The sequence below is a fragment of the Ricinus communis genome, chromosome 5, assembly GCF_019578655.1.
Source record: "Ricinus communis isolate WT05 ecotype wild-type chromosome 5, ASM1957865v1, whole genome shotgun sequence".
Taxonomy (NCBI): domain Eukaryota; kingdom Viridiplantae; phylum Streptophyta; class Magnoliopsida; order Malpighiales; family Euphorbiaceae; genus Ricinus; species Ricinus communis.
The window spans coordinates 27,924,639-27,982,303 of record NC_063260.1 but is presented as its reverse complement, the minus strand read 5'-3'; the positions used below and the strand labels follow the sequence as shown (position 1 = coordinate 27,982,303).

General features: G+C 33.9%; 9 protein-coding genes and 1 pseudogene across 17 annotated transcripts; 2 read left to right on the top strand and 8 right to left on the bottom strand.

Annotated features, from left to right (window-relative positions):
* Positions 1–236: 236 nt before the first annotated feature.
* LOC8280115 (pectin acetylesterase 7) lies at positions 237–3,353 on the bottom strand. The gene is made up of 13 exons (XM_015719588.3): positions 3,158–3,353; positions 2,948–3,079; positions 2,747–2,829; positions 2,514–2,643; positions 2,307–2,386; positions 2,096–2,182; positions 1,879–2,003; positions 1,723–1,783; positions 1,570–1,623; positions 1,404–1,481; positions 988–1,093; positions 687–835; positions 237–609 (listed from the first exon to the last, which is right to left on the bottom strand). Exons 2-13 carry the CDS (start codon positions 3,069–3,071, stop codon positions 499–501), a joined length of 1,188 nt encoding a protein of 395 aa, XP_015575074.1. The 5' UTR covers positions 3,072–3,079; positions 3,158–3,353; the 3' UTR covers positions 237–498.
* A 2,778-nt stretch (positions 3,354–6,131) lies between these two features.
* On the bottom strand, positions 6,132–8,182 carry LOC8280117 (annotated as a pseudogene).
* A 32-nt stretch (positions 8,183–8,214) lies between these two features.
* On the bottom strand, positions 8,215–9,711 carry LOC125368590 (serine--tRNA ligase, cytoplasmic-like). The gene is made up of 3 exons (XM_048374972.1): positions 8,725–9,711; positions 8,555–8,625; positions 8,215–8,467 (listed from the first exon to the last, which is right to left on the bottom strand). The coding sequence occupies exons 1-3, from the start codon at positions 8,849–8,851 to the stop codon at positions 8,240–8,242; spliced, it is 426 nt and encodes a 141-aa protein (XP_048230929.1). The 5' UTR covers positions 8,852–9,711; the 3' UTR covers positions 8,215–8,239.
* An 861-nt stretch (positions 9,712–10,572) lies between these two features.
* LOC8280119 (serine--tRNA ligase) lies at positions 10,573–14,433 on the bottom strand. Of its 2 annotated transcripts, XM_002519870.4 has the most exons (10): positions 14,303–14,433; positions 13,227–13,434; positions 13,065–13,135; positions 12,820–12,981; positions 12,620–12,725; positions 12,080–12,273; positions 11,850–11,953; positions 11,582–11,765; positions 11,135–11,314; positions 10,573–11,034 (listed from the first exon to the last, which is right to left on the bottom strand). In XM_002519870.4, exons 2-10 carry the CDS (start codon positions 13,357–13,359, stop codon positions 10,825–10,827), a joined length of 1,344 nt encoding a protein of 447 aa, XP_002519916.1. In that variant the 5' UTR covers positions 13,360–13,434; positions 14,303–14,433; the 3' UTR covers positions 10,573–10,824. The 2 variants fall into 2 exon arrangements, with proteins under 2 accessions (XP_002519916.1, XP_048230928.1); XM_048374971.1 differs by lacking the exon at positions 14,303–14,433 and having other exon boundaries at positions 12,820–12,977; positions 13,227–13,292.
* Positions 14,434–14,968: 535 nt separating this feature from the next.
* Positions 14,969–20,816, top strand: LOC8280121. Of its 3 annotated transcripts, none has more exons than XM_048374096.1 (6): positions 14,969–15,342; positions 15,842–16,888; positions 17,227–17,421; positions 17,541–17,674; positions 18,313–18,423; positions 20,313–20,816. In XM_048374096.1, exons 1-6 carry the CDS (start codon positions 15,205–15,207, stop codon positions 20,371–20,373), a joined length of 1,686 nt encoding a protein of 561 aa, XP_048230053.1. In that variant the 5' UTR covers positions 14,969–15,204; the 3' UTR covers positions 20,374–20,816. The 3 variants fall into 3 exon arrangements, with proteins under 3 accessions (XP_048230053.1, XP_048230054.1, XP_015575120.2); XM_048374097.1 differs by having other exon boundaries at positions 17,520–17,674; positions 18,287–18,423; XM_015719634.3 differs by having other exon boundaries at positions 14,971–15,342; positions 17,520–17,674.
* Positions 20,817–21,598: 782 nt separating this feature from the next.
* LOC8280122 (beta-amylase 8) lies at positions 21,599–30,045 on the bottom strand. Its single transcript, XM_002519873.4, has 10 exons — positions 29,527–30,045; positions 28,896–29,108; positions 27,674–27,754; positions 27,239–27,442; positions 25,983–26,177; positions 25,138–25,302; positions 23,723–23,983; positions 23,083–23,295; positions 22,676–22,895; positions 21,599–21,955 (listed from the first exon to the last, which is right to left on the bottom strand). Exons 1-10 carry the CDS (start codon positions 29,962–29,964, stop codon positions 21,927–21,929), a joined length of 2,019 nt encoding a protein of 672 aa, XP_002519919.3. The 5' UTR covers positions 29,965–30,045; the 3' UTR covers positions 21,599–21,926.
* A 1,257-nt stretch (positions 30,046–31,302) lies between these two features.
* On the top strand, positions 31,303–34,321 carry LOC8280123 (ubiquitin-fold modifier 1). Of its 2 annotated transcripts, none has more exons than XM_015719628.3 (5): positions 31,303–31,458; positions 32,162–32,267; positions 32,360–32,457; positions 33,196–33,228; positions 34,036–34,321. In XM_015719628.3, the coding sequence occupies exons 2-5, from the start codon at positions 32,191–32,193 to the stop codon at positions 34,104–34,106; spliced, it is 279 nt and encodes a 92-aa protein (XP_015575114.1). In that variant the 5' UTR covers positions 31,303–31,458; positions 32,162–32,190; the 3' UTR covers positions 34,107–34,321. The 2 variants fall into 2 exon arrangements, with proteins under 2 accessions (XP_015575114.1, XP_002519920.1); XM_002519874.4 differs by having other exon boundaries at positions 31,307–31,458; positions 32,169–32,267.
* Positions 34,322–34,935: 614 nt separating this feature from the next.
* On the bottom strand, positions 34,936–39,073 carry LOC8280124 (alkylated DNA repair protein ALKBH8 homolog). The gene is made up of 8 exons (XM_015719627.3): positions 38,817–39,073; positions 38,318–38,643; positions 38,044–38,145; positions 37,873–37,959; positions 36,818–36,943; positions 36,358–36,648; positions 35,913–35,978; positions 34,936–35,691 (listed from the first exon to the last, which is right to left on the bottom strand). Exons 1-8 carry the CDS (start codon positions 38,941–38,943, stop codon positions 35,635–35,637), a joined length of 1,182 nt encoding a protein of 393 aa, XP_015575113.1. The 5' UTR covers positions 38,944–39,073; the 3' UTR covers positions 34,936–35,634.
* Positions 39,074–40,701: 1,628 nt separating this feature from the next.
* Positions 40,702–46,889, bottom strand: LOC8280125 (rop guanine nucleotide exchange factor 14). Of its 2 annotated transcripts, XM_015719632.2 has the most exons (8): positions 46,708–46,889; positions 45,724–45,932; positions 42,760–43,155; positions 42,449–42,603; positions 42,280–42,354; positions 41,921–42,190; positions 41,427–41,774; positions 40,702–41,127 (listed from the first exon to the last, which is right to left on the bottom strand). In XM_015719632.2, exons 2-8 carry the CDS (start codon positions 45,800–45,802, stop codon positions 40,786–40,788), a joined length of 1,665 nt encoding a protein of 554 aa, XP_015575118.1. In that variant the 5' UTR covers positions 45,803–45,932; positions 46,708–46,889; the 3' UTR covers positions 40,702–40,785. The 2 variants fall into 2 exon arrangements, with proteins under 2 accessions (XP_015575118.1, XP_002519922.1); XM_002519876.4 differs by lacking the exons at positions 45,724–45,932; positions 46,708–46,889 and adding an exon at positions 43,818–44,506.
* A 4,322-nt stretch (positions 46,890–51,211) lies between these two features.
* LOC8280126 lies at positions 51,212–57,005 on the bottom strand. 4 transcript variants are annotated; one of them, XM_015719620.3, is made up of 4 exons: positions 56,848–57,005; positions 56,057–56,357; positions 54,672–54,851; positions 51,212–52,165 (listed from the first exon to the last, which is right to left on the bottom strand). In XM_015719620.3, the coding sequence occupies exons 2-4, from the start codon at positions 56,276–56,278 to the stop codon at positions 51,530–51,532; spliced, it is 1,038 nt and encodes a 345-aa protein (XP_015575106.1). In that variant the 5' UTR covers positions 56,279–56,357; positions 56,848–57,005; the 3' UTR covers positions 51,212–51,529. The 4 variants fall into 4 exon arrangements, with proteins under 4 accessions (XP_015575106.1, XP_015575105.1, XP_015575107.1 ...); XM_015719619.3 differs by having other exon boundaries at positions 51,212–52,171; positions 56,848–57,004; XM_015719621.3 differs by lacking the exon at positions 54,672–54,851 and having other exon boundaries at positions 51,212–52,171.
* Positions 57,006–57,665: the final 660 nt, after the last annotated feature.

The window sequence follows — 57,665 nt, the reverse complement described above, 5'->3', positions numbered from 1 at the left end:
GCCAAGGCAAAGATATTAAATTGAAATTTGTTTCTATGTTGTCAGTTGTCACATTTGTGATTTGTCTAAAATTCACTCATTTGTTGAATTTGTATCTCTAAGCAATCAAAAAATGGGAACTAACAAATTAAAGCTTAACCAACTTGAGATACTATGATCCAATAGGTATTCATGGCTGAAATGCTGCTGAGACTTTCTCAATTAAAATATTCTTAGAAGCTGATAGAAACTCAAAATTCTCACCAGCAAAGAAAGATATATATAAATCTTTATTAAAATTAGATTCCAATTTAATCAGAGAGTAAGAAGTGATTACATAAATAATGATACAGACACCCAACAGTACAATTTAATTCCTGCTTTCACTTTTATTTTTTACTTTGAAAACTAAGATAATCATAAGCAGCCTCTTACGCAAAGCTCATTCTGACTATAATGGTGATCAGCTTATGCAGCAGTAACATTTTGGTGCAGTAAATTTACATCTGCTGGCTGCTCTTATGAATCAGAATCAATTTTAACGCAGGTGGGGTTGCAAGGATAAGGACAATCGATCTTTTGGAATGTAGCTCGGTCGTAAAACCAATCTCCAACCGCCTTTCCAATTTTCTGCAAAATATAGAAATCATTCAGCATGTATCAATTAACTAAAAGGATGACTTGAAAATGAAGAGTTGTGGTTATACCGTATTGCTCACAACTGGAGACTTATCAGCCAACCATGTAGCCAATGATCCAGACTGGCAGTGTGCATAGCAAGAATTTATGAAATACCCATTTGCTGGTTTGTTGGTAACCCCACCACTCAAGGCACCGATGAATTGTGTCCTGAAATCTGCGGATAACCAACCAGAAAGGGTCAAGATTAAAGTGATAAACGGAGATGCTTTTTTAATAGTTTGGTTTGACCAAAAACTGATAATGTCTTAAAGTAGATCAACGGGTTATTGCTCGAGGCGAGTATAACAGGCTTTGACAGTCAATCACCTTGCACAGTCTGAAGTTGAGCAGCTGAGCACTTCTTTAAGTCGAGTTTGCAGCTCTTCCAGCTTCCCTTTTTATCAACAGCGCTGGGTGCCAAAACATTCTTAATCTGAACAGAGGTGATGAATTGAATGATTAAACAAGAAAACAGAGGCATGTACCCAAAAGCACATTGAAACATTTTTTAAGAACGTAGCAAGCAAACATAACACACCCAGCTGTAATATTCTTATCATTAGTAGAATGATTTTATATCTGGAATTTAAGAATGCAACTAGCTATATCGAATTAAGATAATACTGTAATATATTCCTTTCGTTATTCAAGTCCAATGAGAAAGGCAGAATTGTGCAATAAGCAAGTATTATCAAGAAATTGGTGCTTTTTATTTATTTATGAGAAGCTGTAAATTTGCGAACCTGCCAGGAATCATAGGCTGAATTGATGAGAAAAAGCGGTGTTCGCATAGTCTGAGCTACGTATTGTGGGAAGAAACACTGCAACATTACAAAGAATTATTAGTGAGAACGAAACACAATCAATCGAGAGTTCTATAATATCACTAACAAAAGGGACAAAACTTACCAACTCAGGTCTCATTTTTGCGGTGCATGATGCAGGTAAGCTCTTTGCCGATCCCTGTAAAAGAAATTGATGTCGGAATTAGAAGTTCCAATTGAAATCAAATGAAACCTTCTTTCTAATAATGTTCTGATGGAGGGAGCGAGAAGGAGGTACGTGTAATCTAACTACGCTTCCGAAGAAGTTCTCAATGTGACGCCCTCCAGCGACATCCTTCCTGAGAAACAACATTAAGAGTGTTAAAATTGTGAGGAACATATGTGATCATACGAGATATCACTTTTAACACAGATCTAAAAAATAAGGCCTTACCCATGAATGAAGAAACCAGCATCAGACACACATTTAACTCTAGCACTTGCAGGCAGGAGAGACCGGAATTTGTCGCAATGCAAAATAGCAGCCAATCCACCAGCAGAACAACCGGAAAGAATGGCCTGTCAATGAAATTTCCAAACAAGTTCTTTAAAAAGAAAAAAGAAAAATAAAGGAGGAAAAGAAGAAGAAACTTTCATTGAAGGAGAGTTACATTTTGAGCATTTCTCATCCCTTTTGCCAATAGATCATCAATAACAGCTTGCCAAATCCTTTCTCCTCTGAAGTGAAGGTTAGTTTTCTGACCCAGAAAAAATTAATTAACACACGTAAGTATACAAATACATCTTTCAGATCTACAAAGTGAAAAAAGAAAAAGGGACTCTGAAATATTCAATGAAATCGATATATTTCAGTTATCTTACAGCATCAACTACTTCAACATCGCCAGTAAAGGATGATCCATCACAGTACTTGATCTTAATTCTATTCCAGTTGTAGAAATCTACATATTCAAACAAAGGAAAAAAAAAACAACCGATCAATATACTACTTTAAAAATCAAATGAAGCAATATACACATGTAGATCTAAACCAACAATCCAATAAAAGGAAAAAGAAAAGGGTTGTACCGGGATTAGCTGATTGCTTGCCCCCTAGTATGCCAGAGAAACCCATGGTCTTCTCCATTTTTAGTGATGAACCTTTGTATGTGTCCTTTCTTTGAGAACAGCTCTCAAGATCATCACACCATCCTCCTCCCTGTATGTGTACGTCACCATTAAAGTTCACCCATAAAAAATAATACCACTGCAAACATCATTATGAAATAACGAACTGCAAGTAACTTAGATTTATTATCTACCTCCATGTGAACAATCCAGTTGTTGGCACCAGTACCATATCCCTTATCATAGTGATAAGCTGGTGGACTTCCATCCAAACAAACTATATAAACAGAAACACAAGAGAAATTTCATTTCATTTCCTGACAGAAAGAAACTTTTTTGGAAAAAAGAAAAGATCTTGCAAGAGAACAAAAAAAAAAAAAAAAAAGAAATCTCACCAGCTCCTCTAGCTTTAGCAGTCTCAACAATAGTAATAGGAATGCTAGCTCCTTCTATTTTGAGCAGTAAAAGCATATAAACTAAAAAATAACACCATTGTCCAAATCTTGATAAATCACCCATATCTGTGCCTGCGACAGAAATGTATATTTTTCTAGATTAAGAACAAGAAAATTAACGAAAAGAGCAAAAATATACAAAAGATTTACCTTGTGAATGAATGACCAGTGTCAATTTGCTAGTGAGAAAGAGGTTTCAGGACAGCCACTGAACTTGTAAACTTTTGATGTTTTGAGACAAAAAGAGATCGTAGTAAAGAGTGCCACCTGGTGTGGGATAGCGTGTGCTGATGCTTTGCTTTCTGTGGTATTGGCATACTTATATATGTGGTTGGAGGAAGAAAGGTACATGTAACATGGGCATGCTCTCATCGGCATAGCCCATGTTCTATGACTTTCCTCCGCATAAAGTCAAATACAAACATGAGTTCCTTTTTATTTATTATTATTATTACCTTACTGTGTGTATTTATTAGGGTGGGGAATCTAGTAATTCTAGTACATGGTTTTTTTATTTTTTATTTTTATGGTAATATTAATTAAATAAAAACTAATTTGATAAACACAAAGTGCGCATGCATAGATTATGCTAACAATTTTCTTTTATTCTACTACCTAAATAATTTGTGCAAATTACATGATGTGTTGGATGCAGTCTGTTTTCTTTTTTCTTTTTCATCCTTTAAACTAACATTTATGCTCAAAATTAAAAAATAAAATAATTAACTAAACTAAATACTATATAGTTTATTAAAATTACGTAATTGTATATTTATTTTATTAGTTAAATTTATTTTTTTATAAATATTATATTTTTTTAAAATATGGATTTAAAAGATATAGAATTTACTATTCTGATACCTAATCTATATAATTCTTTTATATATGTATTTATGACATGAAATCCGAGGGTATATATTAGTTAAAGCTATCCTGTCATGCAATATAATTTAATTTCAAATTTAATAAATGAAAAAGACTTTGATGTAATGTATTCTTTTTATATAATTGAATTTGTTTCGATGGGTGCATGCAGCCAATGAAAGAGTGATGTGGCTTCCAAATGGGACTGAAAATTACATATGAAGGTGACTTTTAATGAATGGCACCGTTTACTGTCGCCGGTGATAATAATAATTGAAAGCAAAAGTGGTGTATTTTGATTTTTTTGAAGGTTGCATCCACCAAATTGCTGTCATCCAATTATGAGATAACCTTATCCTCATTACTTATCCATTATTGGTGTCGGTCACCTGCTTCTCTTTCCCTCTTCTTCTTCTTCTTCTTTTTTGACCCTTGTACGTATGTTAGAATTAGAAGGTTTCAAGATCTGTGGATTGCTAAATTCTATCATCTTCCTTTCTTTCTTTTTTTCATGATTATTGAGTTTTGCTTACGTTTGAATGGAGATTTTGAATTCTATTGAAATCAAATTAAATTTAAATTATTGACTGTTTAACCTTTTTTATTTACATATAATTACTGATAAATTAGTAGTATATTTTGATGACATTTCAATTGTACAATAAGAAAATAAGATATGTTTACTTCATAATTGAATCCAATAAATTAGATTAAAAAAGTATACTTTGATCACAAGAAATTGTCAGTGATCCCACTACACTAAGAGATTCTAACAAATTTTTAAAAGTAAAAATCTAATTAATCAAATCATCCGTTCTAGTCATTTTAGTATTCGTTGAATCTAAATTCAAATATGTTAATTGAATTTATAATTTTTTCATTCATTTAATTTATATTTAATCAAATTAATTTAAATTATAATAAAAAAGTTTAAATATATTATTACACATACTTTTTATTATTTATCCTTATTTCTTACATTTATAAAAAAATGCATTCGTGCTATATTATTATAGCTATTTTTTAATAAATTAACTTAAATCAAATTTTAAAGGTTTGAAGTGTAAGAATTAATCCAATCTCATACATTTAAAATTAACATGTTAGATTTGAAAGAATTTTACAGTGAATAGTTTGTAAAAAGTTCTTTAATCTACTGAAAGAATAAAATTATGAGAATTATAAGAATCAAAGCTGGCAATTCTTCATATAGTCTGAATTGTCATTAGCTATGATTAGATTTTAAAAAATTATAATTGAATTATATAAAGAGTTGTTTATAATCAAATGAGTTGGAGAGAACTTTAAAATTAAATGAGCTAATTTTTATAAATTTTAAAAATTCGATAAAATCTTAAAAATCTCTTAATCCAAGTTATGTGATTCAGAATAAATCATTATGAATTAGATTAGATTGAAACACAGGAAAATGTGACTAGACTTTATAAATAAACAGTTCGAAACAATAACTAAGGTTTTAAGTTAGAAAAACTCCAAAAAGTGAACTTCTCCGGTGTGGAGAAATTTTAAAATGATAATGACAGTATGAAAATTAAAGCATTACTAATTATTTTATAGTGTACGCAAATTGTATTTTCTTTTTTTATTAATTACGAAAGGAATCAGTTCTTTTGTTCAGAAAATAAAATAAAAGTTGAATAAAGAGAAGAGGAAGATATGTCTCCCAATTGTGGGTTTGGAATTGGAATAGTATATAATATTTAAGGAATCGATGCCGTGTAAATATCTATAAGCGTGTTAAGGTGGAGTTTTAATAATATTGCATGAAACTTTGTGAAGAATCTTATTGGCTATTATGATGTTCGGTTGTTGAAACCCAAGACCAGACCTTCGAGGTTGTTTCGTTTCACTTATTATCAAGTCCTAATGAATAAGTTACAATAAATAAAAGGGAAAACATGATAAAGCATTTTGTTTTTTGGGTTCAGGTTCATGTTTTTAGTTCAAATCTACAACCTAAAAGTTTGACGATTTTTGGCCGCCCTGCAGGTGGGGTGCCGTTTTGAGAGACAAATGGGTGCTGGAAAAGTGGTTTTGTGCTCAGCATTGGCAACTGTAATGCTGCCATGGGCTTGCTTTCGCAGACTAGGTTTCGTCAAGTCATTCTAGAAGTCGACTCTATGCTAGTGTTTAAATGGTTCTTAGAAAGTTGCGTCCTGTTGGTGAGAGTCTAAGTTGGTCTGTTTGGATTTTCTGCAAGCATTATGACCAAACTTTTTAAAAGGAAAAAGGAAGGGAATTGAAAAGAATCTGCACCTAGAGAGTGCTTTTACATCTGTGTGCATAGCATTAGTATGACAAAATTACTGGAAAACATCCTCTTCAAGGTTCATTTTGATTATGTATATGTAGTCAGAAAAATGAGATAACAGTTACCAATTTGAATCTTGACCAAACTCTTGGCTATATGCATACTATGACGAGCTCACTTAGTCTTCAATTTCTGCATAAGTTTTAGGCCTTAGATTTCTTCCCCCTGCCTTTTGTAGATGGGTTCTTATGGAAAGGGAGAGAAGATTGTCCACCCATATATACTCTCAGAGGTTCTGGGATCTCCACACCATTTTCCGTCTGGTAGTTCTCAAGGACGCAGCAAAGGGTCCTCTCAGTTGCTGTGAGGGGAGAGTTCAGCAAGTGAACATATTGCTTTGCCTGCTCATTGCTCTGGAACCGAGCACAAAACAGCCAACAGAATATGACAGATTTAACAAATGTATGATTATTGACGAAACCACGAGGGAAAAAAGAAAAAAAAAAGAAGAAAAAGAATAGGCAAAGTTCCTATTCGGATGAGCAAAAGAAGTGGGCAAGACCTACCTTTTTCTGCCCATATCGTATTTCTAACTTTCTCGATTGGTAGTCTGTGCAATTCGAACAGGAGACCAACTCTCTGTGTTTTTTCCTGAAGCAGGTTACCAGGCTTCCAAATCATACTTCGTTGCAGCTGCATCATTCAAAGCACCAGAAACAATAGCCACAACTCGATAGGGAGTTTTCAGCTGTTTGAGGAGAAAACCGTCAGAAAACTTCATATTTTAATGTCATTGGAATCAGAATATTAGCACGTCAACAATGAGTCCTTTGCCTTGCGTACAGGATCCAGTATTGTTTTTCAGGAACTACTAGTTGGGTGAGACTGTAGGTTAATTCTTAATCTTGTAGCAGTTGCCAGGTAAAGAGCCAGCCATGTTAAACTGGAAACGCATTAGAAAACAATAAGACATGATGAAACGTCCTAGTTTTACCATACCTCCTTGTAGAATTCCTCAGAGTTGATGATCATTTCCTCCAGCATTTTCCAAGAGTCATTGCCATCTGGGCTGGTAATGCAGAATTGCTCCACTTATTCAAACTGATGAACTTGGAAAATTCCCAGTGTGTCGTGACCATGAGCACCAGCTTCTTTACGGAAACAAGACGAGTATCCAGCATATCTGGCAAAAGAATGAAATAAATGAGACCGACGGAATCAATCATAATTTTCTGCCACTTAGACCAACAATCACTAAAAAAAAAATCATAACCTGATTGGTATCATCTAAATGATAAGCACAGAGCGGTTGTTCAGCTGTAGCAATTAGATATTTGTCGTCTCCTTCACCAGTCACATATTCAATACTAAGTCACTGAACTTCATATCTAGGGGTAATCGAAGTACACCCAACAAAATAAAGAAAAACAGAAATACAGAATGAGGTTGTTTCAAGAACATAAACTATCACAAGGAAAAGCTTTAACAACCTTATTAAGTTCTTCATGAATTGTGCTAACTGAGCACATTTTGCCATAATGTCTTTTATCATGAAAAAGGAAGTCTGCAAGGTTGTGAAACCCTTCTTCTCCAAGAAATCTAGCGCAAAATTAATCAATGCTTGATTAAGTCGCACACCAGCACCTTTCAAATAGAAGCCTCTACCTCCAGCTGCATTAGCACCTAAACATTTCAAGCACATCAGCATTAGAATTACCGTATTACATACCCAACAAACTACCAAGAAAAACTCCAATAATACAAGGCACACATATTAATAGAAAAAAATTAACTGAGATGGTTTTTTCATCATGGCTATGGCTAAAAATAAAAGCATCTACAATCTACAAACAGATGATAGAAAAAGAGAACTTCCCTGATAATGGCTCTAAAAGAAAAAAAGATATTGCAAAGCCATGATCCTGTCAGTGCATAAAAATACCTTTTACAGTATCTGCAATTCGTAGAAGCTGAACAAGTTCCGCATGGTTTTTTAATTCGAATTCAGGCTCGAACCGTTTCGCATCCCAATCACTGAATTACTGCATTATTAGCCTGCTAACAACAATGATAATAATAATAAAAGAGGAATCGTTTCAGTAAAACGACAAAGGAAACGACGAATGAAACTTAAGCAGAGACCTGAGCTCATCATGACTAACGGGGACAGAATCGTGCACAAGGTTCCCAACTTGTTCCAGTTTCTGATTCAGACCTAATGCAGCATCCTGCACTTGTGCTTCATTTTCGCCAATTGATCGCTTGATCTGATTTCCATTGTTTATCATTTCAGTTGCATCCTCAAGCGCCTTCTTTTTTTTTTTCTGAAAAAAATATCAAATGAAGTCAAAATCAGAAACAGATAATTTATTCAATTTAATCAAACTATATTAAACAGCAGAGATGCTTACAGTTTTGAGTTCAACAACTTGTTTGTTTATCTTATTAAAATCCCTGCGGAGGTTATCAAGCTCATATTGTCCTAAAATCCCGCCCAAAAAAAAAAAAAAAAACTTAAATTAGGCAAAACAAGAACGATAGCAGCATTAAGAATAAGAGAATAATTGATATGATATATTACGCTGCCTCCACTCCTTGTCCAGGAGAATGTCGACCATATCGACATTGGCAAAACGGCGACGCTGAGATTCACGGATGAACTCAGGATTGTGCCCCTTTTCTTCTCTGAATAAATTCATGTCCAACATATTTCTATTCTTCTTCTACGCTTCTAAGAATGCCTGTTGTTAGATAATAGATTCATACAGGTCAATTTCAAATTTCTAAATATGGTTAGATGGGCAACACTGTGAATGGTCAACTTGAAACTTGCTCACCAGTTAAAAACCCTAAAAGGAAGTAAAAAATAAACAGGATTTCCGGTCCATTTAATTAGGGATGAATCCTATTCTGATTAGGAATCAATGCTAGGTAAGTTTCTTTAGCGATAAGTCAGGTGTACTTAGTTATTGCTCGAACCTTTGTGAATAATTTTCATGTCTATTTGTACAGGTCTCTCTACTCCTCCTCCTTTCCAATTAAGGGAAACCCTAAAGAATACGTCAATCTCCATATTCTCCACTGTTTTTGTTTTACCTATTCTTTCTTTTGTTTAGATATTTTGATTTTTCCTTTTCCTTCTCCTTTTCTACTCCATTCGTTTTGAAGACTGCACGATCAGAAAAGACTGTCCTGATATATATGACAGATTTCCTTGGTGAGTCGGACTTGGCTTTTGCAAGATGAAACCATGTAACTCAAGGACAGGTATGGAATCTTTTGCTATAGTAACGCCTACATCAAAAGCTCAGCTATGCAACTTGCAAGCCGGTCTGGACTAACAGGTCCAGGGAAGTGTTTCCGAATAAACATAGTGAGCTCACCAAAGTCGGTAGAAGAATGGCGGAGTTCCCACTCGATCCCATGTTTAAAGCAAAACTAAAGTGATTGTTGCTTCTGACGAGTATAAATGTCTAGATGCGATCATTTCTATTGCTGCTATGCTTTCTATTTGGAAATTCAATATTCTATCGTCCAAAGGATAAATAACTTGGTGCAGATCTCTTCTCAAGATCTGTAATTCTTGGAAGGAATCTAACCACTCAACGCAATGATATAATGAAAAAATTATATTCAGGTATAATACGAGATCAATTGGAGGCCTTCTGGAAAGGGTTGAAATTGGGGTGATATCCAATCCCAATGATTTAGATGCCATAAAGAAGTTCATAAAGTCTGGCTTTTTCCTCAAGCTGCAAGGCTACCAACAATGGGTCTTACAGAACAGGGAAACATCCTGAGACAGACCCCAGCTCAGGGTCGTCTCAGGTGTTCCCAAGTTGGGTTATATACCATGAGTTGGTTCTTACTACCAAGGAGTACAGGAGGCAGGTAATTGAGCTGAAAATACTGTGCCCCTCACTATTACCAGCTGAAGGATGTTGAAGATCCAGGGTCCAAGAAATTGCGTCGACCGGGATAATGAGATTCTTTGGCCGCGTATGAGAAGGATTGTAAGATGAGTATTCTATTCACAAGCAGAGATGGAACTTCTATGTTTGATCAGTCTTCTACCATTTTCAGATAAATTTTGCATGAACCCGATGATTGATGTATTATCCTGTCATTTTATTCCTGTAAACATTCTTTATGATTACATGGCAATCTTCAACTAGTGTTTTCAGCCCCAAAATAAAATAAAAAATAAAAGAAGAATCTTACTGTCTACTATGATGTTCGGCTGTTCAAATCTACGACTAGACCTACCTTAGAGCTCGTTTCTTTTTACTCACTATTAAATCCTGACAAAGCAAAACTAAATAAATAAAGCCAAAACGGACAAAAAGATAAAAAGGATTAGTTAAATAAATAAATAAAGAAAGAAAATCGCACAAGAAGACGTCAAAGCATTTTGATTCACGACCATGTCTAAAGAAAATAAAATATACTTTTTTTCTATAAGCTTAAACACAATTCTGCAAGCATTTGACAAGATTTTAAAGGAAAAAGAAAAAGAAGTAAAAATAACCTGCAGTTACAAGAGGCTTCTATATCTGTGTCAAAGAAATAGTATGAGAAATGACTGAAAAAAGTTCCCTTCAAAATTCAGTTTTCTTAAGCTGAATCTTGACCAAATGGCACCCATACTAGAATTCTGTTTTTAGGTTTTACAAGGACGTGGTTAGGCCTTAAATTTCTTCCCCTTGCCTTCTGTAGATGCGTTGTTCTGGAAAGGGAGAAAAGATACTCCGCCCATGTACACTCTCAAAGGTTCTGGGATCTCTATGCCATTTTCCTTCTGGTAATTCTCAAGGATGCAGCAAAGGGTCCTCTCAGTTGCAGTGAGGGTAGAGTTCAACAAGTGAACATATTGCTTTGCCTGCTCATTGCTCTGCAACCAAGCACAAAACAGCCAACAGAATATGAGAAACTTAACAATTGTTTGATTATTAATGAGACCATGGGGGAGAAAAGAAGTGTGCAAGACCTACCTTTTTCTGCCCATATCGTATTTCTAACTTTCTTGATTGGTAGTCTGTGCAATTTGAACAGGAGACCAACTCTCTGCATGTTTCTGAGGCAGGAAACCACGCTTCCAAATCATACTTCTTTGCAGCTGCATCATTTAAAGCACCAGAAACAATAGCCACAACTTGGTATGGGATGTTCAGCTGTTTGAGGAGAAAACTGTCAGAACACTCATATAATTTGTCATTGAAATGAGATTATTAGCATACCAACAATGAGGCATTGCCTTGTATACAAAACCCAGAATTGTTTTCAGAAGCTACTGTTCATGTTCCTAATCTTATGGCAGGTGCCAGGTAAAGAGCCAGCCATGTTCAATTGGAATCTGTTATGCTTTTTCCGAAACCAAGAATCAAGAAAACAATAAGACATGAAGACATTCTTTAATTTTCCAAGAAAAGGATGCTTACCATCTTGTAGAAATCCTCAGAGTTCTTGATCATTTCCTCATGCATGGCCCAAGAATCGTTGCCATTTGGGCTGGTATTGCAGAATTGCTCCACTTTTTCAAACTGATGAACTCGAAAAATTCCCAAAGTATCACGACCATGCGAACCAGCTTCTTTACAGAAACAAGATGAGTATCCAGCATATCTGGCAAAAAGAAAATGAAATTAATGAGGCTGATGAATCAATGACAGTATTCTCCCACAGACCAACAATTGTTACAAGTATAACCTGATTGGTAGCTGTGAGGGATGGATCCAATCATCTAAATGATAAGCACAGAGTGGCTGTTCAGCTGTACCAATTAGATATTTGTCGTCTCCTTCACCAGTCACCTATCAAATACCAAGTTACTGAACTTCACATCTAGGAGTAACTGAAGTACCAAAAAAAAAAAAAAATACACATACATGTGAAGGTTGTTTCAAGGATATAAAATATCATAAGCTAAAGCTTTTCACCTTGTAAAGTTCTTCATCGAATTGTGCTAACTGAGCACATTTTGCCATAACGTCTTTTCTCATGAAAAAGGGAGTCTGCAAGGCTGTGTAACCCCTTTTCTCCAAAAAATCTAGCCCAAAATTGATCAATGCTTGATTAAGTCGTACACCAGCCCCTTTCAAATAGTAGCCTCTACCTCCAGCTACATTGGCACCTAATCATTTCAAGCATATCAGCATTCGAAAAAGTTTTACATAGCCAACAAACTACCAAGAAAAATTCCAATAATAAGAGCAACAGATATTAATAGAAGAAATTCAATCACGATAGTTTTTCCATCATGGCTATGGCTACGAAAAACATCAGCATAAGTTAAAGAACAGAGCCAATACAAAAATGGATGACAGAAAACTTCCATGTGATACTTGAGTCATCATAATCCAACAAACAATAATAGCAGAAAACATAATCCTATTGGTCATTACAAATGAAGCATGCAGTAGAAATATGGTATACAATAAATTAATAGATCTAACATCAATTAAAAACTATCAGTATACCCTTCTTAGTATCTGCAATTCCTAGAAACTCAACAAGCTCGACATGGTTTTTTAATTTAGGCTCCCAGCGTTTCTCACCCCAAACACGAATCACAAAATTATTAGCCTGGAGATTTATAATAGACAAATGTAATTGCAACAATTTCAGGATTGGAGTAAACATGAAAAAAAAAATGAAACCAAAAATAATAAGCAGAGACCTCATCGTTACTAATGGGCACAGAATCGTGCACAAGGTTCCCAACTTGTTCCAATTTCTTGTTCAAAGCTAAGGCAGCCTCCTGCACTTGTGCTTCTTTCTCAGCACTCAATCGCTTGTTCTCATTAGTATTGTTTATCATTTCAGTTGCATCCTCACCTGCCTTTTTTTATTAAATAAATCAAAATCAGAAAAAGAAAGCAGTAAACAACAATTAAAATTGTATTATATTAAACAAATGCTTACAATTTTGAGTTTAGCAACTTGTTTGTTTATCTTATTAAAATCCTTGCGGAGGTTATCGAGCTCAAATTGACCTAAAACCAGAAAAATAAATCAAATTAATAAAGTTGGAGGAGGACTAATAATAACAATAATAGAAACAACAAGACTAATTAATATTATTACGCTGCCTCCACTCCTTGTCAAGGAGAATGATCTCATCAACTATATTAACATTGGCAAAACGGCGACGTTGAGATTCCCAGATGAGTTCAGAGTTGTGGCCCTTGTCTTCTCTGAATAGATTGATGTCCAACATATTTCTACCTTTCTTCTACTTCTAACAAACTCTGATCCTCTACGGCAAGCTCTATGCTATCTCTTATCTTAAAGCCTGTTAGATACAGGTCAAATGGTTAGGATAACACTGTGAATGTACTCGACCGCTATGAAGGACTTTTCTAATATCATGATGCTCATAGATGGATACTCAAATACTATTTTAAGTTCAATGGCATTTGAAGTGTGGACCAGACCCTATCCTATGTCCACTAATTTAGATGTACAAAACTATGACAGGGTAAAATTCTTGCAAGTCATAATGACCAAATGAATCTCACTAGATAACCTGAATGTTAAAATGCTATTCAACATGATCCAGTTAAGTTGCCATTTTCACTGCATTGGGTGATGGTGGTGAAAACTAGCGAAGTGTTGCACTAGTACAATCATGAAATTGACAAGTTGATAACTTAAGAACCTGTTGTGTGTCTAGATCTAGAATAGCTTAAGAATCAGACCTAAAGCTATATCGTGCATCTCATTTGACTGCATGATGAAAAAAATAATTCTCATTATATCTTGCATTCTACATGATAATTAGCATTTTGCCCAAACTGTATCATTTATCTTATCCAAGAAGCATCAGCAGTGAGAACGCAAATGTGAATGCATCACAAATTCACAATCAGCATGTCCTTGCAAGCCTACAAGTAGTTGTGAATTGTGAATATTAGCATTCTGTTAGCTAATATTCTCAAAAAGGAGAAAGTATTTTTTATCTGAAAAGCTCATTTTTTACTTTTTCCATTAATTTTGTCCCATTCAATTATCCTCCTCCTTGTAAAGCAACCATGCCCCCTTCTTAGGGCTTCATCGAATTCTCACTTTTTTTTCTACAAGCATTCTGTTATTCTAGGCTTGCAACGATAACAAAATTATGAATTTGTCTTCAATCCATTCAAAGTAGAAAACAAAATTACCTTGCCACTAAGCCCACCGGAGACTTCCCCTACGCTCTCGCGTGTCCGCCATTCAAATCACAAAAGCAAGAAGCAAAAGAAGTGAGAGTTAAGGGTTTTGTTGAAACGACGACGAATTAAGCTTCTTAAAAAAGAATAACACAAATACGTTTATTATCAAATTGTTTAAAAAAATAACTATAAAAGTATTATAAAATTCATTTTAATAATTTACTTTGTTTTCTATAAAATTAAAATTATATATCAATATTATTAACCATGAGTTTGACTATAACTCATTGTATCATAAGCTATTTAATTAAGAATTTGATATAAAAATTAGATGTTATATAATAATATATGATCATAAATTTTTAGTATATTAACTAACAGGAAATTAAAATGAAAAGAAATTACCAATTGTAAAATAATAAAATAAATTGTTAAATAGAAAATGAGTATTCCTAAAGAATTCTTTTGTAGTTTATCAAAATTTACAAAATGTCTAAAAAAGAATATTCGGTTCTTCTTTTAAAAACAATTCAAAACAATATTTATTCTGGAAAAAGAAAAAGAAAAAGAAATTTATATATAACCAAAATAATTTGGTGGACAGCAGTGCAGAAAATATGTTTTGTAGCAGTGACGTGGCACCTGTTCATTAAGACACTAATAAATTTTCTCTGCACACAAAGTGAGAAGCAACAAAACGTTGCTTTCCTTCTATTTGAAATCACACTCCTCTTTCTTACAATAATAACATATCCCTCCCCATTAAATCCAATGTAATGAATCCATTATTCAAAAACATTATGGTATCAATAATGTGTAACAGATCCGGAGATAATTATTGGATAATGGGTGTCATTGTGGGTGCGGTAATAGTGTAACAAGAGTGTCATTTTTGAGAGCAAAATCAAAACATGGGATCAAGTGGAAGCAAAGTCTCATCATCAAGCGGAAAAGGGAAAGGGTGTAGTGTTAAGCTTTTCCATTCATGTTATTGTCTTGGGTTGCCTTCTGAGTGTCGAGACAGAAGAAACAATGGTGACAATGACCAAGTAAGTCCTTCTTCTTTTCCTCTTAGATTTTCAATCTTTATTATCCTAAGATTCATGTATATGAACTCTCTGTTCTTGCATTTGGGTTATTTTTCACCTTTTAGAGTTTCCCAAAAGAATGTTTACTCCTTCGTAATTATTATTGTTTCTTATTGTTTCTTCTTATTGAATTTTATGCGATTATAATAAGCATAATTGCATTAAATATGTGCTCCAATCTCCCGGTCAACTGGATTGTGTATTGAACAATGGAAGCACATATGCTTGTAGATTAATAAATAACTAATTTAGAGGAAACTGATAAAGAGGAAGAACGCATTGATGTCTTAACTCTACTGAAAGGGAAAAAGAAAAGAGAATTGGGGAGCTTTTTACTTAATGACTATCAGATATTTCTATTTTTTGTGTTTATTGCATCTAATTATTTGTATGCAATCAGTAAGATGTTTGATTAGCTAGAAATTCCTCAAGCACTAAGATTGTAGTACTCATGCCTCAGGTTTGTGATCACATGAGCAAAGAAAATGAAGGCAATGCTTCATCTACTGGCCAGACTAAAAGAGAATTAGAACAGGCCAAAATTGAGTCTTACAGAAAGGTTAAAGGTGAACAATCTGATGAAACTTGTGTATCTTCTAATGTTGACTTGGATGAATGGCGTCAAGCTAGTATCACAAATGCTGCTTCCAGGGTGGGTAGCAGCTCCACTCGAGATGCTTCTGGTCCAGCTTTGACCTCTCAAAGTAGCTTTCTTTCTCGATTTAGCTTTGTTCCTGGTAATGTGAGCTTTAGACTTAGCAGAGCCACTAGTTTAGGTTCATCTAGAGGTTATTGCAACTCTTCTACAAATCTCCAAATGCTAAATGAAAAAAAGGGTATATGTCTTCATCCAAGATCTGGCAATGGTGTCATTGATGGAAACGGAGCTCAACAAAGTAGTGATTTGCTGCCTGCATCCCTGATCAACAGAACCCACAGAGTGTACCATGAAGACACTGATCCCAGTTTGCAGCCTAACAATGGGGCATCTGATTCCTTGGACAACAATCGAGGTAATCAGACAATTTCTTCTAGTCATGATGCACGGAGAGAAGGAGGTAGCACCAGAGTGTGGATCGATGGAACCTCACATTCTCCGAGAATTTTTAGTGATTCAGATAGTTTTGAGACTAGAATGTCTGATAGGCGAACTGGAGCACAAGAACCTGCTGATAGTAATGTTCGTTTTAGCAGAACCCTTAGTGTGGGAAGACTTCGTGATAGAGTTCTTCGTCGATCATCACTATCTGATGTCACATCTTGTCCTTTGCAACAAGAGAGACAATTGAGAGACGTCTTTCAGGTTATTGGGAGACAAGCCTTGGGTGGTGAAACAAGGGTATCAGAATCTGAAGGCGATGGTCTAAACTCACCAACCACATATCCTCCTTCTAGCAGCACTCATGATCATGAGCTGGAAACTACACGATCAAGAGCGTCCAGGTATCATGACTTATTGGAACATAGGTCAAACTTTCTTGAACGGAGGAGAAGAATACGATCTCAGGTTTGTACATCCCTGCACTAAGTAATTACTCAAGTTTTTGTAACACATATTTTCATGACACAAACACAGCATCTTTGGCTTGGATCATTCTACATTAGTGCCTGTACATGTAGTGTTCGGCTTGCCAACCATTTGGCATTATTTGGGACATAACTTGGACCAAAATCTTTTCCATTGGGTTATCTAGATTTAATATGTTCTGCGTTCTGCTTACCTGATGTCTGAAACTTCTTTTAGCTGTAAGGATATAAAAGTGACCCATTACTTGGACTCCATACTATCCCTTTGCCATCTGCTTTGCCTCTGTTACCTGTTTTAATGGCTATTGAATACTGTAGGTCGGTGCTCTTCAGCGACTAGGAAGCCGTTTTGAGAACCTGTCCGGACATGAGAGATCTTGTATATTATCTGGTCATTATAGAACAGGTCGTTGTACATGTCATGCGACTAACCAAGATGCCAATTTAAATGATGACACAAGTGCTAGAGCTAGCATATCAAGAATTGTCATCCTAGCTGAAGCTCTGTTTGAGGTAATACACTATAAATATCACTGACAGCCATCTTCCAGTATTTGATTAATTCCATTACCACCTCTATAAGTTGAATCTTTTATATATATTTTAATTAGGTTCTGGATGAAATTCACCAGCAATCTGCGGTGCTGTCCTCTCAGCCTTCAATATCTTCTCTTGGATCTATACCTGCACCTAAGGAAGTGGTGGATCGATTGACTGTCAAATTATATACTAAGTCACAGAAACATCAGAATGAGGACACAGCTCAGTAAGTGTTTAATTATGAGAGCTACTCACATTTTAGTTGGCTGGTTAATAAGACTGTACTGTGGACTTAAAGCTTGTTCAGGGTAGCCAGACACCTATTGTTTGATATATCAGCCTTTAGCCATCCATGACTGCTGTAGGGACGTATCTGTTTTCTGACTGATCTATAAACTTATAGTCTTTTTCTTCTTTCATTACTTGTGGACTGATGATTAAAAGAGCTTTTTTAAAGTATGTTTTGCCTTATGAAATTAGAAACTAGAATATGTATTTGCCTGTGTGATAAAATAGTTATGCGACAACATGCAGTAAGAGTGATCTTGCCTCATGTTAATCACTATGTATGACAGTCTGGTATGAAATATTTAACATGTAGATGGATAGAATATATCAATATCTTTACGAGTACTACAAATAACCTCATTTTCAGTTGTGGTCTTTATCTTGTTTCCAATTTTGTGCATGAAAATAGTGTTTGATGAGGTTGTCAGTGAAAGCATGTCTCTTCCTTCTGCATACTTTGTGCATAATCTGGTCCAGTTACTTTGTGTATCACTCTTAGTCAAATGTAAGTACTTATTGCTGGTCATGTCCCAATACTTTTTCTTTTTAATATCTTTTCCTCTCTTCTAAACACAGATGTTATATCTGCCTTGTGGAGTATGAGGAAGGGGACAGCATGCGGATTCTGCCTTGCCATCATGAATTTCATAGAACATGTATAGACAAGTGGCTCAAGGAGATTCACAGGTATGATGCAGGATTTGTCTATTGCATCATTCTCATTTTCATTTAAATTCTATACTTGTAACTAACAATAAAATTCTCACCCCCTCAATAACCAGACGCACTACATATAATATTTACACATCCATGCATGCATCCTCATTAATAGGTAGCCGTTAAAAATTCCTTGATCCTGTGGTTTTTTCTCAACAACTTCTTTTTCCTCCGGTTGCAGTTGAAACACATTTTTGCTCAATTGAAACCCTCATGTATCTTTATGTTCAATTCAAGTTACCTATTAGCTACTGGCGAACTTATCAAACATCACACACATGGAAACTGTTGTTTTGTTTGAAAAACAGAAAGAATAAATGGTATTACAAGTAAAAGGTTAAGAAGAATATCTAGATTATTTCTAGAGAACGTATTAAAACTTACTTTTTCCACTCCCACATCATTCATTTGTTACTCCTTCCAAATCCAAATCATTATGCCAGCGAAGATAGAAAGTGCCCACATTGCTTTGAAGTTGAAGTAGTCCTATTATTGAAAAGTAGATCTGTCAGTTAAAATTTGATTTAGTTGTTGATGTAAGAGGGTCTACAATGTGGTGTGCAAGTGATTTCTCATCATGCACCTCTTATTGCAATTTCATTGAGAACCTATTGACACCACTGTTGTTAGAAATGTCATTTGTATTTTTTGCTTGAGGATGAACTTGGTAAGTCGGGCCAAGATATTAAGGTGGTAACTCTACAAAATGCCATGATTTCTGGTTGTGGTGTTTAGAATGGTGTGACCCATCATTTTGATGGGTCGACCGCTTGGATGGTACAATTTGATATGCCAACCATTTGGTTTCAGACACTACTCTAGTTTTCATGGTAACTGCACACTCTAAACTAGGGGTTAAGAGTCCAAACATCTTTCTGTTTTTGTTGTTTCTTTTTTTTTTCTTTTTGGGTGGAAACTGTAAATTATTGGAGCCTACAAAGTGAAACATCCCCCAAAATTCTACAATGACAAAACCAGAGAGAAATTCTTAAGAGACTTCATCCCTACAGTAGAGATGTAGCTTTCTTGTTATATAACTGATTTTACGAAGCTATACTGTTGTGATGCAAGATTTTAGCATTCCTGAATTTTGATGTGGAAAGAGGAAGAGAGAGATGGCAGGCAGAAAAATCATTTCAAGTTTTGTTTTTTTTTCCTTAAATAAGTTTTGAGCGACTCATTTCTTAATTCTTAACTACGTCTGTAATGTTTCGTGAGACTAATTGCAGAGAATGCATAAATTTAGTTGGACAGGTCTTTGAAATAGAGACAAAAGAGTTTGCAAATCCTTGGATATTTGATAATACCAGTCTTGTATTTAGTGATAATTGCTGAAACATTTTGATAAAACTATTTGAAAGTTGAACAAAGAGAAAGCCGAGCAAAGTGTCTAGTATCAGAAAAGAACTTCTGTTGGCTGGATGAGACTGCTTAAAAAAATCATATTGTGTGGAATGTAAATCATTAGATGGAATGAACCTTAGGTTATGCATTTCATTTCTGCATTATGCTATGCTTCTTTCAAATTTGTCCCAGAACTTTTGAGCATTGTTTAACAAATAAACTTTTTACATTGATACACTGCTCGATTCATTTCTACATTCATTATACTGCACATAAAATTAAATGGCTTGCACAAGTTTCCATCACAAATTATAAAAAAAAAAAAAAAAAAGCTCTGATTCCATTGGATTATGATTTTGTTATCTGGCTACTTCTCGTTATGTCATCATGTTCATACCTTGCACAATAGCTTCTGGTATGATATTCCTCCTGTCAGATGATCGACTTCAGTTGTATTAATCTAGTTTAAGCGTCCCTGATACAGAAGTATTTTGTTAACTTTGTTATTGTTTCAGGTTATGTCCACTTTGTCGTGGGGATGTTTGCAGTCCTGATTCATTCCCTTCGAAAAACTAAGATGGCTAGTTTGTCCGGCAGAGTACAAGTAATTTAGCATGATAAAATGCAAAATGAAAAAGAAATTGCAGAAAACTTGAACCCTTTTCTGCCAGGACATTGGTTGTCATGTTTGGTTCCAACTGATTAGAGGTCAGCACCTTGGTGATGTTTGAGGTTGGAATTGAAGCTTGGGAGGGGCGAAGTATATCTTATTCTTCACTTGATATAATATTCCTTTGGTCTTTGGGACAAATTTAGTGCTTAGCTTGAGGCATTGTTTTAAGCAAGAAGGTTATCAACATCAATCTATATCTTTCCCTGTTCTTGGTCCTCTTTGAATCACTAAAATGATGAATCCGTCGAAAAGGACCTCTTCATTGTATGAAACTAAAAACTTCTAGTTAGTTTTCTTTGATGTAGCACATTCAAACAAACATTAAACTGCTGATAATTGGTCTTTACAGATGGTATTCAAAAGAAAACAAAGTTACAAAGTGTCCCATAATTTTGAACCTCTCCAAATTTACAAGAAGATCTATTAATGATATTTTTCGTTTATTATAACCTAATAACAAGGGCCAATTGTTTGTTTGTTCTTTTTCGTCGTTTTGTCAATCTATTGCAACTCCTAATCTTATTCTTGGATAAAAAAAGAGATCAAAGGAGAACGTTTACCGTTTTAGTTTGGAGTTGGTCTTAAATTACAATTCTTTTTTCTCCAAAAGTTTCAAACAACACGACGTCGATGCATTTGCACGAATAGCAACTACAGGTAAGCTTCCTTCCATTGGCATGAATACTAACCCTAAAAAATATAAATTGAATGTGTCCCACGTACAAGGAAATATTGGCCTCAATACAAATTGGATATGACCTTAGATCATATGAGTAGGAATATCAAAACATAGACATTTATCTTCTTCTTTTATATAATTTCAAAAGAATTTATTTTTTTTTTTATAATTTATTTAACATTTATGAGTTATTAGGTGAGAAAATACTTAAAATAAACTTAAGAAATATATATAAAACATAATTACAATTAATTTTAGTATTAATATAATATTTTATTATAATAAATTTTAATATAAATTAATAAATTAAGACAGGCCATGGCACAGATCAACTTTTTGTATTTTCTTTTGAATTTTGTTTTTTGGGATTTAAGATGGGCAAAAAAGACTATTAAAAGCATTAAAAAAAAATGGTTGAAGAGAGAGAGAAGAAAGAAAAGAAAAAAAAAGAAAGGGTCAAATGTTTGGACTTACCATTTCCAAGAAAATGGGAATCTTGCTCTGCGCAAATCAAAGCATCCTTAATAATAATACTAAGGTTATGTACAATTTCCGGAATTAGTCCAATTACCTCCGCTGACATTTTTCAGGTAGAGAACGAACGCTTTGGTAGTTGGAAAAACTACTAGGCAATAACCAATAAAACAAGCAACTATTGCATACTCTATGACGACCTTCAAACAAGAGCTTCCAAATTTGGTGCTTGAAGCTGCAAATATGACTGCAGTTGGAATTAGCTTCTATTTCAGTCTATCCAAGGGAAAACTCCACTACCTGTCACGATACTATATCTCCCGTTAAATCTCCTGCAAAGACCAAATCAATATGAATAAACTTGCAAAACACACAATAGAATATCAAACGAACAGATGAATTTTTGGGTACAATAATTTTGTAAATATCAGTAAAGGACACCAGGTTCATACAGAGTTGCAGGAGCCCATCCATATACAGCAAATATAAACTGTGTGGTTAGAGAATTCACAGTTCACTTCTGAATTCAAGGAATCCAACAAAACCTATCTTTAAAGGCATGAAAGACCATGGGCATATGATATTCCCTCTGGTCAACTGTCAGATGGATGACATAATGACCTAACTTTGGAGTCAGATTCATTCAGTGAAACAAACTTTTATAATGCACTCATGATAAATGGATCCCAATGACAGCATGTTACATAATATATTCATCTGAAATATCTATGATAAAAGAGATGATATATTTTTTAATCTTTTTTTTAACTTCCAGATTAAGTGTGAGAATGACAAAGCCTCTTGTAATGCTTCTGTGTGGTGGATTTCCCCGCTCCTACATTATGGTCATATAAAAGGTGCCGATAAATGATTTTTCAAACAATTAAATGACCTGTTGATCATTAATAGAGGTCTCTCTTTAAATTAAAAATGAAACTTCTTAGCTGCAATCAAAATGCATGCCACGCTTTAATTGCCAAAATGCAAGGAAAACCAAATAAAAGATTCAATGTTATGTTAAGGATCATGCATGTGTTAGGGTTTATTCTTACCATGCATGCACTTGATGAAGTAATCCAACTCGGTGAAGCAAAGTGTTCCTGGAACCAAAGGAGATGGCTGTTGATAGACAAAGAATGCAAACTGTCGGTGGTCAGGGTTGCACCTTGGCTTTGCCATCTCAACCACTCTCATACACCCTTCTCTATCGTAACATGAAAGCACATTCACACCAGCTACGGTCAGTCCTCGGTCCCAAGCAGAGTTTAAAACCTGCAGAATCAGCTATGGACCAATTAATACCCACATTTACATGGTAATAGCAGTCTACGTAATGTCAACATTAAATACTGAGAAACTTTTTTCACACAGCATTGGCCCTGAGTTCCTTGCAACATCCAAGAGCAAGGTAACCTAAGAAACTAGGAGGTTATAGAGAGACAACAGAAAGGATCATCACCTGCCAACTCAAGCCCTCGGGATCAGCAAGTACTTCATCATTCTCATGAGCAGAAACTTGCAGTCCTGAGCATACAAATTTTACTGTGACCGAGTGTTTCTTCAAAGCCTCAAAAACTGGAGAGTAGCCATCCTGGTTTGTGGGGTTATGGTATCCCGCAGTTAGCTCTGCTGCATGACTAGAAGTCTTATACCACCAATAAACTGCTGGAATCTGTGGATTAAGATCTTTAATTTATCTATTGATTACTTTTCCAAAAAGAAAAAAGGAAAGCAGAAGAAACAACATTATCACTTTAGCTTGCTTTGCAAATTTAAATGTAACAAGCTAAAACCTTTTCTTTGCTAGCATTCTCTTTACAAAAAGTCACTTGTTTCCACGTGGTGTTCAATCGAAAAGCAAGTGCAAGTAATTCATAAATAAACTACCATCACCAATACTGACTGACACCAACAGCACCCCATCAACTACATTACCATTAAAAGCACACTAGTGCTAACAATAAACAGTCCCACCATCATCACAGTTCAGTACAAAAAAGACATTGCACCCTTAGCACTGCTAGAAAAATAGCAATGCAGAACGCCATTAGTTCAGCTTTAACATATTATGACAGAAATTAAACTACGCGCATATTCACCTTAACAATTATCCTTGTATCCTCAAAGGTGAGGCTTGCAAGAGACAAGACATTATCAGCATGATCTATCAACGTCCGGGCATACCAATGGAGGAAAAAGCGCCCAAAATAACTATCATAATCACCTCTTTCACAAAAGAACCCAGTTTCATGTGGCCTGGAATTATATTGACCAGCATTATCAGGGCCCCTAGCCCAAAAAGGATGCCCCCGCGATTGAGCAGCACTGCGTAGATTTTGTTGTAGATATTTATCGTAGCACTGTACAAAAAGGGCCAATTTTAGAGTTAAATATAAAAATAGACTGACTGAATTACAATAAGCAACATATGAAGTCCAATGAAGAATCAAACCAGAAAAAAGCAAATTAGTGATGATAGCAAAGCATGGGACAGCAATCATGCAGTATTGTGTTAGGTTTCACAGTTCTGATAGTGCCACGTTTAGTGACACAGTGACACACACAAATCATACATTGTTCTTTCTAGATTCTCATACATATAAAGATTAAATGAAAACTTTATGCACACGAGATTAGGGTAAAATTTTACTCTAGTCCTTGAAATTGTGAGTGATGCACATTGTTATACTTACACTTCAAATTATAAATTAAAAATCATCGAACATTTATTTTAATGTCAATAGTATCCCTCATGCCATAATACATGAGATTCTGAATTCTACTGAATTGTTGATGTGCACTCCATTAAATGTATTCTTTTCAATTTTCCTCTGAAAATGAGACCAGATCCTACTTTTTTCTCTTGCATTTCTCTATGTTTTCTACTCACCTTCCCAATTATTCTCTTCTCTCTCCAAATTTTCTCTCTTTCCCTCTTTCACTTGAGTTAGTTCTCACTCCCCCTAAAGCCTCACAATCTTTTAAAATTGTTTTTATTTGTAAGCTGGATTGGGAGCTCTCAGGATTCTATTAATAAGAAAATAAATGTCCAATCATATTTAAATTAGAAAAGGTTTAAGAACAATAGTGTGCATAAGTGATATCTTCAGGGATGACTGTGAGATCTATCCAAAGAAATTCTAGAACACTTTGAATTACTAGCTACTGTAGTGATTCTATAAGAACATCACAGGTTACCATATTAAAATATTGAAAACACTCTAGATTAACTAAAACAAAAATTAAACTACTTATCTCTGTTAGTGTAATCAGAAAACTATTCACTTATCATGCGTACAACTGATTTACATAAAATTTCAAAATCATGATGAATCATTCTTGAAAGTGATTTTTTTCAACTATGCAAACAGCCATGTATCATGGAGATGTACATAAACATGATGTGCAGTTTCCCCATCTAATAATATTCTTTTGCAGCCTACAAACAACAACAAATGTCTCTGAATGAATCACAAAAGGAAAAGATACTCATGGCGTCAACTTAAACAGATACCTGAAACTCACCGATACCAGGATATCTCCATCCCATCCTTTCAGGAAAACATGGGTACTTCAGTTCCCCAGATGCTCCAAGCCCAATTTCAACGGCAGAGATTATACCCTCTGCAAACAAATCATCAAATTCCACTCGGAAGCTTCTCATGAAGTCAAAATAAACCTGTACATATTTCAAAATTGCAATGCTCAACAGAAATCAATAAATAATTGCTTGAAGTCTATGCAAAGGTTAACAAACAACTAAAATGGCAGATGCACTCATGATGTACAAAAAGGAAAGCGAGTATTATGCAGAGGGCTATAATTGGCAGAGCAAACCTTAAACTCTTTTCCCAGACCCTCATATTGTTGTGCTCTCTTCCTGTGCAACTTATTTCTACCATGTTTCAACCTAGACATGGAACAAAATAACTTGGACTCATTTAATAAGGGTATTTGTTAGGACTTGGACTTGGGTTTTATCTCAAAATTTTGTGGATGTCCACTGACTCCACATGTCAAAGCACCCACCGGGGTCCAAATATCCTCATTTGAAACTGGGGTTTCAGGATAAACGGAAGACTATAAGCAACTATACATCAAGTCACCTGAAAAGAAAGACTGATTGCGATGCATATCTGATCCTAGGATATATTCCCCAGATGTGAGATAATTCAAATACCTAAGTACAGTATATTTACAAGCAAATTCTAAGTGATATTAATTGAGATTTAAGAGAGAGAGAGAGAGAGTATCAAAACTAGGTGCAAGCAAGATGCATAGGAGTAACAAGTGTGGCTTCATAAATGATATTTTAAAACCTCAGGATGCAGAGAAGAAGTAAAAACAATGTTTTAATACCTCAATGCCAGTTCTCCCTTTTAGAACTCGTTCCTTGTCAATACCCCAAGATAGGCATTCGGTATTCCTCCTTCCTTCACGGTCTGTGAAGAATATATCCTGGTTCTCTTTCCCAATCTCTAAAACCCATTGAGGGAGGGAGATCAAAACTTCTTCAGAATCACTTCCTTGATACTCATAAAATGCCATTACAACCTTCAAGATTGAAGAAAAAGGTCTCAAATTAAATTGGCAATTATGAAGATGGCATTTTCCATTTTAACCAAAACCATAAAAGACAATTAGGAAAAAAGTAACCTTAAGGGAGGAATTACTTGGACATTTCTCACAATCATAATATATATTCTCGCTCGCAAGAAACAAACAAAATATCCAGCTGAAGACAAGGATGCAATTTCAAATCCTTTCTATCTACATTGTACATCTTGTCCTTATGTGACACGTAGAAAAGCTCTTAGAACTATACTATGTAAGAGAGAGGCAATCCAGTTACTGATATACTCGGGTGATTTAAGAAACACTTAATTAAACAGTTTAAAAACTCTGAAATGCATTAAAATGGTTGCAAGTCCTGAAAACCTAGCCTCTGTCTGTGACTTTTACATGTGTGTTTGTGTGTGTGTGTGTGTGTGTGTGTGTGTGTGCGTGTGAGAGAGAGAGAGAGAGAGAGAGAGAGAAAGAGAGAGAAAAGAGAGAGAGAAAAGAGAGAGAGATTAGATTACTAAGCAGAGAGCACAGAGACCTATACACTTGGCCATACTAGGAAATGGCAATTTCAAGCATATCAGGTCATTCTGGCAAACAAAAACTTGTTTGGAAACTATCAACAAATAAAATATCTCTTTCACTACAAGAATTTCACATATAGAAATCCTGAAGGGGAGAGAATCGACCATCACAAAATCTGATTTGTTAATTTATTGAAGAACGCATCCTCTGGCAGATTTTAACTTTTTTTAAGAAAATTTGGGATTGAAACTAGTTTCAAGTTCAAATCAGGAAAGTTCAGTCTGAAGCTCCAATTAAAATATCACAAAATAGGTATAACTGCAACATTTGAAAATGAATCAGTCAGTTATACCCCCATACAAAACAACAGATTTATTGTGGCCAAAACATCTACAAAATCAATGTGACTGGTCTTTGTTGGCCAAAGAAAACATGAATAAATAAAAACAGCAGATAAAGGAATGGTCGTATATAAAATTTGTACTCTGACCATGTGCAGATATGTCAGATACACCACAAAACATCACCTGCAATTTCAATTTGAATTCCCGGATGATGTTAAAGAGTTCCCTATAGCCAGACCATACATATTTCTGAGGGCCCCATGCTTCAACAATTCCCCACCAACATTCTACTACGACACCATCTACATCTAAAGACTTTATATGGCTTAGCTCCTGTCTGACACCTTGTGGATCAACCAACTGGCAAAAATTGTTGATAAAACCAGTCTGCCACAACAGTTCAAGAATTTTAGCATTTGGAAAGGAAAATGTAATAGAAGCTCCGCATGAAAATTATAATCGAAAGATGCTATAAGAATTCCAAGCATAAAGTAAATGCATATAGAATGCAATGTCGCAGAAGAAATGCAGATAAGTGCAAAGGAGATCCATAAGAATTTGAATTTAAACCATAAGACAACAAACTGAACCAGCAAGAAGCAGAAAGCAAAAACTTACAGCAAGCATTACATAAACAGGAACATATGAAGTGCTTGTGAAATCACCCTCATGCTCACCAGAACGAACATCTTGTATAAGCTGCATGAGTCAACCAGTAATTAGACATGATTTTATGGCTTAACGCACATGCAAGATCATTGGAATGTGTAGGCAATTAAAGGAAACAAAAAGCTCATCACAGGTAAAAAGAAGCCCCCAGGGTTGACCCAATGGTTGTCATGCCTTCTATGTCCCTAGGGTCACTCTATGATATTATCGCAGTGTCTCTTGACTAGTGCATAGTGCCATATTCAAGGAATCAACCTGGTACATTGTGGTGCTATAGAACCTAGGTTGCTTGTACCAGGGGATTAGCTAGGCACTTAAAAAGCTGTAGTCACCTCATTTGTGGTAAAGCAAGGAAAAGAAAAAGGAATAGTAGAAAAGAAAATAACACAAGTCAGTAACTCAATATACTGATAGATCATATAACACAAGTCAAATAAGGAGAAAAAGCAAGGAAACACAAACAATACAAATAAAACCAATAATGGCACCATCGGTTGGATTGGAGAGTGTGTTAACACTTTTGCTGCTTTTGTTTGTTTTTCACATTCATTTGAGAACTCCTGATTAGCTAAGAAGAAGCTGTAGCAAACTCCCCATTTAAAATATGCCCATTTTACTATAGCCAAACTTGGAGGCTAAATCCCTTAAATATTATGATTTCAAGCATTAAGAATGTCTAAAGCAACTTTGGCTCCATGTATATGTTTATATTGCCTTTTTTTTTCCCGACCCCGTTGTCAATCAGCGACAGTAGAGAGATTCTTCCACAGTTATGTTCCTTTTGGATTGTGTTTAACAGTTAAACTAGGTGTAAGTATGATGTTAAAAGAACCTTGCCTCTGACGAGTAAGAAATTCTAGATGCAAAAGTTTTGCAAGATAAATTGCAATCTCATTCAGATTTAAGTTTTATTTCTTTCTGAAACCTTGAGTGATTTCTCATCCAATAGGATTAAAAAGATTACAAGTTGCTTATCCAATGGGAGAGTAGCTAGTTACTTGTGTATTAAAGTCAGGTATAGGAATCTTTTGTAACTGCCAACGTTAGCTATTAAATAGGATAATTAGAAAAGCATAAATATGTAAAGATTCTCTGCTCGTTATCTTCATGAATTATATCTAAAAGATAATGGTAATAAAATAAGGAAAAATTACAGCAGTAGCACAAATACCTGATCAGCATCCAAGCAATCAACTGAAGTGAGAGGGGCAAATTTGTCAGTCCTCGTATCTCCCTCTGTCATCACTACAGAATCAAGAGACGGCGGTGACAAACTCTCATCGATTCTCAAAACAGACTGCTGATGATGATTATGACATTCCAATGCAGCGGCTGCTTTAGCAGTGGAAACTGGACTTTCAACTGATCTCACACCAAATGATCCCTAAGCACAATTAGACACTATTATAAACCTTGTTTGGGAACTCCGGATAAGAAAAAAACTTCTTAGGCATCGATTAAAAATAAATCATGTCAAAAGCTTAATTGAATTGAATTCTTCTCCAAATCATGTGAATCTTTAGGCATGATTTCATTTCTTTAAACATGCCTAATGCTTTTTCTAAAGTTGAAAGAATTGGATTATAGCAAATACATGCTTTCCAAATGCGAGTATTGACTAAATAGAATTCAGTTGAAATTTTAAAAATATTCAAACCATTTTATCATGTTTGGAAGCTTATAGTTGCCAGAATTCGATTCTTTCAAAAACAAAGAACTTAATTCACTTAATTTATTCCAAACAAAGTTTATATAAACAAAACCAACAGAGAAAATAATTAATTAGAATGGAAAACACTAACCAATTGACTAGGAGCAGGAGATTGTCTATAAGTAGTGCCATCGGATTCAACAGTCCAACCAGCCTCACGAGCCAGAGCAGCAAGAACATCGTTCATATCAGCACGTGCAGGGAGTGGGAAATTACCATATTGCCTAAGACCGGCCAGCATTCTGCTGGTAATAGCGCGACGGTGCCGTTCTCTAAGTTTTGTTCTCTCTTTTTCCTTTTCCCTCTCTCTTTTTCCTCTACCTGAGACATTAACCGCAGTAGTGTTCGTGGGGTCCGTTGCTGCCGCTGCTGCTGCTGCAGTTGCCGCGAAGCCACGTGGACGACGTGGCTGCGGTTGGATGTGGTGGGAATTTGATTGGACTGGATGGGGCTGCGGTTGAGATTGGGTTTGAGAATAGTGATCAATCTGGGGATCAAGCAAAACATCTTGATTGCTGTTGCTGGTCATCTTCTCAAATTAGATAATGGATTATTTGAAACAACATTTATTACTACTACTACTACTAGTGGCCTACCATTGTTGGGTACTGGTAATGCCACGGCAGTAACTAGTAAAGGCTAGAAAATAAAATTACCATTTCAGTACCTGTAACTTCGAAATTCCATCCATCGATCCTTTTATCCTTATTGTTTCATTTTTGAAGGAATTTTATTAAAAAAAAAAAAAAAAAACAGTCCAACCCTAAAACAATGTTTTCTTAAAAAGAAAAAAACTTTCTTTTTAATCAAGCCCTTTTAGAAAATCTTAAATATTTATTTCTCTACTTCTGTTCTTTAATGAAATTAAAGTTTTATTAAATGTTTATAAAATATAATTAACCTGTAAAAAATGAAAAAGAAACTCCTCAATCTATTTTTTGTAACCCTACACAAGATTGTAGAGTGTGCAAGGTGTACTATGTAATACTTGCATATAAATCTTTGTAAATTACCTTTGATAATGATAAATTGGGTAACCAAAATAAAGAAAAGTAAAAATAAGATTAGACTTACAATAGTAACTAAATTTTCTAAATCTTTATATGAATTTTGGAAAAAGTATGTTAATCTTTATTGTGGCAAGTTATTCTTTCTTCTATTTAAAATCCTTTAAAAACAATTAATTCATCATTATCATAACTAAATAAATCAATATGCAAAATTAGAAAAATAGAGGTACTGAAGTGGTTATTTTAGGCTGAAACTACATTCTAATTTTTAGTTGTCCTTAACCTTGCCCACTATTGTTATTATCTAACAATTCTCCACAAATTTGTTAAATATACTCTAATATTTACAATTCTTTATTTCAAGAACTCAATTTATGCTTAAACTAAATTAAAATCTATATTTTTTTTTAATTTAGAAATATATTTCTATAATATGCCTTCATATAAATTAGATTGTTTTTGTTACTCTTCGGTTAAGCGAGTTTAATTTTTCAAATAATTTAAGTTGGAAATAATATCAATTTTTTATTTAATTTAAGTATAAATTATTATTTTTAAATGCAAAAATAATTGAAAAAAATTACTACATTGTTTTCAAAAATAAAGAAAATCAATTTTATTTTTAAGAACGAATCGCCATCAATTTAAAAAAATAGAAAGGTTTGATATTTATTTTTATTCATTTCTACATAATTTAGATGGATTATAATGCTATTTTGTAAATAAATTTAGGAAATGGGTTGAAAGAGCCAACATCGTTGTTTAAGGACTGAAATGTAACTTTCTTTAAAAGAAAAAAAGGATTGAAATGTAACAGAAGGAATCTTTCTTTATTTTTTTGGAGATATATATTTTATCCAAATAATAAATAATTATAAAAATTCATCGAGTTACTACTTATCAATAAACTAGCTTCCGTAACAAATTTCTTCTTCTTCGACGTCTGCTTTCGCCGCCGGATCTGCTGCCGTTGTTGCCGTTGCCGATAGCTATTTGAATCTCTCTGTGGGAAGGTCAGTTCCCCTCTTTCTCTTGGTGTTAATTGCTTTAGGAATTTTTTTATTGATGGTAATATCTTGGTAGAGAGTTTCTTTTGGAAATGAATTATCTTTATTTGAATTTGTGATAATGATCTCTGTGACTTATTTGGTATGTTTAGAATGAATTGTAACTTATTATCTGGATTCTCTTATGAATGTTTCTCCTTTTTATTTTCTATGTTTGCACCAAAAACATCAGATTATTAATTGGGGATTTGCTTAGATTTATTCACTTGTTTCTTCCTCAAATACAGTTTCGACTCATTTCTTAATTATCTGATTAGTCTGGTAGATTCTTCTCTCTCCTTTTTCATATTCTGTAATTCAATCAATTGTTTAATAATGCACTCCGGGGCTTTAACAGCAGCACGCTTCTTTTGGTTTGTAGTCTTTGGGTTGTGCTTGTCCTTTTATCTCTCTGGTATTACCGTTGTTGAAGAGAACCTTGTGGTTGTTCTCGAATCTGCTATGTCCTTTGTCTCAGTTTTTTCATTCTCTTTACAACTGTTAACTGCCGAACACATGACACTCTAGTCTTCCAGTTTTATTTTACAATGAAAGAGTGAATTCTATGATTTGATCACCTTATTGCTAGATTAGCCACAACAGTAATAAATGAATTTCTTTTTGTTTTTTCTTTTTCTTGGTTACAACTAATAAATGAGCTCTGAAATAGGAAGCAGCAAGTAGGATCGGGTGGAATTCATGGCAAGCAGTGGTGGTGGTGGAAAGGTGTCCTTCAAAGTGACGCTTACTTCTGATCCAAAGCTCCCTTTCAAAGTGTAAATTTTTTAATCTAGGTCTGAGTGACTTTCTTAATTCTTTTCTAATATGAATTTATAACTGATTGTGGTTTTTGCAACAATTTTTGCAGCTTTAGTGTACCAGAAGCAGCACCCTTCACGGCTGTTCTGAAATTTGCAGCTGAGGAATTCAAAGTCCCTCCTCAAACTAGCGCTATCATCACCAACGGTAAAAAAATTAAATATTTAAAGCATTTAGTGTTCTAGGGTTCGGTTTCATAAATAAATTACCATTGATTTTTTGTATTTTATTCGTTCTTCCCAAATATTAGATAATTTATAGTAGTCTGATTAATAATTTTTTTATCATTATTCTGCTCTTGAACTTTTTTATTTAAACAGAAAAATGAGAAATAAAGGCCTCAAATTTGTGCTAATAATTAAAGTGTATATCAGATTTTCTTTTTCCTTTTTGTGAAAAGTGAAAAAGTTTCTGTGATGATATATATCTAAACTGAATTTAGGTGTTGCTTTATGCTCATGTTTATACTCTACACTTCATCCAGTGTTGCTTTATGCCCTGTGTTTTTAAAACGGAAAATTCCCATGAGAGCACAACTTTGACTTTATCAGCTTCCGATTCAGTTTTTGAATGATTTTGCAAAATTTGAAAAAAAAAAAAAAAAAAAAGAAGAGCTGCTTGCATTTCTCATGCATTAGTGTTAGGATGACAGTAGAAGAACCTTGTTAAATGGGTTAATATCATATAACCGAATTGGTGATGGGGAAAGAACATTTAAATTCTTGGTTGGTGCCATTGAAAAGTGCCTTAGCTAGATAAAGTCTCTGGTAGTTTCTCTTACTTTAGCTAGCCTAGCTCAGTCAAATTGTCTAATTACCTTTTGGATGCTTTTCATTCTATACTCTTTGCTTTTTCTTACTCCGAAATTATTGTGTTGATATCCAGATGGAGTAGGGATCAATCCACAACAAAGTGCAGGTATGCCGGTGCTTTCTCAATATTGATAAACTTTGTCATTTCATTTTGTTTGTTGTCCTGATTCATAAATGGCATCTGTATGGAAAAACTCTGCTTGTCTGAACACTACCCTGGAACTAAATATCATCAACCCAAAAAGAAGTATTGGCGTGTCATGTTCTAATACAAACAATACTCATCATGTAATTAAGGAGTTGTTGCTTCTTAATCAAAACTTTCAGTTAATTCTTGTTCGTCGTTTAAACCTGCCCTTGATCTGGATCAGAATCCAAATTAGTTTATTAAAATCTTCATGGAATATTTGTGAAATAGGTAAATAAATTGAGGTTTGAAAGCGAAAATGGTTGCCTTTACAGATGCTGTCAAATTAGTACTTGCAAAACTTTTGCTTCTGTTATGAAACCACTATTATATTCTCATTTCTCAGATACTTCTCTCAGTCTTACATGAAAATTGGATTTCTTTCATAATTAGAACTTGTCTTTCTGATTCCTCTGAGAAGTTATTGTTATTGCACAAGAATGCATTTAATGGTGCATAGAGTTGATTCTCTTTTTAAATTATGTGTTCTATTAAATTCCCTTTCTCTTGTTAGAAGCCAAAACAAGTTTTAAGTTGGGCATGGATAATTGTCCCCCTTATGCTTTAATTCGGTTTAGATTGGTTTTGAAGTTCTATAATTTTGGATCTGTCAGTTTGTCTTTTTGAACCACAATAATTTATGCACTCTTTAGTGTTAGTGATTCTGCCTCACCCGGTGCTATTTAGAGTTTGAATTATTGTTTGACATGATTTTATCTGGCTCAGGCAATGTCTTTCTTAAGCACGGTTCTGAATTACGCTTAATCCCCCGGGATAGGGTTGGAGCAACCCAGTAAAGAAAGCAACTTCTTTCTCAGCTGAAAATACTGGTTTATCTATCTGGTTAATCTGGACTTGTTTCACGGCCGTACTATTATGTAAACTGGGAGGACGCAAAAGTCGCTTTGGGCTTATACTGCTGCAACTGATACAATAAAATTTCTGAAACTCAGATGAAAGTTAGCTACAGCTTATAGCCATTTAATTGTCATGAAATTTTATGTTCCCATTATCCTCTTACTGTTTTATGTTTTTCTGTGTGACATGAAAACCTGATGGTCGGTTGGGCTTAGTTAAAAGAAGTTTAGCCTGCAAGTCGATGAAATGCCATGAATGAAAATGAGGCCTAACGCCTGACTGTGATCAGGTCGATGTTAATAGGTCCAATGGTCGTAGGCTAATTTAGCTTGGGATGATAATTAGAAAGCACATCAGTGAATTGGATGGAAGGTGTTGTTCTTGTCGAGACAGACTCCTAGGATCTTATAATTGGGTCATCCAGACCTGAAATATAATCAATGGGTTTTTAATTGCACCCAGACCCGAAAAATGACCATCCCCCGCTGCAGTGAAGAGAGTGAAATCAAGGCTTATTGTTCACTTGCCCAAATGATGGTTCAGGGACCCCTTTGTAGGAAGGTAATATTTGCAGAGTCCATGATTTTAGACAAATTTATTGTTTGTGTTAAAGAAAATAGACAAAACGTTAATTCTGTAGATAATGATAAATGTATATAACTTTTTCAAGCCAATTGAGGCTTAAGACGTTTATTAGTTTTATAAACCATTTCGAATAGGCTTATATGTGTCTTGTGAAAACGATGGATATCTAATGCTACTTAGGTGTGAGAAAAAGAGGGTCACTTCTCGTCGAGTCTTTTTTTTTTCCCCTTTTAGTAGGAGAAGTACATACTTATTTTTCACCAGATCCATTAAATTGTCAAAAGAGTTCCAAACTGTTTCAAATGAACCCACGTAGTAAAAAGGAAAGAAGTTACAAATTCTTTTTCCCTATCTCATGCCTAGTAATCAAATTACTTTGTCAAACAAGTGAAACAAAAAAGATCCTCCAAAGACAACAAAAATTCATCAAACAAACTCCGGCATCAATTCCCTCGATGACAAGTGTTTGAACTGCTGTTTAGATCTGTTAGTAGCAGACAAAAGAAAAATGAAAGAATTATTCCCTCATTCTGCCACGCTGCTTTGCTCAATTATATTATCCTTCTCCATCTTTCACACTTCTGGCAGTGAACCTACACTCATGGCAAGGTGTATCGCCCTTCTCTTCTTTTCTGCCAAAGTAGAAACACCTTATCAAAGATCTTCCGATGATCCCCGCACTTCTTCAACTTTACTCTTTACTAACCATTCTTTCCAACAATTACCCACCTCATCTCATATTTAGCAGTGTGGATAATCATATCTATTCTTACACCTTGAGGCTTGGCTGAAAGGCGTGATTGTTTTCTCCTACATTAACAGTCACACATTGTCAAAAAATGGAGTGTAAACTTTCAAATGCATCCTCTACCAGAACATGTCTCATCTTGGAGAATCGCAGTGTTGCGGGAATTCGCATTGGCAAGGACCTCTTCGTACCTGCAAGTTGAAGAGCAATCAGACTGCTATGACACTCGTACATCTTTCACTCAAATTAACAACTTCGATTAAATGAAAGCGGTGAACTTCGGACACTAAGATATTCATGGACAATCACAAGGAACTGAGGTCACATAACAAGCTATAAATTATGAAAGTTGTTTCTAAATAAATGGTTGATTAAGTGAAGATGGAAGAAACCAGAAACTTAAAGCTCGCACCTTTCGAAAAGTAAAAGATACTCTTCTGGAACCCCTTGTTATCACATTGCCATTCACCGTGTCAATCTGTGAACAAATGTAAACGAATATAAGGTTAAAAATAAATAAATGCTAAACTGCAATAAGGCATGCATATGCAGATAGAGAGGGTGAAGGCAAGCATATCAAAGGCACATTTGCCATTCCATTGAGACATCATATTCATCAAACTCTAGCCTTATTCTTCAAACTCTGGTAGACCCTACCAAACTCTAGGCCCAGTTTCAGTCAATAATGTATTCTGCCAAACATCCTATATTTTAAACAATTCTCACCATGCAGACACAATATTTGTATTTCATGGATGCCTTTTAGGACTAGTCACTACCTAACTACAAATGTAAATGTGACTATTAATGGAAAATAACACATGGAACAAATGGGAAGCTAGGATTTTATAATATACCTTATGGTGTGGGATGTAATGCTGCCAAGCATACCGCGCTTCCCCGGACAGTAGAAGCATAGACCGAGGAGGAAGATAGATAGCCCTCCTCACTAAATTTGTGCCATTGTCAGGATTTTCTATTATCATTTCATTATTTGTTGTAGCTTTCGGAGCTCGTGAATCATCTGAATATCTCCTGAACTCCATTATGCAAGGCCCTGCTAATGACAGGCTAAAAATTGATCCCTCAAATGCTGAATGGGTGTCAATGTGTGGGGACAACCCTACCCCACGTGGATACTCATTAACCTGTAACATGACCAATGCTTTTCAGCCTTAAATGCAAAACATAAGCACCCATCATCTTCTCCGCAAAATAAGTCTTGTTTACTCTACATCTAACAAGTGACCTCTATTTCATCACAAAAGAAAAGTAGCCTTAAGAATAAACAGATGGTAGGAAGAGATTACTACATACAGTAAGTTGGTCCAAGATTGAACTTGCACTCTCCCCAAGTTCTGGAAATGACAATATCCTTTCAAGTACAAGAGAAATAAAAGGTGGAAGTTCTCCCAACTGTTGCTTCGTATCGACATTCCTTGTCTATACCAAAAGTGCAGAAAATTAATAAGTTCAGAAAGATTCTCATAATAACTAGGACGCTATTAGCTAGGCATTATAAGTCCTGCATTTAGACTTTAATAGGTGTTGCTTAACTATTCTCCTTATAGTGAAAATTGTAGCTAGCTGGCTCAACACGGACGTAGCACCCTGCCAAACCAGGTGTATTTTTCTCTTTTTATATTATTATTCCAATTTCCTTTTTGTGCGAGTTATGTGGGTTTTGCACCAACAAATTGGTCAGTCGCTTAACAATTGCATGACCATATATTGTCCAAGGTCCTCCTAAGTTTACCATGCAATTTATACATGACTAAGCAATTAAGCATAACAGTTGCTAAACACTATCAAACTCATAACCTTAAGTTCTTTTAGCTATTTGTAACCTGGAAGAAAAGATGAGGCCTCAAATTGAGGCACTTGAGCATGCCTACATATCATGTGTCGTGAACCTCTCAAAGCTCCAAAACATCACAGGAATCGTAAAATAGAACTGAGACTTAGGGGCATAATCTCCAAAGTTGCAACAAAAATAAGCAGGATTCAAGAAACATCACAAAGTTCCAATATGAGATTACTGAGAGTACTATAAAAGATAAGAATTGTAATTTTTTAAAATGGAAGATCTCTGCTCCTAGGAGCTCCATGTGTATGATAGCCAAAATCAAGTTCTTTGAGTCCAAGATATTTTTCTTAATTTTACGCACGACAGCTATACCTCCAGCATCAAATCTGCTCATGCTACAAAAGGTTTTTAATGTTATGAATTATGTAATGTTGTTTGAACAGTAAAAGCTACGTGCATGTGTTGGGTCATGCATGTCTCCACTAAAATATGGAAGTAAAATAGGTGAAAAATTCATGTCAAACTAATTAAACAGTGGGCGGAGATGCTTGTGCAGTATAATTACTTGATAACAAAATTCATATCCATAATGCTGAACTCTTCGTTTAGAGAGACTTTTCCAAGGGCGAGCATCAACAGCTGCAAGCAATTCCTAAGAAAGTATAACAATATATTAGAAAATAAGAAGAGCAGAGAAACTAGTTGATAACAAAGAAACATATAGGGAGACCCTAACCTGTTCTTCTTCTGCACTAACAAAGTCAGGCAACAAGTAAAGGCCCGGAATGTTTAATTCTGAAGCCACCAGCGACACCGGGATTGAATCATTCACCTGACTCTAAAACAGAAACGCATTCTACTTAAAAGCAGTTCTCAGTTAATAAATTGCTAAGTCTATTAGCATGATTATTACTCATAACATAGTAAGCCCATTTTCATTGATATAAGGCATGTCAAAGTGAATAATTTCATCAATCAATAAATCAAAATAGAATTAAAACAATGAATACCTCACAAGTTGGTTGAAGAACTGAAAAGCGGATGTGTAAATAACGTCCACCAAAACGAGGGCAAGGCTTTCCACTTAAAGAATTAAAAGCAGATTGGGCAGAGCTAACTTCAAAATAAGAAACAATGACACGAGCACCACTCTCATCAGCTGCATATACACCTTTCACTTCTCCAAAACTACTAAAAACTGATTCGATCATTTCATAGGAAATTCCAACAGCTGGTCCACAGTTTGCTACATAAAGATTAGGGTTTAAATGCTCATCAACCCCCTTAGGCCTAGTAAATCTTGGTCTTGTTAAACCCATAATGCTAACAAGCAAATCTGCAAAGAAATTAATTAAAAAAAAAATAAACAAATTTTTTATAACATTCACATGCAAATATGAAAACCCATATAAACATTTGTGCTGTAAGTTTAAAGATTTTGTTAATAGCAATTTATAATTTGGCAATATAATTCAATTCAATCTATAATTTGGTAAAATAGAGTCTTACTTGATGGTTTGGCTGGCAACTGAAAAGAGGAGGCGGTGACTGGAGAGGCTTCCCTGCCGCAGGCCAGGCTATACAACTCTTTGGTACGCATTTTTATATCTCCCGCTATATCTGCTCTGCCAAACATTTAACAATTTAAGTTGGGCCAGCCTATTCCATACTTTGGGAGTTTACGTTCGTAATGACGTCAAAGTATGCTTTTGGTACCCCGGATAAACAAATCTTGATCGAATCTATATTTATCCAATGTATACAATCTGTTCAACTTAAATTTCATATGGGTTGGATGTACTTTTATGTTCATGTTTTTTTTATTATTTTTAATTTATATATATTAATTTTTAAAATTTAATTTTTTTAATATATATATATTTAAATTTTAACACATATAATTTTTATTTTAATATATATATTTATTTTAATACATGAAATTAAAGTTTATATATAATTTTATAATTTTTTCTATTAATATATTAATTAATAAATTATATTTTTAATTAAACACTAAATCTAATCTTAAAAATAACATATTAATAATTAATTAGATAATATAATTTATTCTAAGAAACATATTAATTATATTTTAATAATGTATTAACTAGTAAATTAATTTTTAATTAAATAATAATTTTAATTATAGATAATAGTCTTTTTAAATATTATATTCACTAATAAATTAATATTTTTAATTATATAATAATTTCTAATTCTAAAAAATAGTAATATCAATTATATTAATAGTATTGATTTATATAATATTATAATTAACTTAATAAATATTTTTTAGATAATTTTATATTATTACATTATAAGATTTTCAAATTTTAAAAAAATTAAAAATATTTAAATATAGTTAGTTTGTTGGTATTTTTTAAAATATTATAAATAAATATTAAATGTCAAAAAATTTATTAGATTGTATCTATAAACTTGATTTTATAATAAATTTGTAATCAAAATAATAATAACGATCGTACAATGCATATATGTAAAAAACTATTGATATTTAAATTTAATATATAAATTTTTTATGAGATATTTCCAAAATATATACACATGAAACTCATTTTAATTACAAATAAATTTTATAAATATATTGATCTTGTAAATGCAATTTCATATTTGTAAAGATAATTTAAATTTTTAGTCTTATTAGATTTTCATTTTGAATTTATATCTTTGTTAATTTGCAGCCATGTTAGTTTAGAATCCATTAGTAAATTCTTGCAATGAGTCCAAATGTAGCCGATTCCATTCATAGAATTAATGTAAATAAAATTTCAGATATATTTTTATTTATACTAAATAGAATGAATATGAATTTTTAAATGAATTTGATAAAACTTTATAAAACTCCTCTATTATAGCAAAAATAAATTTCAATTTTAAGTGCTGAAATTTTTTAATTTTAAGTGATAAGCTGAGTTACTAAACACTCCCTAAGAGTTTAGTTATTAGTGTTTCTACAAATCAAACATTTTTTCTTCATTAAATAATAATTTTCTTAGAATGTTGTAGAAAAGAATTTCAAACAATATATATATATATATATATATATATATCTTCTTATGTATTTCATACTCTCATCATATCTTAGGCTTTTTTAAAAATTCAGATTAGCTCTCTAAATTCTAGAAGTAATTTTATAAAATTAGTGGCTTGATTAGAAGAAAGAGTAGAGTCTAGTGGCTTCCTGTCAGAGTTAAGGAGAAGAACTTGAAAAATCAAGCTAAGAAAAAAGAGTTGCATTTATTACTTGTGTGTTATATGCATGGAAAGCTGGGAACAACTTGATTTTTAACAATGTCCCTTGTGAATTGTAATGCTCAAAATGTTTGCAGGCGTATCAGGAACGATTGCCATTAAGTCCTGCTGTACCCAGGTATTGAAAAATTAATATCATCTCATTGATTATATATTATAGTATCATCATCTACATAAACAGCCACTGAAAGCTAGTAACTTTTTATCATGGTGAATTACTAGGAGAAACACCTATACAAGCTTCTCTACCGATGCACCATACTCGCCTTCGACTTGGTGTTGCAGTTACTGAGCTTGCTTTGGCTTCACTATAAGAGAATCCCATATCAGAACTGTAACTAGCATTTGATTCGCGGTACTTTCCATCTGCCTTGTGAAGCATATGAACTGGTGTTTCCAGAGTTCCTGGGAAGCAACATATTGATACAGGAGAATTGGGATTGGTTGAAGCATCTTCTTGCAAAATATCTCCTATCCTACACAGTATGCTGAAAGCCAAATTTCCAAGAACTCGAGAATATGCTTCCAAAATCGAATGCCCAACATCCTAAAGAAATTAACAACCAGTTCAGCTGAAGAAAATAATGGCAGGTTAACAGAGGTTTAAATTTATAGCTAATGAAAACCAAGAGATGGATGGCTGTGCGCATCCAGTGGGCTTTGTGCATAATGTGATTCAGCTTACGATCACTAGCTTTGATCCAGAGTATACTATAGGCATGCCTGAGGACAGCTATATTACTTCACATGCTTGCTTAGTTGTCATTATGTACAAATCCATGGAGCAACAATGATATGAAAAAGACCCTTTGAGCTGATGGTTAAACACTTAATAGTGAAGCTCACCTTGCCATATTGAATTTTTGTAGCTTCAAGAAATGTTTGAGGAAGGTTTGGATATCTGGCTTTAACCTGCTGTAGAAGGGCTTCTGCTCTGTCTAACAGTGACTCTGTCTTGTCAAACTCTGACATCGGGTCCTTGACAAAGGACCATGATGTACGAACAGGGGATTTACCACTAATTTGTGCAGTAATCTTTTGTTTCCATGCGAATAGAGCAGCCTCCAGCTTGTTAATGACCTCAATAGCACTGTGCTCAGATTTTAAATCAAGAGAATTGAGCATGTCCTCAGCCGTCTTTGATTCTGTAGTCAATATCTTGTACAGTTCCTCGCCAAGGTTTGTCTTTCCAGACTGAAAATATCGACAAAAGCGGTTAGTTATAGCGAATGCAAAAAACATTGCTGTTAGTTTTCTATGTGAGCAGGGAGTCTCGTTAGCTATTGAACACTGTTATTTAAAATGTTATCTAGTTGCTGAGAAAGAGCCTGCCTGCTTACTTTAGGTAGCGCATCCCTGATAATGGTTGGTACAGGCATTTCAAGCAAAATATTTTCGTTGATGGATTTGGCAGCCTTGAAGACTTGATAGACCACCTTACTCTTATGCAACAATTTCTTTCTTTCCGAGTCAGAAAGACCAGTCGTGGGTACTTGTGGCAAAGGGAGCCACCACCTCTTGCTTTGCTTTGTACTTTTGCTCCTTCCTTCTGCCCGGCTGCCTACTTCGGAGTACCAAAACTCGTTATTCACCATTGAATCTAGTGTCTCCTGTAAAATAAATGAGACAGCCAATACAGTTAATATGAAGGATGCATTAGTGAATAAATTTGAAGTTCAGGAATGAAGAGACCACCTACAATAAGCATAGAATCCAACTTCTGAAGTGCTGGAAGATTTACATGGATGTCTGCACGAGCTTTCGGAGTCATTATCTGCTTCAATATCAATATCAACACTAAATCTCACAAAACTAAGCAAAACACATATAGTGGTTTACTCTTCATAGTCCAAGAAGACACAGAATACCTCCAGTGTCCGGCCATTTGCACCATTCTGCTTTGTGGGAACTAATTCAACCATATAGTTTGTAGGAGAGAGCAACCAATCCAATTCTTTTCGCCATTTTTTCTTGTTTTCTTCAGGCAATGGCTCTAATTTCCATAGTTCTCCAAAAACCGAAGCTACAAATCCATTTCAAGCCTCTTTAAAATTAGTGCTCAAACTTGCAATGATGTCAAAGCAAAGAAACTTATTAAGTCTAACTAAATATTTATCCATGCTAACTATTTGATTTAATCATGACATACAAACAGCACAAGTCTTAGCAGCAACCATACCTGCAAGATTTGCTATGGCATTAGATAATGCTAATGCAGTGGTGAGGCCTTTACATCCTCCTGTTATATCTTCACCCAATAACAACTTTGCGAATTTTTCTTTCATTGTTTCCACATCAGAATATTGAACTGCATAAGCTGGTTTTGCTTTGACATAAAAATGCTGGGGGCTTTCTGAGAGCTCCCAATCATCCAAGCCTTGATCATCTTGTTTCGCCGTCATCCATTTGGATGAAAATGATCCAAAAGCATCTTTGCTAGAAGAACAGCTCAAGGAATCATCATCTAAGGAGTCGCTCATACATCCATCTCCCTGGCTTGTTCCTGTCCCACTTTCGTTTTCATAAGATTGATTGTTCAGGATGCAACTTTCTAGGCCATTATATGTCATTATCCCTGAAGCATACGATTGTACAAAATGGTTAGTTAGTTAAGTCCTATACATCAAGAAATTAAAATGGAGTATAATGACATTGAACCAAGTTGGATTAAACAAGCTCATTGATTTTGACATGCAATTAATACTGAACCTAACTGCTGGAAACTCTAGCAAGATTAATACTTGATCACACACGAGCATGATCCTAAGATCAAAAAGTTAAATTTTGAATTTAGTGTAATCTTTATCCTCTTGGCTTTGCTATCAATAAAAGATTCAGAAGATTGAGTCCTAAATCTAGTTCAGACATTTAACAAGATTTCTTTGATTGGCAGATAGCAATGTGGGAACCAAATTCAAACTCTGTCAGGATGACTCAAGAAAATTTCGGTATTGCCACTCAATCCATCATTTCCATTTTGTATAAGCATAGTCAAAGTGGTTAACTGCCAAGTAGAAATACCTAGATCTATTATCAATTACCCCACGATTCATGCAGATGTATTCGCTTATCTGTCAAAGTTGTCCTTATTATAGAAAAAGAAAAAAGATATCAGCACATGCAAATGCAAGCACTATATTACAAGTTACTGATTGCCATCCCCATTAAGCCTTCGAGTCAAGGATTTCAGCTGCACCCAAATTTCACACCATGAGAAAAAAATACTATATATATTACCTAATCCGATTTATAGCAACCAATCTTGATGGATGATTTTTGACAAGAATACATGCAGAAAACAGAGTCTTCCATACTGAACGGAACAGATGAAGAGAGAAATTTCTCAGAAACTGATTTTGAATAAAACGAAATGGGTATCACAAAGATCTACAGCCTTGCCCTACCAACAAAATGATAGAAAACAAAAACAAAAAAAGAAAAGTATAGACCCACATATATGATGCAAATGAAAACACCCAAACTGTCATTTTGTAGCGTACATGAATATCTCACTATCAACCTTTGTTTTTATATGGAATTACTTTATAATATATATTATATATATCTATATGTTGTCGTGAAGAAAATGATATACTTTCCCATCCTAAAAGTTGAAATTATTGGATGTAAGTGGGTCATCAACCCCACTCCTTTCCTTTCCTTGCTCATAGTCATAAGGCCGGTAATGGATCCATGTGTGAGTGTACCGTGTAACTCACATGTTCATGAGAGCCATGTGCGTGTTTCATGTATCATGCTCATCTCATGAAAGGTCTAAGTTCCATTTTCTACCCTTAAACCTACTCTCGGAGTACCCGGCATCTTTGTGCTACCCTTACTTTTAGGGTTGTTAGATACACATAGATTTAATTAATAAAAGAATTTTACACTGCTCTAGACTAAATCTATCTACATATTATTAGTTATTAAAAGTAAATTTATTTTTAATATAAATTAGAAATAATTTAATTTAAAGTATTATTTAAGTTAAAATAAAGGAAAAAATTGGCAACATAAGAATCATGAATATTTTTATATATCAAAGAGGCATGAGTGGACCTAACTAAATTTAGCACAGCAAAGAAATAAATAAAAATAATACTAAAAAAAAAAAGAAACATTAAACACGGTGATGGAAAGATTGATGCATTCTGCAGTTATATGAACTTTATACAAAAAATTTATATAAACTAATAAAACAGTCATTAAAAATGACATATTGTGTGTGTAAAAGAATAGCATGTAATCCAACAATTGTGCTTTTTGTGTATCATTTTTCTTGTGTTATGTTTCCTGTAGAATAGTAATATCAAGAATTATAAAAAAAAAATAGAAAAATTAAGAAAAGGGTAATAAAATACAAAACCCCAATAGTCAAAGAATTCAATTTTGGGAAAAAAGAAAATTCAGTGGATCTGGAGTCCAAGGGACAGAGAGACATTACTCTTCTTAAGGGATTATAAATGTGTTGGTCAGAAAAAATAAATACAGAGGCAACATCAATTTCAATGGTGTAAATGCCTATCACACACTTGGGGGGAACTACTAACTAGTGGCTGTGGCTGTGGCCCCCTAACACACCTTTCATGGTCTGCCATGTTATGGGACCTTTCTTATCAAGTAATTCAAGAAACGAAAATCTAAAATTGAAAAGGGAAAATAGAAATTGCCCATTTGGCACGTTCCTTAAGAAAAATGGGAAGAAATTAAATTATTCTTTTGTTGATCAGAGAAGAAATTAAATTATTCAAGTCTAAGTCTAAGTCTAAGTCTAAGATTGAAAATGGGTTCGCTCCATGTGGTGGGTGCGTCACACATTACAAAACAGTGTTTGGAAACTAGTGATCTCATGTGTTTATTGGTTTATAAATCTTATCCATCACATGACATTGGATCAATGATAATAGTGAAATTCATGAAATGATTAAGTGTGAGTCTGAATAATGAAATAAGAAAAGAAAAATTAAATTAAATTAAAATTATTAGTCAACAAAATTATAAAATGTATTTCCTTTTCACTTTTCAAAGAAAGTAAAATAGCTTTTTTTAATTTTTCTTTCCCCCTGTTAAAAACCCTAATTTGAAAAGATAATATTCCCTTTAGAAACAATTACTTAAAAGAAAAATAGTTGGCAATTCTTACTCTCTTGTTCATCAAAGTCGATGCTAATTTCTCTGTCCCAAGTGCAGCAAGCCAGCCTTCTTCTCATCATCATCATCATTGGCCTTTTGATAAGAAATCAGTTTCCTTTTTCGTTTCTTTATTTGTCTTTTTCTTTTTGGCTTCGAGCGAGAAAATGCTTAAAAGGTGCACGAAATTATTGGATTTTGAACATTGAAATAGCCCACTTCCTACACCAATTAACACCCAATACATTACTATAACACTATATTAATCAATACCAGAATAAATACCTTTGTACCACCAACCATGAAATTAATATCAATCAACTATTCAGATTACAGTGTAATTAAATGCATGATATCTGGATAATGTCTATTAATTCTGTAAGACTCAAAAGAAAATATTAAGTAATACTGGAAGAAAATTAAATATATAGATTATAATACCATGTTAAGGATGAGACACAGGGTAGTAATGTATTTTAATTCAAAATTATATTAGGAAAAAAAATTATAAATTGGATTTAGAGGCATAATATCTGCATGATAACTTTTTGAGCAGAGGAGTAATGATTATGGATTATGCAGTCAAAAGTTTGAAGAGAAGAAAAAAGAAAAAAAAGAAAGAAAGAAAGTGCTATTTGTTATTTTTAGACAGTAAGTAACTTAACTAAACAGCCTTATCACCGTCAATACCATGATTACAAATTCAACTGGATTCAAACCCAAAAATCGATAGCAGTATTAAGAACTTACTCCAGTATCAATAACTTAAAATTCATTGCTAAGAGATCATGAAAATATCTGAACATTTCTTCAAAAGAAAGAACCAATAGGGTTCCTTGTAAAACAGAAAAGTAATAATAATAATAATAATTGAAAACAAGGAAAGAACATCAAGAGGGGAGATTAGAGAAATGTCAAAAAACCAAAATGCTGAAGAGAGAGGAGGGAAAGAAAGAAAGAAAGAAAGGCAGCAAGTGAAACATAGAGAAAAACAGACCTTTAAATGAGGTGTAGAGCAAAGAAAGAGTGGTAAAGAAGTGGGAGATGCTTCAATTTCGCAGAAGCAGCAGCTTTCAGAGGATACAATCATACAGCAATTCTCAATTGTTGAGATTGAGAGGCAAAAAGGAGAAAGAAAGGGCAATGGGGTGAGAGTTCTGGCAATGCATTTAATAACACAATGACATGAACATCCCTTATATAATAATATTTTAAATTAAAAAAAAAAAAAAAAAGTAAACTTTTTATCTTTTTCTTTTTTTTTTCTTTTCCAGTTTTTCCTTTTTGTATTTTTCTCCTACTTTTTCAACGTGTGGAGAAAAGATATGTGAGAAGCTTTGTCAGGCTCCTCTGTCTGTAGTAACTAGAGAGGGATCCAATTTGCTTCTTAATGTAACCCAAAGTGGGGCCCTTTCCTTTTTCCTTTTTGCTTAGTTTTATTTATTTGATTTTATCCCCTCAATCCTCATTATTTGAACCAACCACGATATAATTAACTACTTATAATACCCGTCTAAAGTGTGGGCAATTTTATAAATAATTTGTAAATTTATATAAATTACATAACATGAAGAATAATATAATTTTATATATATATGTGTATCTTAATTAAAAAAACTGAATGATAATAATTAATTAATTATATATATATATATGTATATATAACACATTAACACTGTCGGCATTCTTTTATATTTCTTTTATTATTAATAATTGATTAATCATAATTTCTACTTAAAAATTAAAAGAAAAAAAAAAGGCCAAACATTTAAATCAGTCATATTTTAAGGTCGAATACTATCGCATTTCTCAAACTTTTCATGTTTTTTCTATCCAATTGCTGAAAATATTTTAATTTTAATACATTTTATATTTTTTTAGAGATATAATATAACACTATTTTATAAATTCAGAGATTAAATCATTTTATTTCTTATTTTGTAGTTTTTCCTCCACACGTCCTGATGTGCTGAGACCATACTAATATTTTTGTTTTTCCTTTGAAATTTAATTTTCAGAGTTTAACCCTGATTTTATATTTGATTATTGTCATTTGGCTCTCACTTATTGGATAAAAATTACATTCTATAAAGTTGATCTCATCTTCGAATAGCAAAATCTCTACACCCTACAAAACAAATAAAATACTTTGATTTGTGATTTTGGGTTTTGTACAAAGATAGCAACGGCTAGAGTATGGTCCATTTAAGAATATCTGAAATATAAACTCAATTAAAAAATATATATCTAAACGTATTTTAAATTTATTTTAAAATTTATATTTAATATCTGAATTCGTTCTAACTCCAAATAAAAATATATGCATATGATCCGAACTCGATTAAAATTTTAAATTAAATAAGTAGTAAATATATTTATAGATATTTAAATAGGTATATATGGTACACTACCTGTTTATATAAATATTTAAATAATTAAATAAACACCAGTTTACCGAACCCATTTAAAATAAATAAGTTTTAAAATATATTAACAAAAAATATTAAATATAAACTAATCAAATTTAAATATTCGATATATTAATACAATCCAAATATAAATTTAATAAAATTTTTAGAATAATATTTTAAATAATAAAATTAATATAATATAATAATTTTAATATAATCGAATTAAGGTATTTAGTACCCACGAATTCAAATTCAAATTCGATCCGAACCCGATAGGGATAATAAAATTAAATTTCAAATTCGTTCCAAATTTGTTTATTATTATTTAAATTTATTCTATTATAATTCGGTCGAACCCGAAATTACCCACCTGACTGTCATCTCTCGTTTTTTGGGATTAGAATTTAGAAGGAAAAAAGACTTCCAAGAACATTCCAAAAAGACCTTCCCTTCTTATACTCACCATCTTCCGGGCAAGAACTCACATGTAGTTATTTATGCCTAGTGGCGAGAGAAGGCAAGGCTTGAAGATGACGATGGTGGTGCATGGCTGCAAATTAAATGAATGGAGTTAAGTTTTGGGGCAGGATGTTTTTTTCTTTAAACTTTGGATAACTTTTTACTACTTCTGGCGTATTGCACCTAAATTTATTTGATGAATATGGTGAGGGTTTTATAATTTATAAAAAAAAATGATAAATTTATATTTGAAATAAATATAAAAATATTTTATACAATTTCAAGCATGTATTCTTTTCAAACAAAATAAATGTATGTGATTATAGATTGTAATAAAAAAATTCCTTTAGAATGTTTCGATTTAGAAGAATTTAGCCACTTTTTTTATCATTCACTATTATCATATTACTTAATATGAATTGAAAACATAATAGCTTGTAATTTCGTTATTTGACTGTTAGATTACGATTTAAAAAGTAATTGATAAGATGAGATCGATTTAGTGGTGACATAATAAAATTATGGGTTATTAAATTCTAAATTTACATGGCTGATGGAGTGGACATAATTAGATTTTTATAGATAATTTTTTTTAATAATGAAATAGCTCTTTATCACTATTTATAATTATACATATTTTTTCAGTCTAAAGAAAAAAATATATATTTAAAGTTGTAAATGAATGAAAAAGTAATATACTTATTTGATGTATCTCACTCATTTAACTTTTTCTATTTTTTAGAATAATATTATATTTTTAATAATATATTCACATATTATTTTTTTAAAATTAAATCTCTTTGAAGTCATATCATTAAGAAAGCCGAGAGTAGATTTGAGATCATATTAAATAAGATTGTCAATTCCTTCCTTTATATACTAGAAATTTAGAAGGGTGGAAAAGTAGGGGATTGAAAAGAAATTTAAACATTTGAAATTTGAAATAGAAAATCCGGATTTGAAAAAGGGGGCCATAATACCAAGAAAGGCGCCGGTGGAAAAGGGCGGATGTCGAGTGTCGCATCTTAAGCCGCTCTGTGCCATCATTATTGCAACAGCAAATCGCTTCTTAAAAACTTAATACCTCAACTTTTACCTCACTAAGGAGCGGCTGCTCTCTTTAATTTTCTTGCGTAATTAATTACATATACATACCATTCTTTCTGTATTCTCTGTCAAAAATGGTAACAGCCCAACAGCAACTCTTTCTTTCTTTAATTATTTCTTTAAAAAGATAAAAAGAAAGAAAAACAAACAAATTTCTTGCTTTTGTCTCCACTATCTCTAATCCATGGCAGTGTAACAAAAAAAAAAAAAAAAAAGCATGTCATTGTTTTTTGGTGCTATTATGCAAGAAGAAGAAGAAGAAGAAGAATAGAAACCTCTCCAAGATTTCATGGGTCTTGTTTGTTGTTACCTATTCCCTCTTTCTCCAAGGCGTTTGTTATTTTTTTATTAATCGATGCAACGCAACGCAACTCTAATGCAATGGAGTGGATGACAGTTTGGTTGTTGCTTAATGGCGGTCACAACGGGTGAGCGCGGTCCAGTAATCGGATTCTGCTGAAAAAATAAAACCGGTCATTCGGTTTTGACTTTTGCTAAAATAATTCAAATTAGATGTTCCATCAATTACTAGTTTGGTTAATAAAAATATACAAGAAGATGCATTGATTTTCCGGTTGATGGATGAAAATATTAAGAGTTTTTAATAGAAAGTTTATTTTTAAAAAGTATATATAAAATGTACCTATTTAAAAAGTATAATTGACATGTTATACTAAAATAATATGAAAAATCATATTGTAATAATAAAATCTAAAGACCGATTGGGTTAATTAAGTTTTAAAAATAAATATAAAAACCAAACCGACCAGTACAATTAATCTATAGTTTGGTTCAGTTTCGGTTAGTTTTTTGATAGGTTCAGTTTGCTGGGTTTTTTCTTTTTTTGTTGACCTTACCTGTCAAACTCATGGACATGCAATCAGAAAGCAAATTAAATGTTATGGGCCTGTCGTGGAAAGTTCAGCTCGAAATAAACTTGGGCCGTGTCCCAGTGATACTTGAAGCCCAGACCCGTGGTCGCGTTAATTCCTCCGTTCCTATCTCGGATCCCTTATCAGACTAGAAGTTAGTCATCAACCAGAAGTTACAGGTTGTAGGAATCCTTGAGGGAAGCTAGAGATATCATTACACAAGTAGTCATCATCCAGGGCTTTTTCTGGCAATTGCATCGGCCACCCCAATCGACAGACCTAGAAACATACACTATATTATATAGAAAAAAATCACAGCAACACGCCGGAAACTGGACAGCATGGGCAGCTCCTGAGGAGGGCTAGTTGGAAATTAACCATGTCAACGGTTGCTTTTGCGCCAGATACTGCCTTCTACGGTTTGCTTATTATGTTTGTGCTCTTAATTTTTATCACAACCAGGTTACATTCTGCCCTTTCATCTACCGAGTAATGGTAACAAAGTGAAAAAAAAAAAAAGCACAAATGAGCTTGAGCACAAAAAGCTTAAGAGGTTTTTCAATAGAAATGGATGAGCGTCAAAATGAACCCAGCATCATTACATTATATCATTGAACAAAGGGAAAATGGGGAAAACCTGCACCGGATCAAGTGTTCTTAAATCCCAAGTAAATTCATGTTCAGTTATCCTCATGATTATAACACATGACATACTTCAAGACTAGACTGATATGTACATAAAGAAAAGCAGCACTTAACCCTGTATAATCCATGGACATACAAGTTCTGGTCTATGAAAAAACAGAGAAGTAAAAACCAAACTACAGGACTATGCAACCTGATATTCTACAAGCCATACAAGCTTTGCCTACAAAAAACAAACCTCACGGTCTACAGTCTCGACTACATGGATATACATGATGCTTCCCTACCAACAATTTTATCTATGAGCTAATAAAGAGGGACCAAGCTAGCTTACTGTCCAGTCCAAAACATTTAAGGTCAATGCAGCAATAATTCGAGCTACTTTTGGAAGTGCTGGGTAAGTTAGCGTGCCGAGTATGAACCAGTTTAAGCTTAAGAGAGCAACTGCATCAGAAGCAGGTTTGTTTTTTATAGTGGAGAAAAACTGAACCACACTTTTCAATGACATGCCAACAACAGCAAAAAGAGCTACAACAAGGGGCATGCAAGGGTCTTCAGCCTTCCAGATAATAGTTCCAACCAAAAGGGTCAACACTGCACTGAATAGGGACTGGAATACAGCAGCATCCCTCCTTTGGTCGAGACCCCCACTCATGTCCAGGCTCCTCGAGACAATAGAATGTGAAAATGAGTGAATGGAGCCTCTAGCAGTAGCTCTCAAGAAACTTCGCAATTCTGCTTCACTTTTGCCCTCACCTTCGCAGGCATCTTTATTCGTCACCAGGTCTTCTAACATCATCTCACTAGCTTTACAACAAGATTGGGTACTATCAGATATGCCAGTGTTGTTGCTGATAGCTATGCCAATATTTTCTGCATTGTCTGTGCCACCATTAAATTTAAAACTCCAATGACCTTCACTCAGAATTTCCTTCAACTGAAGATTTTCAACTTTCAGACCCTGCAACTGTCAGGAAACATAATTTTTTCATATGTGAAAAACAGAGTATGACATCAATGCATACAAATCTCAAATACAATGGAATGGACTAAAATAACTTCTGCTAAAACTCAAATTTCAACTAGATGAAAGATTTTTATTTTTCTGGAAGGAACCAAAATCATATAAAACCAAAGCTCAGATGAAGCAACTATTTATGGACACTGTATATTTACTATTAAAGAGTATTTTCATGTATAATTTTGCATCTTCCTATTCAAAGAGAGATAGGGTTCTATCTGAGGGTATCCGAGCCAATTCTTCCTCTCCCCATAAAATAAGAACAAAGCAATCCCAATTTTCTTATTCTAGCTGACAGATTATCACAATTACATCATAATATATTGGATCTTATGAGAAATCGAACTTAACTACTCACGGATGTTACTGTAGCTCTAATAATTCCAAACCCAAGAGGTCTATTATTTATTAGTTTCCACCGAATTTTTCTACCAATCTCCGCAACCACTTCCTAGTAGCATCATGTTGGGTTATAAGGAAATTTAAGAAGATGAGGAAAATAAGAAAAAGAAGATGGAAGAGAAAAGAATAAGTTGACAGAGAACTTCAACAATTTCCAGTACAATCTTACACATACTCTTGCTGCATTCTGCAGGAAGTTAAAGCTGCATGCAACTAAGCTAGAACTAATTCTATTGATTATGATAGCCGATAAATAATTAACTAGCACAACCACCTTAACAGTCCAAAGCAGGAATTCCTGCCAATTTGATGAGTTGTGCTTAGCTGGACGAACTTGCTGCTTCTGGTTGTTCCTCCACCTCACGTGACTTATTGACTGAGCTTAGCTTCCCAATGTGCCACAGCATACTTCCAATCATAACCTTAGATTGATTTTATTTGTTCTTTCTTTTTTGGATCTGACATTTCAGAATTGGATAGCAAAACTGGATGAAGAGAGGAAGAATGATTGAGTACATACATCCAAACAAGGGAGACTGAATATTAACTGTGACCCAAACCTGTCTTTCATTGGGTTGAGTGCTTATTCAACAATATCTTTTGCACATCTTCAGAATAAGAATTACAATATCTGAAGATATTGTATATTTCCATAATCTTGTTTTAGCAATTCTACAGATCTTTTCTCTGTATTAGGATGTAGGATCTTTTCTCTGGGTTGAGAACCAAGGATAATTTTGCATCAAAGTTTGGTTATACCACACATCAAAAAAAAATTTAGGGTACTTAAATTCTAGCACATGGGAAATTTATTTGAACACTTAATTAATATGGTAATAGTTCAGAACCTTACTTTCCTATTAAGGATGCACAACATTTGAGTGGTAACTCAAGCCACACTCTCCACCTATAATATCAATATACATCAAAGTTAGTTTTATTTTTTGGTTATCAGATTGTGAAGTTCCAGCAAAATATATACCATTATGAGAATCAGGTCCCTGATAATCCAATAATATTCCAGACAACTTTGCTTGATGATTTATTATTTTATATTGGAATATAGAGAGTTCAGGTTCCAGTTCTTTCTATTGATATAGACAGGCAGTAGACCACATTCCTATTAACATTTAAATCATGAATCAGTCTACTTCTGTTTCTTCCTCCCTTCTTCCATTTTTGTGGTTTCTTTCAGTTTCTTAGTAAAAATAAGTGATGGTGTTCTACCCAAAAAGTGGACCCAAGTAATAAATAAGAGAATACTAAAGATGCGAGCCATAGTTTCTTAATTCTGAAACAAGATAGTTGTTATATTGAGAAAGTAACTTTTAGAACTAAAATGTACTTCTAGTACTATCTTATTGACGATGACCAAATATTACGTAAACTTGCATGCTTAATCTGTGTACTCTACCTAGATGCAGAATGAGAGATATGCATGCTTTTACACAAAAATGTAAATATAAACATATTATCGTCAATGCATATATATATTTGTGCTCGCCCACATACTTAATCATCACTACAGTAAGGTCGTCCAAATACCAAACATCAACATAATCAGACAAACACATGGCTCAGCAAACAAACAAACAAACTTTAAGACTTAAAAGTCTTTTCTGTAATCTTTTCTTTTACAACAAAGAAACTATATTAAATTCCTTCCTGTATGCTTTAATCACTTAGAAAAATTAGACAAACACACAGCTCCCAACCAACTAATTTCTAGGTAACATTCTATAAAATCTATGGTTTACCAATCTTTTCTTTTGCAACAAACTTCAAATACGCAGTGATAACTTCAAGGAGATGACAGACCAGTTATACCACTTCACAAGATTTCCAGTCCACCAAACTCACAGATGATCATATCAATGTCTAGACTCTAATTAAGACGTATGAATAACATTAAAATCTGAAGAGAGAAAAAGAAACTTTACAGTCGAAACCTTAAATTATTACCATTATTATTTCAGAAACAATCGGAATATAGTTGTAATGTCTCTGTTCAGAACTATTAAGTTTGCAGAAAAATAGGCATTACCTCACTCTCTAGCAACTCAAATTTGGCAATGATAGTTTCATTTTCATCCTCAACTTCTGCTAGCATTGACTCCAAAATTCTACATTCTTTAATTGCTGTCTGGAGTTGGTGTTGAAGTTCCTTCCTAACCCACACAAGATTGTCCAACTCAATCTGCATCTCATGCAAAGTGTCTTGCAGCTGAAAATCATAGCAGCAAATCCGCTGAAGGAACAATTTACTAAAAGCAAAAACAACTATAGCTCATCTTAATATAAGATAATCTTGGGCTCCAGCCCAGCTAACAAATTAGAATTCCTACTTCTCAAAAATCTAGATCCAGCAAAATAAACCAGTATCCAGAGCACCCTTGGGAAAACTTTATTGCATGAGCTATTCATTTAAAAGATTAAGACGAGATAATAATGAAATCCACTTCCACCGCTGTTGATTTTAATTGCTCAAATACATTGACTTCAAAGCCAAACAAACCGAAGTTCTTCCAATACTTTTTCTCCTCCTCCATATAAACATTATGACATATAACACATTTACTCGAGTAGTAATCCTGAGTATCGGTCAAAAGATGTTGCTACATTAATCCAAACTCATTTTGAATTGATGTTATCTTGCTAGTTCCATTGCTATAGACTCTGTGTTTGTTTCTTTGTGAGAAAGAGAGAGGGGGAGAGAGGAATCAACCAAATACACCAAGCTCTTTGGATTGTTTTCAATATTGATGCAGCAATACCATTTTGAACTCAGAGCACGCAAAAACAAGATTTTTTGGGCTTTCGAGTGACATCAAGACTTTTTGTCCTTGAATGATTTATCAATGCAAAAAGTTTCAAAAGTTCCAATCAAAATTATAGTTAGGCAACTAGGAGTACAATCTTTCCACATAATGCTTGTGTCCTTTAGCTTGCTTACATGAATAAATTCTGCCACCATTCTTCAAATTGGTTAACATTTATTTACTGCCTCATTCTAGCTTTTATTCCAGGTTTCAGCCATGACAACCACTCTGGCTGCCACATCCTCCACCAACCCCAGCCACCCTCTTCTCTTCTTTCCCTTCTTTTCTACTCTCGCGAATCAAAATTGTCCAGCAATGGACTCTGCTCTCCACCACCTATGTCCCTAACTTAACTCTCTTTTCTCATTTACTCAAACTTTATCTTTCTCTCCTTATAAAGTTTATTTACATATTCAAGAAAGTGTGTACTACAAACAGAGAACTGCTTTGGCTTTCCACTAATACAAGGAAGCAAGAAAGCCTTTGACATAGCAATGCGTGTGCTACATTTATGGCTTATATTTTCAGTATGTGGACATTCTAATGGAAAGAATAGGCTTATCCAGAAATGATAGATGTAGGAGAAAATTTTCAAAAATAAAAAACTAACCAGCCTCTCCCTCTGCAAGGCAGATAAGACTCGTATGGGAAGAGTTATGAGAGCAATCGTCCATATCATTGTCTTGTGAAATATATTGAGATGGACATTGATTGAGGTCGTCACCAACTCCACCCAAGCGTGAATCACAAAAAACATAATTTGCAGACCATACATGAATACCGATTTGCATAGTGAGAAAGGCTTTGTCACAAGGATCATAATGATACCCATGAGCTCAGTAATCAAATCTACTGTTAATAGTACTGATCAACTTGCTTCCTCTCTCATCTACATGTCCACAACTGCAAAACTGTTGACAGCAAAAAATTTAAGAAAGGCATATACTGCACAGACGGCCACAATATGCTGAGAGGAAAAGAAATTTGTAGCTACATTGTCCAAAGCAGAAAGTGATATTTAATAATTAAAAGCATGTGTATTGTGAATGAGACATGGAATAAAGCAATGATCTTTTGATATTTTGAAGAACAAAATGAATCACAACATAGTCTTGCTTTGCTTGCTCAATTGAGACGATCAATTAGTCTAAATAACAAAAGCCTCCCAATGTTACAACGATAGAAGACTAAACCAATTATTGTTCTTGCTCCAATAAAACACCATGGCAAGGGGTAAAAAACAATCCAAAAATCCAATTCTAAATCAATCAAAAAGAAAAAACATTTTCAATCAAAGAAGAAACACCATATATGACGCCCAGTTCTCAACTAAAAAAACAAGAAAGAAGGAAGATAAAAAAGAGGGAATAGCATGGAGTAAAATGAGAAGGAGAGACTTACAGAAAGAGAGAATCAGAGAAGGCAGAAGGAGATAAAGGCAGCGCAAAGTACAGAATCCACCGAGTGGAGAGATTTGAGGCAGTGGGTAGAGAGAAAAGTGAGAAATGGAGCGAGAGCGAGAGAGAAGGTGGCAAATGGCAACACATAAGTTATGGCGTGCATGACACCTGTTGCACTTATATATAATGCATGTATTATGAATCATGCACCTAATTTTGGATGTTACCTATTAGATATGATTAAGGAAAATATATCAAAACAAATCTAAAATACATGAACAAAATATATTTTATCAAATTAAAAACTAATTAAACATAAAAAGTAAAGGAAGAGTAAAGTAATTAATGCTTCAAAATTAACATTAAATAATAATAATCTCATGGACAATTGCTATCTTGCCATGTGAGTTTCGGATAAAAGTGCAGTAGAATAAGTAAAAAGTTTAATGAATAATTTTGAAGGTAAAGAAAAGATTAGAAGAAGAATGGAAATTGTAAAAGATGGATATGTACCTCTTGGAAACTTGAGCACGCATCAGGAAAGCCACCAGAAGAAGCAATCCAGATATATATAGCTGCCAAGCTACGAGAGGTCAAATATACAAAAAGATGTAATGTAATCAAAAACCAAAATAAAAGTGTACATAAAAAGTTCTCTTTTCTACTGCCCTTTCGTAATGTAATGTAATTTAAAGATGCTTTCTTTTGGTGTTCTTCTTCTGTCCATACATTTGCTTTCTTCCTGCCTCTTCATCCACCCTTTTGCCTTTTTAATGGCACTGGCAGATAATATTTAGAAGTTGTACAAGAAAATTAAAA

Excerpts from the sequence above, each read along its gene's own strand:
- LOC8280115 (XM_015719588.3), bottom strand. The coding sequence starts at position 3,071 with ATGGGTGATTTATCAAGATTTGGACAATGGTGTTATTTTTTAGTTTAT. Across the intron at positions 1,784-1,878 it reads GCTGGTTTCTTCATTCATGG|GAAGGATGTCGCTGGAGGGC; the intron begins GTAAGGCCTTAT and ends GTTGTTTCTCAG. Across the intron at positions 1,094-1,403 it reads CAGCCTATGATTCCTGGCAG|ATTAAGAATGTTTTGGCACC; the intron begins GTTCGCAAATTT and ends ACCTCTGTTCAG.
- LOC125368590 (XM_048374972.1), bottom strand. The coding sequence starts at position 8,851 with ATGTTGGACATGAATTTATTCAGAGAAGAAAAGGGGCACAATCCTGAG. Across the intron at positions 8,626-8,724 it reads GGACAAGGAGTGGAGGCAGC|GACAATATGAGCTTGATAAC; the intron begins GTAATATATCAT and ends GCGGGATTTTAG. Across the intron at positions 8,468-8,554 it reads AAGTTGTTGAACTCAAAACT|AAAAAAAAAAAGAAGGCGCT; the intron begins GTAAGCATCTCT and ends TATTTTTTTCAG.
- LOC8280119 (XM_002519870.4), bottom strand. The coding sequence starts at position 13,359 with ATGTTGGACATCAATCTATTCAGAGAAGACAAGGGCCACAACTCTGAA. Across the intron at positions 13,136-13,226 it reads TGACAAGGAGTGGAGGCAGC|GTCAATTTGAGCTCGATAAC; the intron begins GTAATAATATTA and ends TTCTGGTTTTAG. Across the intron at positions 12,726-12,819 it reads TGCCCATTAGTAACGATGAG|GCTAATAATTTTGTGATTCG; the intron begins GTCTCTGCTTAT and ends ATAAATCTCCAG.
- LOC8280121 (XM_015719634.3), top strand. The coding sequence starts at position 15,205 with ATGGGATCAAGTGGAAGCAAAGTCTCATCATCAAGCGGAAAAGGGAAA. Across the intron at positions 15,343-15,841 it reads ACAATGGTGACAATGACCAA|GTTTGTGATCACATGAGCAA; the intron begins GTAAGTCCTTCT and ends CTCATGCCTCAG. Across the intron at positions 17,675-18,312 it reads CAGAATGAGGACACAGCTCA|ATGTTATATCTGCCTTGTGG; the intron begins GTAAGTGTTTAA and ends TTCTAAACACAG.
- LOC8280122 (XM_002519873.4), bottom strand. The coding sequence starts at position 29,964 with ATGACCAGCAACAGCAATCAAGATGTTTTGCTTGATCCCCAGATTGAT. Across the intron at positions 27,443-27,673 it reads CTGTTTATGTAATGCTTGCT|ACTGGTTTTATCAACAATTT; the intron begins GTAAGTTTTTGC and ends CTGTTGTGGCAG. Across the intron at positions 21,956-22,675 it reads CTTCATCAAGTGCATGCATG|GAGATTTAACGGGAGATATA; the intron begins GTAAGAATAAAC and ends TGGTCTTTGCAG.
- LOC8280123 (XM_015719628.3), top strand. The coding sequence starts at position 32,191 with ATGGCAAGCAGTGGTGGTGGTGGAAAGGTGTCCTTCAAAGTGACGCTT. Across the intron at positions 32,268-32,359 it reads CCAAAGCTCCCTTTCAAAGT|CTTTAGTGTACCAGAAGCAG; the intron begins GTAAATTTTTTA and ends CAATTTTTGCAG. Across the intron at positions 33,229-34,035 it reads CAATCCACAACAAAGTGCAG|GCAATGTCTTTCTTAAGCAC; the intron begins GTATGCCGGTGC and ends TATCTGGCTCAG.
- LOC8280124 (XM_015719627.3), bottom strand. The coding sequence starts at position 38,943 with ATGTTTGGCAGAGCAGATATAGCGGGAGATATAAAAATGCGTACCAAA. Across the intron at positions 38,146-38,317 it reads TTCTTCAACCAACTTGTGAG|AGTCAGGTGAATGATTCAAT; the intron begins GTATTCATTGTT and ends TTTCTGTTTTAG. Across the intron at positions 35,979-36,357 it reads ATTACATCCCACACCATAAG|ATTGACACGGTGAATGGCAA; the intron begins GTATATTATAAA and ends ATTTGTTCACAG.
- LOC8280125 (XM_015719632.2), bottom strand. The coding sequence starts at position 45,802 with ATGATGATGATGATGAGAAGAAGGCTGGCTTGCTGCACTTGGGACAGA. Across the intron at positions 43,156-45,723 it reads CGACTTTGATGAACAAGAGA|GGATAATGACATATAATGGC; the intron begins GTAAGAATTGCC and ends CGTATGCTTCAG. Across the intron at positions 42,191-42,279 it reads AGTTGGATTCTATGCTTATT|GAGACACTAGATTCAATGGT; the intron begins GTAGGTGGTCTC and ends TTTATTTTACAG.
- LOC8280126 (XM_015719619.3), bottom strand. The coding sequence starts at position 56,278 with ATGGGTATCATTATGATCCTTGTGACAAAGCCTTTCTCACTATGCAAA. Across the intron at positions 54,852-56,056 it reads CCTTGCAGAGGGAGAGGCTG|CTGCAAGACACTTTGCATGA; the intron begins GTTAGTTTTTTA and ends TATGATTTTCAG. Across the intron at positions 52,172-54,671 it reads TTGAGTTGCTAGAGAGTGAG|TTGCAGGGTCTGAAAGTTGA; the intron begins GTAATGCCTATT and ends GTTTCCTGACAG.